We start from the raw sequence: 70,985 nt of genomic DNA, 5'->3' as shown, positions 1-70,985 counted from the left end.
ATACACACACCCACTGAGCATACAAAGGTCTAGCAGCATGTACTTGACTACTACAGATATTTGCCCTAATCAAAACCATACAGCAGGTGTAGATGCCCACTGTATACAAGAGGACAAGCAGTTAAAGACATTACAAGATGAAAAAGATCCTGCAGAGTTCAAAACCTTCAGGCCTTACTTTCCCCAAAGGACCTGGCTAGACTTCCAGTTCGTTCTCATAGAGGCAATGCTGGCTGTGGAAGACCTTCCTTCCAAAATGCTGCAATGGCAAAGAGTCAGAAAGCTATCACATGACACTGTCCAGAGATACATAACAAAGCAGTATATTATTGCACCAAAATGAAGTTGCAACAATGCTTAATGCTTATGGATTAACAAATTAACACAATTTTTAAGTGTTAATGTTTGCATCATCGCTTATTGCAGAGAATAGCTTTTGTGTACATTATTAGATGCTGCACAACTCCTATTACCTAATCCTACTGCAGCTTTATAATTCTAACTTTGTATACCTTTCTTTCCAAACTTTTATGGAACTTTTATTTATATTATTTATTTTCAACTTTTGAACTCTTAAACTCCCACAAACACACACAAGATTATTCTCTGTGTTTTAGAATCAAGATCAAAAACTATAAACTGTCACTAATCATACTCATACTCATACTACTAATATTTAGACCCCAGAGTCATATTATACATCAAAATGTTGAGCTCCTCTCAGTGAATTTCCACTCCAAGCAATGGTGTTAATATTTTTACGAGATAACTTTAGATGTTTCCTGCATACAAGCACATTGAAATCTTTAAATCAGTCTACAATTAAACAGCTGTTTAAAAATAACTCAACTCCTCCTTCATAGTTTATAGTGAGCCGAGAACAATCATACAATACAACTTTACTTACAACCTTACTATTCAAACTTATGTACAATGATTCAAAATATATACTTTTAAAATGATTACACTTTTAAACCAAGAATACCCAGGCAACCGCCTAGAACAACATAGAAACCACCTAGATAACCATAGTCACCAGCTAGAAGAATCTAGCAACCACCAAGATACTATACCACATAGAACAACATAGCAACCACCCAGAACACCCTAGTAGTCTCCTAGGACACCCTCGCAATCACCCAGAATAGCCTAGCAGCCACCTTGAACACCCTAGCAACCATCCAGTACACCCTAGCAACAGTGGCGGCGCTAGGGCGGTGCTTGCTGGTGGCTATAGCACCATCAGAAATTACAATAGCACCACCATAGCACCACCCACCATAAACTATCGTCTGCTTTCCCAGTACAGTTTTCAACAATCCTGTCCGCTCACAACCCCGTGCCAACCCCCCCCCCCCCCCCCCCCCCCCCCCCCACGTCAACAATCCTCAGCACCATCAATGAATAATTATGCCCCACCGTAGCACCAGCAAGAAAAAAACTCTGGCACCGCCACTGCCTAGCACTAGCAACCACCCAGAACACCCTCGCAGTCTCCTAGGACACCCTGGCAATCAGCCAGAATACCATAGCAACCATCCAGTACACCCTAGCAACCGCCCAGAACAACCTCGCAGTCTCCTAGGACACCCTGGCAATCAGCCAGAATACCATAGTAACCATCTAGAACACCCTAGCAACCATCCAGTCCACCCTAGCAACGACCTAAAGCACCACAGCAACCACGTAGAAAACCCTGTGTGTGTGTGTGTGCGTGTGTGCGTGTGTGCGTGTGAGGAAGTGTGTGATTAGGGTGAGTCAGATACAGGTGTTTTGCAATTGAAGGAAGGCCTCGTGAACGACTCGCTCCTCACGAGAGGTTTACAGTCGAGAGGGCGCCAAGCCTTCTCACACGCAAACCTCCCCCCCTCCCCCTCCTCCTCCTCCTCCTCGCCTCACCACCACCACCACCACCACCACCACCCTACCCCCCAAAGACAGGAGGAGTCGCCAGGGACTAACAGGTTGTCAGTCATCACGTGGGGGGAGGGGGACAGCTGGCTGGTCTGGAGCTGCAGAATTGTGTACAGTCTTTGTTAACTCTCCACCCCTGCACTAAAAACAATCAATTCAGAGCCAGAGAGACACTGTACGGTAGGTAGACACCGCAGACAGAAGGCCAGACAGACAGACGAGGACAGGACAGGGCAGGACAGGACAGGACCTGGACGGAACATGCAAAGCCAGCGACTAGACGCCGGTACCATAAGATACAAAATACAGCAGTTCATACTTCAACAACATGTTGTCCTTCTGTAAAGGCTGATTGTAGTCCTACTCATCCCACATTCCACTCCGAGGCGTGGGGGGAGTTAGATCAGAGGCAGCGGGGTCTTTGATTCTACCTGGATAAGCCAGCACTATCCTGCACTGCTGGAGTTTGTCACGATGAGGGCTATTTCCAACGAATGATAATGGTGATGAGTGCTATTGTCACCTGCCTGGAGGAGTCCTGCAATGTGGATTTTCCTGTAGGGTCACCAGAGTGACGCAAAACCCCTGTGTCTCAAGAGTGCAAACTGAGTCATCTGCGAGCTGCAACGCAATAGAACCGTGTGAAGCAGATGTTGACAAAAGAATCGTATTCTTCGTATGCATATATTCGGTATAAAATACATGTGCATATATAGAACATATAAACATCCTAACCAGAAACTTGCATATTGAATAACCTGGTCAAATTCTGCAGAAAAAGCGTGTTTAACATAATCCTGTCACACAGTACTCATGAACATTTGAAAAAATCTGTTTGTAGCATTTGTAGCATTGTAGCATTTTGTACATTACAAAATTGTACAAACTACCAGCCAACAATGTGTGATTTATAATTTTTTATAATTTTATTTTATTTTTTTTAAATTGTATTTATCCTTCTTATTCACAATACGTTTTGAATATTTGTTTTACTTTAGAGGACTGGGAATGATGAAAATGATTAGCTGCCTAACATTAAAGTCTGCTGGTGTTTGTTTTGCAGCAGCTAATAAGTAACAACCCAATATTGTATGATTACATTACACAACGATTTCTTCAAAAGAGTGCGGAGGATGGAGATATTGACATCGCTCTATGACTTTGTTGCCAAAACCAGGTGTGCAATTCCGTTTTGGGCTTGGAAGTGACATCATCATTCCGAGACCCTCAAAACAAACAAAAAAAAAATTCAAACTAATTCATGGCCACAAATTCATATTTCTTGGCCACGAAAAACCAATGTCATCCTCTATGTTACCCCCGGGCCTCCGTACAAACTCAAACTCAAAATAATTGAAATAGTGATATACCGTCAAGCAGTCATAATTAGAAGCTGCAACCGGCATAAGGCCTGACCTACATCCCAGGGCTCACCGGTGGCCACTGGAAACATGCAGGCTCCAGTAATAGAAGGATGGGCTTAATAATAGAGCTGCTCTCTCTTCTGCTGGCATAACACACAGAGTGGATTTTAAACGCTGGCAGGGCCACGATGGTTAGCCCATACGCTTTAAAGGGATACGCCCTGATATATGTAAATTGGGGTTTTACGGGGCTTTCCCAGAGTCAGACGAGTTGTTTGATTCTAAATTCTGACAGGTTACCCTCTGTGAACCTAAGAGGGTAGCCTAATAATCACAGTGCTGAATACAGTGCCACATTACCGTATCGATCTTGTTGGGTTGTTACTGGCACCCGTTTTGAATAAGCAACAATTCGGAACATGATGGATGTCATGGAAAATAACTTAAAGATCAAGGCTACCTAACCCTGGAAGACAATGGATGTGGCCAATGGAAAGCAAACGCTAACCCAGTGAATTCCCCTTCTTGACGCGCAATGAGTAATTTGGAATTAAAGAGCTCATCTAAATCTGGGGCAAACTCCAATTGAAAGACATCACGGCGTATCCCTTTAAGCTTACTAAATATTTACACTGCAGGCAATTGTTTAAAAACAAAACAAAATCACAGTCAACGATTGGAAATCATTTCAAATCTCAGTTCTCGCATGTTATTTTGCCTCATACCGGGGATCATCCTGAAGCTGAAATGACTGACTCACTAAATCATTCTTATTTTTGAGCCGGAACCTCAAACCTTTGCAGAAATTCATCCAAAAACGTCACTGAATCCCCCTACATAAATAAGCGTGTGGTGTTAAGACATGATAAGGGGAAATGACTGTTGACAGAGACAGGTTTCCTGAAATAACTGAAGTGTGTAGGAGGGAATGGGGGGGGGGGGGGGCGTTCCTAACCTGTGCTTAGAGAGGCAGACACCCCGGGGGTCAGACTTGTCTGAGGCAGCTGGCATGCTTCTAAAAACAGACCTCTCCACCGCCCCCCCCCACCACACAAACACACACACACACACACTCAGACACACACACACGCACACACACACACACGCACACACGCACACACACACACGCCCTACCCATTTCCCCTCCACCCCCTATTTCTCTTTTATTCTTCACAGCAGATGCTGCGTCCTGTCTGTCTTCAGGGGAAGGCAATTATTTGAGTCAGAGTGTGGTGGAAGACGCACCTTATTTGATAAGCCAACATCCACTCAGTCACTCATCCAGTAAGGCAGCAGCTCCACCGTGACTCACAGCCTCACAGGGGCCACAGACCCCGGGAGGAGGAGGAGGAGGAGGAGGAGGAGCAGAGGAGGTCGACTGATAAATGAAATAAGGGATAATTAAAGGGCAAAGTGACACACAAACAAATTCCGCAAAGATCTTCACTTTTATACAAAAATTTACGTTTTTTTTTTGTTCTCTACCTACCAATTTACACCTTTTTTATAGCTCTGAACGTCTTTCACTGACTCTTTATTACTCATTTCCTCCTGCCAGGCTGCCTCCCTCCTTATCTGGCCCGCTCTCTCTTCCTCCCCCCCCCTCTCTCTCTCTCTCTCTCTTTGTGTCTTTCTGCCTTCCTCAATTTCTCTTCCACTCTTGTTCACCATCTCTCCCCCCCCCACCTCCCTCTCCCCCTCACTCATACATCCCATGTTTGTTGCGGCGGGCGGCGGTCTCTCTTACATCAGCGTGACCTGGTAAAATTCCACTCCAGTGTTCTCTCTCCTGCTCCCCCTCTTCCAGCGCTCGTCTCACCCCGGTCGTTGCCGGTGGCGACAACAATCTCACATTGTTCCCTGTCCGCACGCCCACTGGGGGTAGGCTGTTTCCACAGCTGCACCAGCAGACAGACCACCTCAGTTCCTCCACCTCAGCTCCTGTACTCCTGCTCCTCCGCCTCACTTCCTCTACCTCAGTTGGTTCCTCCACTTCAGGTCTTACACCTCATCTCCTCTACTTTGTTGTGTACTACAGCCTTCTGTGTTGCTCTTATCTTTATATATGGTATCTACTTGTCTTTATCTGCACTGTTCTGCAACAACTAGGGATGAATGAATTGCTATCTATCTATCTATCTATCTGTGTGTTTGTGGCTGTAGGTGACCCTCCATCGTAAGCATAGGGGAGGAAGTGAAGAAGCTGCCACTGTTCCTCACCGTAGAGGGACTGGGCTCCCTGTTCATGTTCCTATCTGGGTTTTGTTTGTACTTTAATCTGAAACCCTGGAGGATAGGCTAAGCACTGACGCTATACAAAGCGTCTTGTGTGTATTGCGCCCAAATGGTGAATACAAAACGAACTCATTTGCCCATTTGGTGCATTAAAGACCCACTCAGAGGGGTTGAGATATGTATCTGCCCCACGGAGGACACGATATCATCTCAGGTAGAACCGATGCCAAAGAAACAGCCCAAACGTGTCATGTTGACTGTGTCTTCACTCTTCAGACAACTGAGTGACCTGGAACAATTTGTCCTTTATTTCCCCCATTACGGATGTGTAATATTTATTATAAAATGAAAATGTTGTGTTTTTCTTTTGTCTGGCCTTACTTAATGTCCTGGGGTTGACAGCTCTTTCCTGATTCTCTCTATATATGACATTTCCGCAACTGTGTAAATGATATGCCATCAACAATACCGTATTTACCTGCGCTCATTAAAAGTGATGTGAGTAAATAGAAAGTGTCACACACCACTGGTTACAACAGGTATTACTGACAGGATGATGGGATCACAGATAACACCTCTGATGAGTCACAAAGCATGGATGACAGATGAGTGTTATCAGGTAGTGCACACACACACACACACACACACACACACGCAACCGCATACCCACACATAACCTCACTCACATCCACACACCCACACACATCCCCACACACAACTGCACGCCCACACACACTAACAACACACACACACACACACACACACACACACACAGTCCAACATAATGATACACACACACGCAAACACCAAACTCTAAAACAATGACACACACCAACACGCCCCCATAATACAAACCCACACACATCTGCAACACACTCATACATACTCTGTCACACCCCCCATTTAAATACATCCCTGGCACACACACACACACAGTATAAAGCGTTGTTCCAGAATCTATAATCAATCTATTAAATAGTAAAGTTTCAGCCAATAGATTATCTGTGCAATTATTGATTGTGCAAAATTTGTATGATTGAAATGTTATCTTTTCTTTTGTTTTGTCTCTTTGTTTGAATTATTACCATGCCCTAAATTGTCCTTAGAAGGACAAATGTAGCATTTCAAATTGAATTGAAGCTCAGTTTGAAACGATAAAGATGAGAGAACATTTATGTAAAATGCATTTCACTGCCTCACAGCTGATCTAGTGCTCTCTCTGTTTATTTGATCTAGAATGCTTACATAGTTTTCAAAAGCATGGAAATCTCCCCAGAAGTGTTTTAAAGTGGTAAAAATATTTCCCTTCAACCTTCACAAACAACCACTGTTTTATAGCAATAACTAACAACTCTTTAACATTATGTAACCCCTCTAGCTTATTGGGTGCAAATAGCGTTCTACGCAATGGCCCTATTTTTGATAATTTCCCCCGATGGCATAGGGCCAACATTAACCATTTACCTTGTTTGTGTTTGCTGTGTAAGAGATTAGCGGAAGTTGTCAATGATTTGAACTAATAATGATTTTTTTTCCAGTAGCTTTATTTCCCCTGACCTGTAGGTTAGTGAATGTGCTGTGTGAACACTGTGCGCTCCGGTCCTTGCACAGAGTTCTAGGAATGAGACCTATAGCTTTTCCTTTTTTCTCTCATCCACTTTTAGTATTCCCATGCGTGAGGAAACATCACACGGCAGCACATTAAATAAAGGTAGTGTTCCAGGGTTGCGCTGTTAGAAGACCAAGGTCTAGATCAAAGTCAACATGATAAAGCTAATAAAAATACATAAACCCACTTGAGGTTGTGATTTTGAATGGACACAATGTATGAATGTGCATGTGATGAAATACAGATTGCACCACATATATAAACAAGAGGGACACAGAGTCTCTCACACACGCACACGCACACACACACACACACACACACACACACACAAGAAGAAGAACAAGTTTTACTACTGGAAGAGGTGGAGGGTGCATCCTTTATTTAACCCTTTAGAGGACTAGGTAAAAGCGCTTACACAACGTGTGAAACCAGGCTGAGCAGACACACTCACTCTGTGCAGTACAGTATAGTATATTGTCTGACGGTGGACTTCTGTGGCATGTAGAACAAGGACCACAGCTGGGTTTGCAACGCCGCTCCTCCTCTGCTCTGACCCAACAGGAACTTCATGCTCCCACTCGCCCTCTCCCTCTCAACACTGCCAAACCACCCAGATGGACTCGTGTTGGCAGCTCCGTTTAACCTTCTACCTCCCCTGCACCCTCACTGGCCGGCTGGCTGGCTGGTTTTTTTGGCTGGAGGGCTGACTAACTGGGCTGGCTAGCTGGCTGGTTGGCTATTTGGCTGACACTGACTGGCTGACTAGCTGGCTGGCTGGCTGGCTGGCTGTGTGACTGACGGACTAGCTGGCTGGCTGGCTGTGTGACTGAGGGACTAGCTGGCTGAATGACTGGTTGCCTGCCTGGCTGACTCCACAGTGCAGAGAGAACGCTGGCTAATAATTTGTCAGACCCTGTGGGGTATGAGGCCAACGTGTAAACAACGGCCCCAGTGTTCCCCCAGCCAACACTGACCCGGCCTCCGCTCTGGGGGGGGGGGGGGGGGGGACAGCGATGGATGATGTTCCCATGGCAGTGGGCGTGTTTTTTACTGCAGCCGCGGCGGCGGTGGCCGTGCAGTCGTTTACCAGCGTCATGAAAACATGTAAATAATTGCTCAGAAACAGGCTCTATGCATGCAACAGCAAACAAGATGTTTTGATATCTTGTGCCTCTCTGATGCAGAGTGATGCAGAGAGAGCCGTATCTTTCCTCCCAATCTGAATAGGATTTCGCAATAAGTTCTCCCTGCTCTGTGCCGCTTATCAAGGTAGCACAACTTGACGTGAACAAGTACGCCATTGTTTCGCGTGTTCAGCCATCATTTTCCTCCTTCAAAATTAGATTTAGAAGATCATAATCCATTGTATGAGAAAGGGATTTCTTGTAAATGATTTGCTCCAATTTGTTCTTAGTCTGTTTGCAGTTACTGAAATAGACCTGCAGCATGTTCCTGAATGCATAAAGTCATCCTATGCATCACGTCATAATCCTGCGGTCATAAGATTATAACACAGGACATTTGTAATTTTAACTCAATGCTACTTGATGAAATTATAATACACACACCTGCCATCTAGTGGCCACACCATGTAATAAAAGTCTGATTTATTCACAATGTGATTGATACACAGTATGTGTGTTCGATAAAATAATAGCTGTGACAATGTTTTATTAAATGTTTTGTTAAAGTTTTGAATAAAGATATTGTGTTCTAGTCCATGATCAATTCCTGGAATCATGCTTGACATGCACAACTACAATGTAATCTAGTTGTGCACACACACAAACACAAACATGCTGATGCCAAGATCCATGACAAGATAGGACAACACAGTGACGTAATTGATGCTTCTTGTATACGCTCCATGCAAACGTCACAGCACATAAAAAGACCTGTGAACATTTCAGCTGTAACAGAGAAGAGAATGTATCAAAATCACAAGGCAAGAAAAGAGTGTTGCAACACAACTCACGGTGTGTTATTGAATGCAAAACCCCTGTCGGGATGCAAATTGTATCCATATTGTAACCATGAAGAAATAAAGTCAGTATCAGTATAAAGTAACAATTGACTGAGTATGGAGCAAACACACAGAGAAACATTGCATCTAGCCTTTCACCACTGTATTATTGCTCTTTGCAATAGAATGCTGCATTAGAATAGAATGTGTGTTGTTCTACACTCTGTTATATCACATCACTTTTTCCACATGTGGTTTCTTCTAAATAGAGTGCCTATTAGAGCTAAATGGAGAGCCTCCTCTAACCATGTAATACAAGGTTTTCTGAGATGAATTGACCTTTGTCTGAGATGGACCAACACAACACAGGCAACACATACTACCAAAATAACCCTTTATCATCAGTTTGTGGAAGAATTTGGTCAATCAAAGCTTTATAAATGTTGTTTGATTTAGTCCAACTAAATATTTGTGCTTACCATAGATACAAGTTATTGAAAGAGCCGGCAAAATACATAAAGATGGATCCATGCAAAATGTGTGGGAGGAAGTATATACAATTTGCTTGAATGAGCAAAATGACATGCAAAGAGGCATGCAAAACATAGAGCAACGCTGAGTTGAATGCAATACACCCAAAAGAACTATTAGAAAAGCCCATTCTAACATTAATAAATTGCAGTTCTTCTATAATCAACTACAGTCAACTACCTGTCAAATAGGAATATTAACACGTCGAACAACAACAGTGCCACACTGCCACCCTCTGGCCATGTTATGTTATAGTATCTGAGATTATTTAATAAACAATACATAGTAGATTGTGACAATAAATTAAATTTACTTGAAGTCTTGTTAATGGTTAGGAGATGAAAAATGTACCTGTAAAACTTCCTTAACAAAATAACCAAATAATATGAACAATGAAATAGAACTTTTAAGGACTGTCGACAAAAAGATGGAGGAGATTAGTATCAAAGGTAAAGCATCAACGGATCAGTAGCAAAGGATAAGCAGCAGGCTCAACTTATGACCAACAGGTCCCCCCAGGTAATCTATAGACTAACCCACAAGCAAATGTCAGGAAAATACTCCGGAAAGAACAATACCACGAAATACACACACGCGAGACACACAATAAGCTGCACAACATAGACTCATATGAGCTCATTCATCTTATATCTTAGTAGAACGTGCAGGTCCCAGAATCCCATCCAAACCTCATGTCTCATCTTGGGAGTGACATTGGTACAAACAATGGTTGTAGTTGTGGCCTATTAAACGTGGTGAGATGTGTATGTGGTTGTTCAACACTTTCAAGCACTACCCCCCCGGAAGTTTTATGTTTTGTAACCCAAAATCAAATCAAATACAGAACTATTTTATTACTACTTTTATCTGGAATCAAGCACAGGGAAGCAACGGTAATACCTGGAGATTGGATTGGTGCCGTGGCGGGGTAAACACAGGTGTAGCTGATAACACAAATTACGGGTCCATTCCATTTAATAATGCCAGCGCACCAGGAGAGACGGAGCTGGTCTGATGCTGGCGTTCTGCTAGAAATAAATGAAATGGACCCAATATGAATGTCAGGAGCTACACCTGTATTTACACTGCTGACACACCCATGTGGACATGGTCAAAATCACTAATATTATTGATCATTATATTATTACTATCCTTCTTCTTATTATGATGTGTTTCACAACAAATATATACGCTATGCATGTCAATCTAAGATCAACTGTATTCACTAATGCATTTCCACTAATGTGCATCGGGTAAATTCTTAGGAATCCTTGTATGTAAATATGTCTAGCCTTTGGGTGACATCTACATAACCACACAGGACACCAATAATGAACCCACAGTCATGCAACGGCCTCCCTGTATCACACGATCACACGGATCACACTGAATGTGAGCACTATCCTTGTCCATCTCTAACCCTGCTGTCTTTCTCTCCCTCTCCAGAGGACCTAGAGAATGGCTGGGGCGTTCAACCTGCTTGCTCTTTGCTGGGTTTTTGGACTGGCTTCTGGTAGCAATTCAACCGAATGGTTCGGGAATGTCTCTACCAACCTTTTTTATTTACCAGGAGACATTGTGCTGGGTGGGCTCTTCCCCATCAACAGTATAACCAGCAACCTGAGTGACAGGTTGACGCCAAACGACATTTCATGTGAACGGTATAGTAAGCATTAATGTTCTGGTTTTTTAAAGACAAATCTTTTTAAAAATGTTGCCAATTTAATTTGAATATACACGGCTGAAATTAAGGTTTACTTTGTAAAAAATAAATCAATCTTGTTTTTAAGGAAATAATAACATTCATTCATGCGTCTGTGATCCACAGGTTAAGACCATCAGGCCTGGGTGCCTCTCTCGTCATGAAATACACTGTGGATGAGATCAACGCCAACCAGGCTCTGCTGCCGGGGATCAAGCTCGGTTATGAAATCTTCGACACGTGCTTTCAACCTGCCACCCTCGTCAAGTCTACCATGTATCTTCTCTCTGACAAAGACACCGGGGAGTTGGCGGTGGACTGCAACTACACCGACTACGAGCCCAGGGTGGCAGCCATTATCGGGCCGTACACCTCAGAGATGGTCACCGTCGTCGGAAACCTCCTGGGATTCTTTCTCATGCCACAGGTATGGAGATCTAGGACTGTACATGTGGTCCGTTCAACAAGATACCTTTCATGCCGACTAAAAGTATTATAATAGGTTATCGTTTTTCTAGATCTGGTATTTGTCGATTTTTATATACAATATATACATATATATCAGAACTTGTTTGTATGAATACAATTATTTAAAATGATATCTCAAAAGTTGTTTGCCCTTTGATAGCACTGTTTACAAAGATCCATTATCACCATGGTCGTCAGCTTAATATAGAATAGAAGGAAGAAAACACCATTTTTTTATTGCTTATATTATATATGTATATGTGACAGAATTAGCATTGCTATCCCCATAATTGAAATGCGATAAAGCCATATTACATTTTCTTATAATACAATTACTATGGCTAGATATGACTTTAGGAAGACAGACCCTCTCGTAAAGCCCCTTGTGAGTGGCGGCTGAAACAGGCCTTCAAAGAGCAGTCAAGGTGGCCTGGCCTAACCACTGCTGTCTCCAATGTAAATATTTTATCAAGGGTATTGGCGAATGCCCTATACCTGACTCTGTATGAATTCATCAGACTGGGAGAGGTTATGGCCGTGCTCTTCCTGTCCTGTTTAGTTTTTGTAACCTGATGTATTTATGTGTATGTTGTTTTATGCTGCTTTTTGGCCGGGTCTCTCTTGAAAGAGGTTTTAAATCCCAATGAGACTTCAACTGGTCAAACAAAGTTGAAATAAAAAAAAACATGTGTATTTTGTGCTGTTCAGATCAGCTATGGGGCCACCAGTACCATGTTCAACGACAATCTGCTGTACCCATCGTTCATGCGCACCGTGCCTGGTGACAGGCTACAGGCGATGGCCATTGTGAAGCTGCTTATAAAGTTCAAGTGGAACTGGTTGGTCATAGTGGGCAGCGACGACGAGTATGGGCGGCAGGGCCTGCAGGAGATCTCCACCATGTCAGAAAACACCACAATCTGCATCGCATACAAGGGCCGGATCCCTGTGTACACAGACCCGTACGCAGAGATCAATATCATCTTGGACAACATCGTCATCACCAAAGCGGGCGTGGTCGTGCTGTTTTCCCTCCCAAACTCGGCGGAAATCTTTTTTCAAGAGGTTAGTCGTGCCTGTGATGGAGCTAAGTTTAACAGTAAATCGTTTTCCTGTTGTGGCACTGTTTCTCGGTTCATCTCATCCTTTCCTTTTGATTTGTATGACTACTGATCAGGTGATGAAGAGAAACATGACTGCCGTGTGGATCGCCAGCACTGCTTGGGCACTTGACTCCACACTGACCAACATGGACAACATTCACACCATCGGCACGGTTATCGGGCTTGCAGATAACACCGGGGCCCTCCCCTTGTTTGCCAGCTATGCAGAAGAGCTGTTTACCAAAATAAGCCAAACCAAAGATGACCCTGAGGCGACGCAAGGACCCACGCATGCCAAAGATCCGTGCCCACAATGTGGAGACTTGTCCCCTGCAAATATGAGCCTGGCAACTAATAATTACATACAGCATTCCGGTTTTAGTGTGTATGCTGCCGTCTACACTGCGGCACATGCGTTGCATACACTGCTGAATTGTGGTGTTTCGAACTGTACTTGGACAGAGGACAGCAAAGTCTATCCTTGGAGGGTAAACATAATTTGATGCCTGAAATATACACTAAGAGAAGAAAATAAATGGAACAATCAAAACAGTTTCATCAAAACATATTTCCATCTTCTTTTGCAGCTAATGAAAGAACTGAGGAATACTTCCTTCGATTTAAATGGTATACAAATGTCTTTTGACAGCAGTGGCAACCCAGACCTAGGATACATTTTGCTGGAATGGTTTTGGGAAAATGGAAATTTTAAATCTAAAAAGGTTGGGAATTTTGACCAGAGTCTGTCCCTCAACGAATCCCTCCTGAAATGGCATACAGACGATAATAAGGTAATGTCATGTTTTAAAATGCCAATCCCCAATGTATTGCAGTCACTACAATGTATTAAACATGTATTTGCACAATTTTGTATATAGAATTTTGATGATGAACAAAATCTACACTACTTACTCACCACTGCAGGTCCCTGAGTCGACATGTTCGTCGACATGTGAGGCAGGCCAAGTACGCAGAGTCAAAGGCTTTCATTCTTGCTGCTACGACTGCATTGACTGCATGGCAGGCACATTTCAGGCAATAAATGGTAGGTTACAGGCTTATGGATATAAATTGTACAGCAGCAATCGGTTCTTGTTGTCGCTAGGTGTCCCATGAGGGCAGCAGCGCTAGCTTTTGGCTGCCAATGGGTGCTACTTTTGATTGTGCTCTTTCTATATACATAGATGACATCCAGTGCAAAAAGTGCCCCAAGGGCCAGTGGTCTCTTGTTCGCAGTACAAACTGCACCGATCCTACCTTTGAGTTCTTGACATGGAGCCAGCCCGAGTCCCTGGGGCTGACGCTGGCCGCCCTGCTGCTGATATTGTGCCATGGCTGCATCGGGGTGCTGTTCCTGAAACACAGAGGGAGCCCACTGATAAAGGCCTCTGGGGGGTTCCTGAGTGGTCTGGCTCTCCTCTGCCTGGGTGCCAGCTGCCTCAGTCTGTTGCTCTTCCTGGGTCAGCCAGGGAACATGGTGTGTCGTCTGCAGATGCCCCTCAACTCCATCCTCCCAACGGTGGCCCTAGCAACAATCACCATCATCTCCTTAAGGGTGAGCCGGTTACTGCTGGGTAGTCAATTAAATCAATCAATCGATCAATGGATCATTTCTTTTCTTTTTTTAAATGAACGAAAAACCATGCATGAATCCCTCTCCCCCTTTTCACACAGATGTTTTATATGACAGAGTTCCCTGAGAAGGCTGTCTCTCATCTGGATATAATAAAGCGTGCGGAAGGCTGGCTTGTGTTGGCCTTATGCTGCGTGGAGGCTGGGATCTGTGGCTGGTTTACCCTAACAGTGCCTCTTCTGTCTCAATATGTTGCCGATATGGACATTCACTTTGTCAGTGAATTCCTGGTGTGTCCCGTGGAGCTACTAGGTTTGGGCCTATTGCAAGGCTTTAACACAGGCATGGCCCTGCTATCGTTCATGTGCACCTTCATGGCGGTGAAGCCCATCCACCAGTATAACCTAGCCAGGGACATAACCTTTTCCACTCTGCTCTACTGCGTGATGTGGGTGGTCTTTATCCCGATCTATACCGGCTTGAACGATAAGTTCAAATCCATCATCTACATGACTTTCAGTCTGGGAAGCAACATAGGACTAGTAGCTGCTTACTACTTTCCAAAATGCTACATGTTGTTGAAGAAACCAGAACTCAACACTGATGAGTACTTCCGTAGCTTCCTGGAGGGCGCTCCACCAAGGCCTCTAGAGGAGCAGCCAAACCAAGCGCCACAAACCGACCAGGAACCTGAACCCAAGCCAGATGATCCCCACACAGGCTAGAAACATCGCCCATTTAGGCACTAGATTTGAGCGCTACATTATGATGAAATATAGGCCTACATTTATTTTTCCTAAACCACATTTAGCCTACTGTATTAGGAAATTACTGATTAAAACCGTTTGATAAAATGTATCTGTGTGATTTCTGTGTGAATGTTGTTCCTGAATGGCACCAATTATTGTTATTTAAAAACCTCTCTGCCACATGGCAACGGTTGCTAACAACGGACCAGCAGCGAGTCAACTGGAGAGGTAACGACAGAGTGAGCGACACACAACACTTCTGGAGGTACCTTTTAGGAACAAAACTCATTTTCCACATCAGACTGCATTCTTACGTGTATTCTTAAGTGTAGCATCGTTCGTTCATTAAATAATCCAGAAAGCAGTTGGATTGCTAGGCAAAAGTGTAAATGATCTCTGTTAGCATTGACGTTAGCAAACATAGCAATGTCATATAAAACAATATGCTGATTATTGCAGCTAAGTGTTTATGTAACTGGGAAGTGACTGCAAATAACTTTGAAGTTGGACGAACTTACTTTAAGACTAGGGCGCTGCTCCCAGGATGTGCTCCTATCAGGTGCTCTGTAGTGTGATGAAGAGTTAACGTTACTTAGCTGAACACTAATTAATTAAGTTCCAGCACGTCCGTCCTTGTGCAACTATGCGACGAGGACGATCAGCCAGGAGCACCCACTCAGATAACAGCGATATGGATATCGATGGCATCGGTAAGTGTCGTTATTATTTTTGCAAAAGCCTAACTACGATAGTCCCTTTTCTATTTATTATACCTGATGTTTTGGTATATGGTGTTCTTGCTATAGCGGAAACAGAGATGGGCAAACTCCAGAGACAGTTCAGGATCATGGATGGAGACCGGCAGGCCTACACGATTCAATCTCAGGAGCTCATACGCAAACAACGGTAAACAGGCCCCTATCATTTTGTCCGTGTGTGTGTGTGTGTGTGTGTGTGTGTGTGTGTGTGTGTGTGTGTGTGTGTGTGTGTGTGTGTGTGTGTGTGTGTGTGTGCATACTTAACCATCATCTAATTGTGTGTGTGTGTGTGTGTGTGTGTGTGTGTGTGTGTGTGTGTGTGTGTGTGTGTGTGTGTGTGTGTGTGTGTGTGTGTGTGTGTGTGTGTGTGTGCGTGTGTGTGTGCGTGCGTGTGCACAGGCAGGAGTTTGAAAAGCTGAAGAAGGAGCAGGAGGAGCTCCAGCGTAGCCTCGGGGTGTCTGAGAACGTGTCGCGCAGACAGCAAGACAGTGGGAAGCTCCGCTCCCTGCTGGAGCACAGGGACCTGCTGAAAGCAGAGCTGGAGCAAGAGAATGAGTGTCAGAGAAAGCTACAGAGAGAGGTACTGGGCCTGTTATATACCCATTTTAAAATATACAAATAACTCATTCATGAGATGGATAGAACAAGTACAGAATAACATGACAATATAAATAAAATTGAAAATAGTTATGCACAGTGGGAAACACAAACATAAACGCATATACACACACACATACAGTTATTAAATAAATTCAACAATCATAAAACACTATTCAGACACGAATCCCGATCAGGAACCGTTTCTCTTGGACATCCACAGATTTCCAGCTATGAGAAGAAGCTATCCAACGTTCAGAAGGGCGTGCACAGCGCTAGTGACGCACAAAGATCCCAGATGCGGCAGGCCCAGAAAGCCATACGCACTCTGGAAAACAAATTGGACAGAGTGAGTTAAAAGCATGGGGACCATATGGGCCACATGTGGTCATCTTTAATTTGCTGACTCAGATGGATAGATATTTAATTGAATGCCGGGATGCACAAGTACTTGTCATTGTTGTTGTGACTGCTGAACTTACCAGAGCAGCACAGTAACAGTTTCATGATGTTATCATGATGTTCCTAACCCAATTATTGATACAGAGTATCGATTAATAACTTTGATCAAATATCTGACTCTGGCATTAATCTGTTTATTGGTATGTCTGCTCATGGTTACAAGCAAAAGCATGTACTAAACCATACAGTGTGTCTATTGTTTAACTACTACACCACTAAAAATAAAAAATATTTGCCATCATGTTGCCTTCTATTCTAATGGTATTCATCCTATTCAGGCCCTAGTTCACTTTAATGAGCAGCTGACCAAAAACAGCCATCTGAGAGAGGACCTGGAGACTCTACGTGTGGAGCGTGCTCGCTTCCATCAAATACACCATAGGCTATCCCAGGTCAGCAGTCTAAATCTGAACCATCAGAAACCTGCTGTGAGGAACTAGATGGTCCTCCTTGACAATTGATGTTCATAAAACTAAAGTGTTTATGCTGTTGGCAAAACATTTAAAGCCTAGTTTTAAATGCCCCATATTCTGTTTGTCTTTCAAATGCAAACTAAAAATGATTAAACGATTAAGTCCAAGATTTGCTTTTCAATCTGCCATCACAGGAGCGGCAGGGTATTCGCAAGGAGATCGGGGAAATGATCCACCTGTCTACTAGTGCATACGACGTCAGGTATGATTACATGCTATTAAGATATCCTTCTGTTTTAGTTTTTCCTCCTTGACCTTTCATTACATAAGGGGGCTCCACTGTGGTCCCTGCATTTCCAGACTGGAGGCCCAGTCCAAGATGAGCATGATGAGAGAGAAGGCGGGGAAGGACCTGGCCCAGTACAACGCCGAGATGAAGGAAATGGAGAGAGTGATCGCCCACGAGCAGCGCCTCAAAGAGTTCATGACGGCCAAGTGCAGCAAGAGGAGTGCTCAGGACGAGGGCCAGGAGATGGGCCGCAGGCAATGTAGGACGTTGGGAATTATATTTGAGATCGTACAACCCATATGAAAATTCATGTAATAGTATAATAATAATTATAACTGCAATTCACTGCCAATTAAAATAGCAGTTAAAAATCTGTAGTGATTTTTATTAAGTTTAATTTGGATTTGGATGAATGGCGGCAACTTTTAAGATCTGAGGCAAAATGATGATGGTGCCAAATTATATTATTTAAATAAATTCATAGGGGGGTAAGTAAAACAATTATATGGATATTATATGGATATCATGACTTATTCCAAACAGAAGAAGATGCTGACTTGAACAAGCGGTTGTCGCATTAAGGACAACGACAGTGGTATTACCTTCAGTGATTGTGGTGGTGATGGTATCTGTATATATATATATATCTCTCTCTCTGCTCTCCCAGTTTCAGAGATGAGGGAGCAGCGGAGGACGGACTCGGGGGAGGAGTCGGTGGAAATGCTGCAGAGAGTGTTTGAGAGGATCCAGGCCATCACCGGGGAGGACAACCTGAACATGCTGGTGACCAGGTTTGTCCAGGGTGAGTCAGACTGGTACTAGCAAGCACACGCCAACCCCTTCACAATAACAATCATGTAGATGCCCAGGCTCGTGGTGAGACATCGTATGTGTTTTTTTCCCTGTATAGTTGAAGACCGCAACTTTGCTCTCTTTAATTTTGTGAATGAGCAAAACAATGAAACCAAGGCCCTCAGTGAGCAAATCCACCAGGTGAGTAGAGAGGAACCTGTTATTTATTTATACTTGAGAGAAGTGGGTTTTGTCTCTTTTTAAGTTAAAGGTAGTCACCATTGTTTCCCAAATGTATTATGTTAAAGTAAGACTTCAACTCTTACTCAAGGAAACACATTATGTGAAAATCTATCTAAAATTGCACGCAAACAATTTTACTATTACATTTTACAACACAGTTGAATAAATTGCACTATATTTAAATTCTCAATAAATATTAAACTGGATGTACAATTTTTGATTGAAATCAAAAGATTCATCAGCTCAACAGTTCCATAATCTCATCGTACCACATTGGAGGAAAGCTAGCAATGGCTGCTTTGTCTCTTGTCCCATGTGCATGAGCAGATCCGGGGTGAAATGGAGCAGTTTCAAGTGGAGGCTGTACAAAAGGAGCAGGAACACTACGCTCTGCTGAAAGAAGGTGATCAACAGCAGAGAAAATCAGAGGGCAAGGCTAGAGAGTATGAACAACAAGCTAACGCTGTTAGCAAAATCCTGGACCAGATAAAAACAGGTAACCCCCTTCTTCAAGTATCCAATGAACCAATACCATCCTCAATTTGCCATCTGTCTTTCCCATCAATGCAGTACTGTCTTATCCTATCTTATCTGATGACCTATTGTACACATGAGCATTTGTATTTGCAACCTTCTGTCCCATACATATTTCGGAAGGTAATGTATTACAGGGATTCCAAACTGGGGGTACCCTAAGTGAGCAGGTTTGAGGGGTTACTTGGTAATACTTGGTAATTCTAGAAATTAAGACGATAAAATGAAGTGCATCCCATTTCTTCCATTTTAAACGCCTATGCCACTAAAATATGAACACTAATGATACACTAATGAACTAATGAACACTCACCCACAAAATGATATTAGCACATTATAAGGAGGAAAACATTTGTGGTGTTTATATGAAGGGGCACCTATGCTTTTGAGGCTGTGGGGAGGGGTGGGGGAACACAACAAAATACAAAAAACATATGGGCAACCATGCTCAAAAGGTGACCTTCCTTCCAGAACCATCTTTGAAAACACCTATATTTTTATAGGAGTGAACCGCATCTTCTCTAAAATGGACGGTGACCGTTCAGCCATAGACGACCTGCTGGACCCCACAGCGGGCATTAATGAAAACAACATCATGACCTACCTGGGTCTGGTCGAGCAGAAGACCAATGAGCTGGTGGCCATGCAGGCCTTCCTCCGCTCCAAGGTTAGACTCAACTCCTAAGCAGGGAAGGAGGGATCCCTCTTTCTGCGTTCCTTTTCCAGGTTTCCCCCCTCGATAATGAAGGGAGGTTTCCCCTTGCCTTTTATAGGGCTTAGGGTAAGGTGTTGTTGTGGCCTGTGAAGCCCTTTGAGACTGTAACTGATTAAGGGTTGTACAGATACAATTAAATTGACTTGACTCAACCCGGTTCCTACTCCAGGAACTTGGTCTAACCATAACCCAGTGTCTCTGTGTCGTGCATCGTATAGGATACAGATAAGGACTACAACCCAAAAGACCTGGCCACCTTCCTATTGGGTCAGAATCCAGACATGCTCAGGCAGAGTAACGCCATCCAAACGACAATTACTGGGTGGGTTGCTCTGTATAATCCATATAATCTACTGATGCCTTATGGCTGCACTCTTTCACTCAGCACCTTGAGATCCTATAACTATAACCAACGTAGTTCCATATCCCTTTTGTCTCCCCGCATTTCATTTCTTTGTGTGTGTGTGTGTGTGTGTGTTTGACGCTTGGATGTTTCTGATTATTGCACCAAAGAGATGACCACGAGGCGGAGGAGTCCCACCTCACGGATGAGGAAGAAAGGCCTCTTTCTCAGGGAGAGCTTCGCCAGAGAATAATGAAAGGGGTAAACGGAGCAAACAAAGCAGTCTATTCACCACGCCGGGCAACAATGTTCAGCCTTTGTGCTGCGCCAGAGCTAAGTGTGCTGTGTGATGATTTGTAGGTGATGAGGAAGGAAGGCTCGCTGCAGCAGGGAGCACAGAGAGGCCATAGGAGCGGACCCAAACCCGATAGTGAACCACTCTCCCTGGAGGCCCTCACCTTGTAAACCCTGGAACCCGGGAGTCTTCCTCAGGCAGCAGCCAGGTCGGCTGGTGAATGAGGAATAGTGGTGGTTCTGCAATCTTCCATCCATCAGGTTGACAAAGAATCCTCAATTAAAACAATTTAATTCATTTGGAACCTAAATAACGAGGTCATGATATTTGTGAAAGCCGTGTTTGTTAAAGCTCTATTCTTGTTGAACCCTTACCCTCAGCTTCACCGTCATTACTTTTGGTTAGATTTGTCATCAAATGTAGGACGGTTCGAAGCTAATTGTGTTAGCAGCTACAACGGATGCTTTGCAAAGGAGTCCTACAGCAACCCCTTTTTTTTCATGTGTGATTTGCCATCTGGCTTCAACTTACCAATTTGTGGAGCCTGTGACTCGTTTTCATGTTTCGTAACATGATACTTGCTGCGATGCTCAAGAGGAAAGAATGGGGGCAGCAGATCCTGTTGTAATACTAATCAGCATGCCTTGACCGTGGCTGTCGCTACACAAAATGAAGGTTACGGGCTGTAATCTCTTTACAGCGCCCAATTATTTATAGGAGCATAGCTGGTTGCATATTAACTTGATTCTTGTATCCAGTTCTTTAGATATGGTTTTTGATTTACCGCACTTGGCCTATTATTCCTAATTCTTATGATGAATGAGTAATCATGAAATGTAATATATGTTATTTAATGTGAACATGATTTCTCAATGTGAATCATTCATATTTTGTTGATACATTGGAAATCGAAAAATATATCTTGATGGAAAGTCCCATTCAATGTTTCTTTTTGGTAAATGAATGACTAAGTAACGGCTTATGGAGCGTGAAGGAGTGGTTAACCGTATAGTACAGCTCTGTAAGGATGATTTCCATAGCTAAAAAACAAGTGTGAACTTAAACAACCTTTGATCATTTGATTCAAATGTCTCTCTTATCATTTAATCTTAACATTTCAGCTGCTAGTCTAACTGTTTTGCATGTATGGCGTTCCCCAACGCCAGTACCACTTCCTCTTTACTAGAGAAAACAATGAAGATGGCAAATCTGTTATTTTAGAACCAGCATGCACCCAACCCATTCAGCCTCCTAAAACAATAAACAAAGAGTATGTGGTTTGATAGGAAAGGTCATTCCCTTAAATATTGCTTATGCATGAGAATAGAATCACCAAACAATCAAAATGGGTCTGTTCAAACCAGGAAAATATACATCAGGTAATTCAGCATTCAATAAAGCACATGTGCATTTGTGCAGGCCGCCTTAACAATGCATTATATTGGCAGAATTCAATTCTTACTGATCCTCTGGTTTGCATTTGTAAGTATAGTAAGTATATATTGGTACAGATCAATTAAAACAGATGATCAAAGATAAAAGGCCTCTATGAAAAGTGGGTGGGGGGTAGGATATGGATGAGGCTGTCGTCTTTGAAATTCTACTCTCACTAAGCTCCCCTCCACTCCCCACACATTCTCTGTGCACACGACCCTCTGCATTGCCATAGAAACATTCCCTTTAATCACAACAGAACCTCATTTCCTGCTACTGACAAAGGCTCCTCATTGCCAGCAGAGACCGTCTGCATCAAGCCAGTCTCCTAAGGCCCACCTCCTTACCCGAGCCTACCTATCAGTGGCAGGCTCTCCCGCCTGCTCTCCACCACTCCTCTCCATATAAGAGCATTTTCCAACGCTAACCATTTCTCTCTTTGTTTTGTGCTGCTGCACATTTGGTTCCAATGTTACTGGGGAGGATGTTTATATTCACACAAGAGGTATTAAAGCACATTCGCAGTGAGATGAAAAAAAAAACACGGGCATCTTTTAACTTCAAACAAAAGGCACAAAGTGAAGCACGTATGAGTCGCCGGTGTGTATACATACATCCTCCTCTGCCCTAGACTACCGTGGCTCCATCCTGCTCTCTCTCCTCTTTGAGAGGGTGCACACCCTCCATTAGCTGTTCCATAAATGCATTCGCTGCTACCCTGATTACCTACGTGTGTGTCCAAGGCCTATGTTCTCCCAGACGGCTCTTAGCTCTAGCATGCACTTCGACAAATCTCAGGCTAGATTGTTATCTTTACTTTGTAGCAAGTCCCTATCTCTTTCACACACTTACTCCTTCTTTCTCCCTCCCTATTTGTCACCCCCTCTCTCTCTCTCTCTCTCTCTCTCTCTCTCTCTCTCTCTCTCTCTCTCTCTCTCTCTCTCTCTCTCTCTCTCTCTCTCTCTCTCTCTCTTGTTTATTTGGGAGTCTTGCCAGGTAATTCCCTAGTCTGCCTGCACCCAGTATCCAGAATGCTACCTCCCTCTGCATACCCCTCCCACACCTACCAATGCAAGTTGCTAGGCAACCACCCGTCTGTGAGGTCTGGAACATTTTTTCAACCAATCAGGCTGTAGTATTTATTTTCAAACCTTGAGAGAGAAGGCAACATCTCCTTTTCCCCATGACAAATCTACCTTTGTTTTTTTTAGTCTAGCTTTATATGACAGCTTTAGTTATATTTAAAGCTTTAGCTTTTTATTTAAATCTATATGTTTATTTCTGAAAGCTAAACCAGCCGGTACTATAAGTCCACCACTGGGTGGCAACATGAGTGGTTTCTCTGTTGCCACACAGACTACATTTTTTTCCTGCTGTTGCTAAGCAATGCCATTTCATAGCTCTTGTACCTGTGGATCATTTCAGATTTTTACAGATGTTGCTGACACCATTTTGTCCTCATTCGCACCATTTTGAAACAGATGCTTTCAGAGCTCTTACGAGAATTTAGGACCCCCAGGTCATATCCTCAGTATTGCACCTCATGTCCCTTTCTTAAAAAGGATCCTCACACAAATCAGAAATGGACCCCCATCCTACCTCCCCAAAGTCAGTTTTAATATTGATAGTATTTAAAACTAAACCATAGTGTAGAAAACCGATAAGGCATTTTTTATATCCTTTTATATCCTCTGACCTTCAAAATGTGTATGTTGTTTCCAAAACCTCTGTGATACCTGATAGGGTTTAAGGGTGTAAGAGAGAAAGGGTTATATGGATATCACTTAATTCAAAGATGGAAACACAGCATTCTCCGTTCTGAATCCCTCCAAAATGAGGCTGGTTTGAGGTGCGAGTCAGGGTTAAACATTAGCCTTGTAACGGCCAACCCTCTGTAAACTTCACCTCGCCTCGTAGCAGACAGGAAATGTGCTTTCAAACGATTAGGGGAGCCACTATTAACCACTAGCAGTGAGATCCTGTCCGTGTTTCACTCACTTCCTTTCTGAACAGCTTAAAATGAAATAAGCACTTCTGTAAAACCCTTTACTGTTAAAAGGGACAACAGTCAAAAATACATGTTGTAATTCCATAATTGATACATTTGAGGATTTTACTGGGTTTTCTCTCAACTCCCTCTGCCCCCCTCCCTTAATTTGTTGTTTATCTTTTCTTACACTCTCCAGGTCCCCCCGTTTCTTTCCCTCCCCCACCCTATTCCCTTGTGGGCTGTGTCTGTGTCTGTGTGTGTGTGTGTGTGTGTGTGTGTGTGTGTGTGTGTGTGTGTGTGTGTGTGTGTGTGTGTGAGTCCCTCATCTCAGCTGTGGTTGCTGTGCAGATGGCGCTTTGTTGGTGCTTTACAATGGCACTAAGGTCAGTGTGCCTCCAACCATCAGCACACTGCAGGTTCTCCACTCCAGCTGTCCTGCTGCTTGACGTGGACCCCCATCTACAACATCTCCCTGCTCCGCACCGGGCCCGACACCACCACTCCATCTTTGTGTGTAGCAGATGAGGAGAGAGTCTTTAAAACACAGAATAGGCCACGCACTTACATGGAGACGACACGATCGGTCAGACCGTTTTGCATCTCTCGTAGGACAAGGACGTCTTCGTCTTCTTCTTCAAAGCTTGGGGTGCATTTGTATATATTAATTTGACGTATGTCATTGTTCAACACATTTTGGGTATCTCTAATCCAAAGCACAAGCCAGAACCTCAGACCAGCTGGGGAAATGCAAATCTACCATCTGCTGTGTGATCTCATATCAACCCTTGTCCATAATTAGTCATAAGAGCCAATGTCATGTTTGCTCTGCACTCATCGGATTATCTGGATACTCTGTAACCAGGAGAGTACACAAATGGTTTATTTTACCTAATTCAGAAGGATCCAAACCACAGCTTAAATGACAACTAGGAGCAGCCACAATGATATGTACGCTATAATAAAGAGTTTCTCAATCCGACTATAACCTTTAGCAGAAAGTCATCAACTGCTCTCAACCTAATCAAACGTCTTCAAATCAAAGTTCATTGCTGTCATGTCTTGTAAACAAAATGTGGTTTCTAAGGGACAAATAAAAGTAATGTGAGAATCAAAACCTTGTAAGAACCTTTTTCACAAAGGTAAATTGAATGGTTCAGGAAGAAGCCACTGGACTATGCTTCTTTGTCTTGGGGGAACTTTCAATATAGACAGGTAGAGTAAAAGGCGGGAAACATAAGAGGGGGTGGAGTCCCAAAGAAGCCCCACGTATTACTGGAAATTTCCACTTTCTTCTGGCAAGACTTTGGTGGAGGAGGAGTTTAGAGGTGAAATAAATAACATGCGAAGCAAGTTATATTCAAGTTGCATTCCACTGCAACCCTCTTAATTACATCTACATAGTCAATTAAGTGCAGTAAATAACAAGATTATGTATATTTCATTATTTTATTATTTTTTTAATAACTCAAGCTTTAATTACTGTTTTTCAATAACAAGTTAACTGACAATGATCAGTTGGACGTAATTGACAACATGTTATGCTGACATTACAAATTTCAGATGGATGGAAGTCGAAGCAGAGATGAACAAAAAGATTATTCTCAGTGCTTTTGTGCGGTAAGCACTATAATGGTGACAGTCAAAGTATAAATAAGTTGTGCAAAGAGTAATGGCTTGAAATACACTAACTTCAAAGTAATGGAGCTGAGACAGACGAGAAAATAATAAAAATAATAAACTTTTATATGTAAAAAGCTTTAAGGCTTTTATTACTTATCATATAATAATACAAAAAATATATTTTAATTACATTTGACAATAAAAGCAGTGGCTACACCTGATGCTAGCCAAGGTAGCATTAAAAAGATGATTATTCCAAGGCTCAAGTAGATAATTCCTTTTATCATAAATTGTGGTTACATTAAAGCATTCCGAATCACACAGAAGATCTTCTGTGTGTGCAGTATGAATATTTTGCTGGTTAATAGTATAATTTCAGACCATTTTTTACCAATTGGTTAAATTAGTGTACTAAGACATAGTTGAATGTTCTATTATAACCACTATGATATTAACACAAATTGGGGAAATTAAGAAACACAGGGGGCGGTGCTATAATTATATTGGCTAGTTATTTCAGGAATAGCTATCATATCCCAATGCATCGGTCCATTTCACAAAATGCTATTGCATTATTAATGTAAACATGTAAGCATGCGTGCACTTCAATGCTTGTGTCAAGTCGCTGAGAGAAGTCAACTTATGTTGGCCCTATGTTCTTGAACCGCGAGAAAGGCAGACAGAGCATGCAGAACACCGCTGTTCAAAACAAAGGAACTTAGTTGGCCCCCACTGATTTCTCCAATTATGGGGTCCCTTCCCCCGGCCTAATCTCAACCTCTGCTCTTTGATGGTCTTCTCTGCTCAACTCCCCCGACACATTCCACAAGTAAGGACCAGTTCTTTGTCCTGTTAGAATTAACCTGCTCTATTTACTGCCTTTTAGCATTAGAGTGGTTAGCGCAGAGAACTAAACCGTGCCTTCAGCTCCGTCTTAAAGTTTGCTTAAGACTATGGAAATTTATGGCGAAATGCTGCCAGTTATTGAACTTTTTTTTTACTTTCAAGCACAAAGAGTTTATGTTCTCTGCCATGTTGGTCTCTGCAGAACCATAACAAAGCTAAAAATAGCTCCACAACTCCCAGAGAGGGTACATTTGATGATAAAAATCATAGCGAATGAGCAATGAGAGACATTTTAGCATGAAACTGTATTTAGTGGATTCTGTTTTATTATGTGTTCGATCATTTATTTCCCATGCACTTCACAAAACGATTTTCTTCTTCTAAAATAGTTTTGAGGCAAATGGAAACATGGTCAGTTTGTAGTCAAACAAAGAGGGGAGGGGACAGGAAATGATCTCACGAACACTCCCCCTCTCTGATTGCTCCCATTTTCCAGTTACAGAAAGGCAATGAGTAATGTTGTCTGCTGTTTTTTAGGCTCTTGACTTTTCCTCCCATGGATTTTGGTTGTGTGCACACTGTGGCCATTACAGTGCAGACGTCTGCCTCTCAGCTTTGCGGTGCCCACATGGTCTTCATTTCCCAAATAAAAGGCTGTTGTGACTCTGAGCAATGCTCAAACAAGACCCAGCAACGAAACTCTTGCCTTTCATTGGCTTCGTCATGTATATCATCACAATGTACATTGATTAACATCGATTGAAAAGGTTTATCATCCGTTTTGATCTTTCATCATCAGGGCAAGGATCCAAAAATACATTTTAAGAAGATGTGGTGCTAATTACCACGTCACACACTCACATGTTTAAAATAGAAACATGTATTATGGTGAAGAATTTGTTGTTTTCCTCTCCACTAAGGAAACTGAAGAAACAACCATTCAAAACCCACACTGGCACACACTCTTTTCTTTTAAATCTCGGCATGCATTTACACTCAGCAATTATAATTGAGTTGAACATGGATGAACAGGTTTGAGGTTTGAGTGCCTTCAACATCCATTGGTATTCTTGGGTGCCATGGAGAAGATCATGATCCAAGCGGTTGGGCTTGAGTCCTTTTTTGTTAGTGTGGATTGAGCAGATATATGCTTGGTTTAACTATATGGAATTATATATATTTTTTTACTTCAATGTGCTGCATGCAGTGATGAATTGGCTGTAGATAAAACGGTGTCCTGGAGGCGAAAACCCTTAAGACTTGTGAATGTGTTCTCACATTGAGAACAATCATTTGTCAAATCTTACCCTGAATGTAACATGATTCCCTTCAGGTGAGTGTAGAAAACAGAACCTGAACAATTCTCACAGTTATGTGTAGCCACTCCCTTTACACTTTGATGAGTAAGTAGGTTGTGCAACCTTACTTTACCTCCCCTATTGTGTAAACCTAACAGACTTTGGTTATGACTTTAAAGATAACTGTACAGATTCAACTGTATGTCTAAATTACCATGGGCAGATGTTTTTGTGGATAATCATGGAACACGTTATCATTTACCATTATTGTACAGGATTGATTTACTATAAAATCCACAGATACAACATTGCAACATTGAGTTTTAATAGTTTGAATGGTTTAATGCAGGAAAGTGGACCATACATGATAAATGATACATGTCATGGGTGGGAAGAGGTGCCTTGCAAAGTAACTGTGGATGTCTGACTGAGTACATGAATGCTATCCCAAGCAGATCCATGGCACCACTGGGCCTTTGCTCTGGCCTCCCTGGAGATGGGTAGGCAAGAGGGATTTCCCCCTATTAGAAAGAATAAGATATAGTGTTGCATAGTTCCTAGCACAAGTATGTAATTCACTGATTGCATGTTTAAGGCCAAAGTGCATGGGCAAGCTATTAGTTGTAGTCTTTTGTTTGTAGACTATCATTAGTTTAACCATTTCTGCAAAACATCTTTAAACAAACAAAAACAGCAGTCTATTGTTTCATAATCATCCAAATTACTGATACCTAACATATTCTCAAAATACTAACTTTAATGTTCAAAACTACATAGTGCTGACACAGTGCCACAGTGCATATATCCACATGCATACACTTTTAGTGGAAATTATTTCAATACTCTTGTAAAGCAATATGTTAGAACAATAAATTATCTTACAAATAAATAAAAGGTTATTATTTAGGCTCCGTAAACTACATCTTAATCAGCTCGATATTGGAGGTGCTTGTGAGTCTCACAGTTCAGTTTGTAGGCCTAGATGTTGCATACACATTGCATTGGTAAATTAACTTTCGCTTTTTGAAAGTGAAAGCTTATTCTTTAATCGATATTTCCGTTTTAATAGCATTTGTATTTCCCTCCTTTGAAATAGCAATACTTTATGAACGTGTATGGATGTATGAACGTGGTTTCCTATAATATATACATCATTCAGTTTTACCTCCAATTTTCTGCATCTCCTCAGAAAAAGGCAGGAGGCAAGTCAAGACAAAGGATGCCGTCGTGTGCTCTAACTAGTTGCAGAGACGTATCGAATGCACATTTACTAATTTGGTTGTTGGTATATTTTAAAATATCGATAGAAAAAAATCAAGAATCGTAAATGTGTATTACAAATCAAGAACTAACTGTTCGGTCGCAATAAATATATAAATAAACGTTATGAATAGTGGTGAAGCGCGAGGACCAATCAAAAAAAAAGAGAGCTGGGCGGCGCTTACGGGGCGGGATGTTTTAAACGGATTGACAATGAATCTGTCCAATGGAGAGAGCGTATTCTAGGCAACGTCCAATCGTACTCAACAAGGACCTGCGGTATCCTCCAAGTCGATTTGCAGAGAATTCAACAGAAAAGAAGAGGTTGGTCATCACCATTTCTCTCTCTGCCTCGTAAGAGAAACTCATACGGGGTCAAAACGCCAAATTAATCCGACCGAAGAAATAACGTATTCAACGTTAATTTAATTCCTAAATCAACAATGGCTGATACAGCAGTAGAGAAGAAGGCACCAACCACAGAGGTTACTGCAAAGGTAGGGTGAATATTCTACATTAACTAGTCGAACTAACTAGGGTTAGCTTTTGAAAAGTACTTTTTTTTTACATTGATAGCTTAATTGATAACGGTAGCCCTTAAACGAGGTTGGCAGTCGGCGTTTGCATGCAGCCTGAATCAGGAACTCGTCACTTAACGTTAATTTAAGTACCCATTTTAACGTCAATTTTTAATCGTCGTAATCAGCCTTGTTAATAAATCAACATGGTACATTTGGGAGTTGATGAAATGGATATCTGAGCAGCGTTCGATCCAAACGTTGGTTGATGGGCACACAAAGCGACGACACAGCTGGTGGAGCGGTGCCACTGTGGGCGGGAAGCCGCTTTACCACCAGCAGCCACCGCACGAGCTCCACACGGCCCAAAAATGATGGGGTTTTAATATTTTAAAGTCCCAACAATTTGAAAAGACTTTCTTTTTTTTGGTGGGGCGATTGGTAGTCGGCAAAAATCGCAGTTGGCGGTGACAAATGTACAAAGTGATAACGGTGGCATTGTTTCCAGGAGCTGAAAGAGAAGAAAGAAGTCGAGGTGGAAGTGCAAGAAGATAAGAAAGAAAAGAAAGAGAACGGCAGTGGGGACGCACCTGCCAATGGCACAGTGAGTGGAGGCACAGGCTCCTTAACAAGCCTCATGGCCTTTTGTCTTAGCACCACCATCGTGCAGGTGTCGCTAGTCCCGCCTCCATTCAGCTGCTCATCAGCCTTTGCTATCCCACGGCGCTTTGTTTGGGTTGTGAAGCGGCACAGCTGCTCGTTACTAAGCTTTGGACGTCGACTTTTCTAGGACTTTTACCCTGTCAAAGATCCATAAAGCATTTCCATGGCCGTAAGACCTAAACAAAGGACTTGCATTTTTGCATGATACGTTTTTTGACAAAGCGACCACAAAGGCATACACCAATCAGGATGGTGCCTTTTCGCTTAATTGAATACAAGTAAGGGAATGTTTAGCAGTGAAATCGGTTGTACAAAAGCCAATCAAATCCTTGGTTCAGAAGCAACTGCTGTGCTTGGCACATTCACAACCTAGACCTGCTGATCTTCCCTTAAGTAATACTTTTATTCTAAAAAGATTTTAAGTTCATTGTGGATACAATTGTTGGAAGATATGTTTTTTGTTATCCATTATGCTGATGATAAATATTCCTCCTTTCGTTCAGAATGGTGCTGATCACAGTGAAGAAGCTGCCAAGGAGGTAGCTGAGGAAAAGCATGAAAATGGCAACGGTATGTTGTAAAAAAACAAAAACAGAAATTGACTCTGGATCCTACACTTTTTTTGTGTTTGTTCGTCCCATTTGCAATTATTTCCAATTCTGTTGGCAAGGGTGGCCTCAATGTTACCTTCAATAGGCTGGTAGGGTGACCTCTCTGTGTGTAGTGCTGTAATTCACAAAGCGATGGGTCTGTTTGAACAGGGAAGGCAGAGGAGGCTCCCCCTGCTGAGAAGGCTGAGGCACAGCCTGTGAAGCGTGCCGCTGAAGAGGAGGAGGAGAAGGAGGAGGAGGTTCGTTCAGACATGCTTGTACAAGCTTTTAAATTCCACAGTATCTTAGGAAAACAATGCAGTCTTTCAACTCGATCTTGTGGCTAAGATGGGACTTTTGTTTGAATAATTATCATCTTTATTTTAGGAAAAGGTGGAGACCAAAAAGCAGAAGACTGAGGAAAATGGAGATTCAAAAGCAGAAGCAAAAGTAGAGGCCTAAACCTCTGCCATGTTTGTTTACAGCGCTGCCTAAAGGGCCCTGGTCGGCATCATTTTGTAGAGTATGTGCTTTCTGTTTCTGCGAGATGTATTGTTTGTTCCCACGGTATCCATGTTTGCACTGGAGTTTTTCAGCTTGGTGGCCCCTACTCCTTTTTTTTTTTATGAGATGTTATTTATTGGTCTAAAAAAATTGAATGTTTTCTTTTTTTTAACTTGTAAAAATTGGGCCATGCCGTATGATAAGTTTAGTTTTATAAATCAGTATGTTTTGAAGCACATTCTCTACTCTTAGTGCAGACCAGCTAATTCATTAATGGGCAGTTGCTTTCTTCGTCATGGCTCATGTTGACTCAGATTCACTATAAGACCAAAGATAAGTTTTAAGCAGGGGCTAATAGACAGTTGGCGTTAAGGCTTCTTTTTGTGTTGAGCTGCTAGTAGTTAATCCTTTACCTGGCTGCCCTGTTAACATAACAGATGGCACAAATACATTAAGGGATCTTTCTGTTATGCCTCATAAGATTACTTGACCCTATTTTGTAGAGGCAGGCTTTTGCAATGTTAATTAACCCCTCTTAAATCTTAACACTTTGGTCGTTTGTTCTGTATGCATTCCACGCCAAGTTTATACCATATCATCTACAATTACTGTTTCTGGTTTTCTATTGGTTTATGTTTAGCTGAGTAACTGTTGTCAAATACTGCCTTTATCAGAATGACATTTGGTTACTTCAGCCACTGCTTTGTATATTCTGATTACAAAAAAAATAAATTGTCTTTTTACTTATGTGCTGGATCATTTCGTTTTTTGGATCACAATCTTATGTGACATTTGTTTATTAAATATAAAAAATCTAATGTTTTTGTTCTTAAATGGCCGACGGAAAAGGTGGAGACTGTCGGTCTTCTAGCTCCCCCTTCTGGATGGATTTGGGTAAGACGGGGTTTATCATTGACTTTCAAATAAAACGTGAAGGGTGAAATGTGGAATAACAGACAGGCTCTCGATAGCAAAATTAATTTTCTTTAGTTTGATCTCACCCCTGAAAGCCATTTCAATAATTGACTAGTAAGCAGTAATTGGCATCAAAATACACAATGTAAAATACTTCATATGCTTAAATAAGCAAGCAAAAACACTTTATTTGTTTCCATAGAAACGTGGTATGTGGGCCATGTGCCCAAACGGTTCTGCAGGTCATGGTCTGCAGAGGCTTCCTCAGTCTGGGATGACTGGCATGGGGAAGGTAGGTGCTCAACGTAAAAGACTAAGGTGAAAACAAGAAACTGATGTTTCAGTTACACACTTGAATTAAGCCACTGTGCAAATATGTAATTACAGTGTTGAAGCAATGAGGTGCAAGCTTATTTCATTTGATGAGCTATTTCCCGCCGATGTCATCGGCACCCAGAGAAAGATGGGACTATCAGGTATTAATGTCTGATGCTTCTTGTGAAGAAGCTTCATTTGGTGTAGTGTAGTGACAAGCCTATAACCTACAGCATGCACTTATGGTCAGGTTAAGCACTTGCTGCTGACAACGTGACCCCCCCCCCCCCGCCCGAAAGTCCCATTTCTTCGTGTTGTCCAACGTCCAGGTTAACGATAGTTCACGTGAATCTTCTGTGAACTTCAGTGCCCGTCAACATATCAGTTTTGTGGTTCCTCTGTTTGGTTTCCAACTGAATGCTGATTCACACCCCAGTTTCAACTTCACTTCCTGATAATGACAAGAATCACTGTCATTACAACGCCACGGCCAGCCGCAGAGGGGCAGCTCACAGTGCTGCTCATGGCTATTGTGAGGGCCCCAGAGACTAGGCACCAGCACTGCACAAGTCTGAGTGTTTGGGTGTTTTTCAATGTTCACTGTATTTTAATCCTCATGGCTTGAGTCCGTTAATTATATAAATGACATCAGAGCCCTGCTGAGGACTCGAATAAGAGTACACCAGCAAAAATGTGTATACATAAGAATGTAAAAAAAAAAAAACTAAGAGTTCTATGAGCCTGTGTCAAAATATTACATGTGTTTGCACCATAATGCAAGTTCTGAATTTGGTAGCACATTCTGTCACTAAATTATGTGAATGCTATATGCTAATATATGCTCAGAGAAACAGGCAGTTAGACATTCTCTTGGCCATGTAACCAATTATATTGGCCTAGAGAAAGCATAATTTAGCTCATGCAGACATTTGGCAAATAATAATAGAAGGAAAGAGAGAAAGGCTTTTGTTAAATGTGGTAGTCATTTCTATCCTAAACAGAAACAAGTAAGGGGAGATGAAAGGTTTAGCAGTTAGAAATCAGACAACAATCACACACGAATTATATAGTCAGAACACACAAACGCGGACACATAAATTCACACATGCACGCACGGACACACATACACACACAAAACACTATCCTATTCACACATTCTGCATTCAGTGAAACGTTAAGGAGAAAGAAATGCAAGGGCACACACACTGTATGAAGGACACCGGTCATGTATAGAAATACAGAATAGGCCAATGTATGTCTGTCTGTCTGTCTAGCTCTGAGTTAAGTGAGTCAATATGAAGTAATCGTGCTGTACAGTGTGTGGCAGCGTGTGAAGACTATAAGTGCTGTGCAAAAGATACATTAAGCATCAAAAGTGTGAAAAATAATTTGTGTAGCGTACACCGATTTCTAAATGTGCACCAATAGAGGCTGGGTCTCGCTTTCGGCAGGCTCACCCTCAGGTGGGGGTAGATGATACACCACGAAGAGTGAGGAATAGAGACACCCCACGAATGACATCAGGCTTGAAAAGTACATCACCCCCTGGGCCCCGCCCACCAGCGTGGTCAGGGGTCCCATCGCCACCGAGACCAGGATTTGAGCCAGGAAATACTGGCAGCTGAGCAGAGAAATGTCCACCCCCTTCCCTCGTCTGGTCCCATCCTCAGACGAGCCACAAAACTATGGACATAACAACATAGTTGTGTAGAAGTTAGACAACGGAGGTAGACACTGCACCAGTTGAGAAGGCATACTGAGATATGCTAACAAACAAAATATGTAGTGCAGTGACGAGGTTTAATAATAGTTATACATCCCACCATGTTACCTTGACAAACTAAGAAGCAGGTAGGCGTATATTAGGGGTCTCTCCTTTATAGGACGATCCAATACTTATCTAGATACATGCGCTACGATACGATTCAGGGACGATACATTTTAATATGGAACTATCTGATCAGTCAAAATTCTTTTATTATTTTGAGCAATCTGATTGGTCGAAAAAAGTGATTTGTTTTGAGCGATCTGATTGGTCGAAAAAATCAATTTATTTCAAGCGATCTGATTAGGCGAAAAAAAAATATATTTTGAGCGATCTCATTGGTCTAGATAAAATAATTTTTTCAACCAATGAGATAGCTTGAAATAAACACACGCCAAGTGCATATACAATACAAAGTTCAATATCATTGACAGAAATGTACAGGTGAAGTAAATGGTGTGTCTGTTAACCCACCTGGGGACTCTGGTAGTATTCACACAGCAGAGAGTAAGGCAGCGTGCATAGAGAGGAGAACAGCACCCCGTATGTGACACACAAAGAGAGGATCACATAGATGTTGGTGGACAGAGTGGCCAGGCCCGTGCCCAGACCAAATGCCAAGTAGGCAAAGAAATACAGAGATCGGAGGGAAAAGCGCTCCTCCAGCTTCTCCAGTATGGCTGGAAAACAAGTCAAGAGAAAAAGCTGGTTAACAGCTTTAACGACAGGAAGGACTAAAAAGCCAATATAAACAAAGTGGTATGATAAATCTCTGTTAATAAACGTATTGTCTTTATCCAGTACTCATGCTTTAGTATATATCAACCACCCCTCCCATAATTACTCTGATCTAGTTAGTGTATTGTGCAAAAGGCTTACCTGAGTAGAAGGCCGCGCTAAAAGCATAGATGCACATTCCCCAGCAGCCCATGCTGACGCCAGCGTTGTAACGCTGGTAGGCCTCAGAGTCATGGGGGGCTTTGGGGTCCCCCTCAAACACCACCTCCCCCATGAAGTCAGTGTAGAACAGCAGCATGCCCTCGAAGGACAGCCAGCCTAAAACAGACACAGGTACCATCCATGTACAAACAACACAGGAAGCTTTGAAGGTCATTCAAAAGGAGGATTTAAATAAGGAGGAACCATTTAAAATGTGAACTGAAAGGGTCCTTCTTACCCAGAAAGTGATTGGTGCATAAGCTCCGCAGAGAGGGGGGCATCCTGTAGATGGCCACACACAACAGCTTAATTGACATCTGGGATTGGGCTTGCGCATTCTCACCCAGGTCGCTTTCATAGCGCACCCCATTTAGCAATATGTTTGCTACCTTCATTTGCCAGAAAAAGAACAAAAGTCAATGCTGTGCACCCATAAAAAACAAGTAGTGAATCAAGTATGAATCTATGACGATGTATCAACGACTGCAGCTGTTTCTATGTGAAAGTAAATAGGCCATCTCAACAAAAGAAAGAAAACAAAAACAAGCAAACCTGCTGGCTGAATGTCACCGTCCTCCTGCGACCGTTCTCCACACCGACAACTTCCGTTTCCATGAGATCACTCATGAGTGCAAGGCTCTGGGGACGTTTCAGGATGCCAGCACTTGAGCCTCGATGCGATCCAGCCGCACCTTGAGGTGCCCCTGCAGCGTCTTCTCCTGTCTGAGGTCCCACTGCGTGCTGGGTCAGCGGGGCGGCTGGGTTGGCCTCTACGGGGAGTTTAGACCCCCCTCCGGCATTCGACTCGAGCTGGCCCGCGGCCACCTGAGGATGGGGTGAGTCCCCTGGTGCCAAAGGCCGGGCTGTTGCGTCACTGTCCACGGGTTGTGGGCTCTGCTGGCCTACGTAACAGTCTATGAGCACACTGTCGATATAGGAGGTTCCCAGGGAGGAGGCAAACTCGTTGATGCCTGTGAGGGAGCCGTCCCTGCTTATGAAGCTGCCGTATTTGGGCGTGAGGGGGCTCATGGGGGAAATGGGGCTGGCGAGGCCCTCGCAGAGGCGCGCGCTGGCACTGCAAGACTGACCCAAGGGTTCGCGGTGGCGGGTAAAGTGCTCTGTGTACTGGTACCCGTAAAGCCCCCCCTCATCTTCCTCCTCCTCCAGCCCAGGCATTGCCCCAGGGGCGACAGGAGGAGAGGGGGGAAGAGGGAGGCTGGGGCTCTTCAGGTGGCTTTTACCAGAGGAGGCCTGGTTCTTTGGCAGCGGCCGTTCTGGAATACTGTTCAGGGTCATCACCGTGGCGACGACCAGGGTAACACTGGTGAAAAGGTACACCACCCGAAGCTGCCCTCCCATTGATCTTCCGAACTCTGTGTTGTCCCAGTTGATGCCCCCCACGATGTATCCGAACCCGCCTCCCAGTCCTGCATGGCAGCATTAAGGACAGCATTAAAATGCAATTAGAACAAATCTCGAATCATGACATATTTACAAATGAAGGCTATCTGTCTGTAAGCCTGTTGCTTGTTGCAGGCTTTGTAAGAGCTCAAGGGATCCATGTTATGGTTCATTGTTCATGTTCAGGCCGTCAGCAGGTTATGTTCACATAAGTATCTATACAAAAGGTTAGGTTAGTTGCAATGATTTGATTTGGATGGAACTGATATGCCAAAACATAAACAACTAAAGAATTGAACTACAAGGTTTAAAGTATGCCTGGGCGATATGGCTGAAAGACATGTCACGATATAACTTGGATCATACTGTTGATAATTGTAGTGACCTAAAAAGACTAGGAATTACCATGCTGGATTTAAACACTAAATACTCCAATGTCGATACCACAATGAAAAACACTAAAATATTGTAAATAAGTATGGTACCGAAATCTAGCTGATAGATTTGGTGGTTCAGTCGCTTATCGATATATATTGAACATGTTTTATATTGATATTGATCAAAAGTCTATCACAATACGATAATGTATTGTTTTATTGCCCAGGCCTAGTTTAAAGTGTTATCAATATGAATATAACTTGCCAAACAAGGTTACAAAAGAGGGGAGGATGAACAAATTGTATAATCTCTGTATTCTGGTCTAATATCCATATCTAAATACATTTTGAGAACCTTTGTCCTAAACCTTACGGAAGCATGCTATAGGGTTTTCTAACCTGCCAGCAATGCATGGATGTTCAGACCCCGATCCTGGTCTTCTGGGCTGCACACGTCCATCATGTAGGCGTGACTGGGGTTGTCTGCGGAGTCTGCACTGAAGTCCATCAGCACAACACCGCAGATTGTCAGGATGATACCCCACTTGTGATTGGTTGCTGTGTCGGCCAATGCACTGCCAATGTCCCGCCCATTGAGTACCAGAGTTAGACCCAGCAGAGCACCTAAGTGGAGAAAGGAAGTAGAGTTAAAGAGGTAAAGTGTAGTATAGTTGAGTGGTGATGAGTGACAGTGGAGCAGATAACTCATTCCCAGGACAGTGTACCTATTGCCAATGCAAAGATGAATGGCCTCCTCCGACCAAACCGGGATGTACAGCGATCACTCCAAGCTCCTAAGAAAGGCTGAACCAGGAAGCCTTCAAGCGAGAGAGAGAGAGAGAGAGAGAACGAGAGAAAAAGAGAAAGAGAGAGAGAGAGAGAGAGAGAACGAGAGAAAAAGAGAGAGAGAGAGAGAGAGAAAGATGGAATGAGAGAAAAAGAGAAAGAGAGAGAGAGAGAAAGATAGAACGAGAGAAAAAAAGAAAGAGAGAGAAAGAGAAAGATGGAACGAGAGAAAAAGAGAAAGAGAGAGAGAGAGAGAGAGAGAAAGATAGAACGAGAGAAAAAGAGAAAGAGAGAGAGAGAGCAAGAGAGAGAGATGGGATAGAGTTAAAATTGCCACTGAAATAAGCAGCTACAGAACACGGCTCATTTAAAATGATAAAGACAAAGGTGGATCATTGACCCTGGCCTGTGTTCACTCACCCAGTATGGGGCTGATGAACCACACCAGGCTGTAGAACTGGTCGGGGAGCCCCATCTGAAGGAGCACCGGCGTGACGTACGCCGTCTCCATGGCGTAGCTGAACTCGATGCCAAACAGCACGCAGCCGTTGAAGAGCAGCTCCGGGAAGGTGCGTCTGGGCGGGATCTCGCTGAGGTCCAGCTGGCCCAGGGGACAGGGCGTGTTGGGCGGCGGCGGCGGCGACGGCCGGATCAGTTTGCGGTGCTTCGGGTGTCTTTGGAAGTTGTTGGCGCGGTGGCTGAGGTGGCGCGTGGTGGACGTGGGGAAGCTGGCCGTTTTGGGGAGCGTGCTCTTCCATATGCTGCACTCGTGAGCCGCACTCGACCGCCCCAGGGGGCTGGACAAGAGGGGGTCACTGGGGGTGCCCATGCCCGGTGATGACATCATTCTCAACCCAGCTGTCGGCAGCGCTCAAAACGTTGACTGTTGGAGATGTTTTGATGACAACAATGAAACAAAAACAAATGCATCGTGACTCAAGGGCATCTCTTGAGGATGTGTTGTGTGTCAGACGGCGTCCACTCTCATCCCACGGTGTTCTTATAATCTGGGTTCCGTGGATGTATGTAAACATTGTTTTATGTATACTAATCACGTGACCCATGAACACCGGTTTTTTAGGACACTGCAGTACGCAGCAGACCGACAGCGGCGACGACGCTCCTCGTGGGCAGGTTGCACTGTGACCACTGCGCATGTTTGATGTGCGCAAAAGCCCACGTGCTTTTGCATGGCTGAATACGGAATATGCGGCATGGTTCTCATGGTCCGTTTCCATTAAAGAAAATGATGGATAACGATCATATAGCACACAAAGGAGAGCTACCGAAATGTCAGTTAGCCCCGTCCACCCAATGAACCAAATGTTGGCCTATTTATCTCACAGATGGTTTTCCGCTCACATTTTATGTGATGAAGGTATACTAGCTAAATTGGTGTTCGGTGGTAGGGTTTGTCTATTCCACTCCTTGTCTATAATAGTGTACTCAATTTGACAATTATTTTTTCAATGTGGGGGAATACACAACCAAATGGTGTTAGAAGGAGGCAGGCGTGCAGAATGAAACGGGAAAATAATTACCTTATCGATTGGCTCGTCATTTAGGGTCGCATTACAGTGTACAGACAAACCATAGCATTAGTAATGATTTATAATCATGTACGGTGAAGTGCGGGATTCATGTTATTTTCCTTATGACCCCCCGCTATATCCTTCGTCCCTTCTTCTCCCCCCTCTTCTTTACTCCCCGGTTGCTTCTTCCTCCCGGTCTTTCCCGTGACGTCATGCCCCTCCCAAGCAGGGGAGACTTGCAGCATCAGCACCACGCGGACGACCTGTCTGCTGACCATGTCAATGTCTCGAGACTACAACGATGGAGAATGCTCTGTCCATCATTATCGGGCTAATATCAACACTTGGCGTAAATGACAATGGAAGGTGAGGCGTGTTCCCATCTTGATCTTATATCCCGACTGTATGACAAGGTGTTTATCCCTTACTTACTTGTACCTCATTCCCAGGCAAGCCCATCGCGCAACGGAACGCCTGGAACAGGATGCTCCAAATGACCGTTCTGGCGAGAGAGAGGGAGGGCGGGACTTTCAGTTACATCGGCGGAGGGACGTCCGAATGTGGATTGTCCGTTTCCGTTACATGTTTTCGTTATTGCTTCGTCCGATATTTCGTCAAAGCTCCATATTTAGTCTCCATGTTGTTGTTGACGACACTCTTTGTGTCATGTTCTTATTCTTCTCGCCCCGGGCACTGTTATCTGGCTTGCACAGCTCACCGGAAGTATAGGACCGGAAACTGCATTGCGTTAGACCAGCATAACGCTACACTTAAGGATCCTCTCTCTGCCCAATCTTTCATCAAGCACACGCCTACTGAAAGTAAACCTGGTGCCGTGACCCTTCCACCATAGATATTTATATAATTAATAAGTTGGCCTATATAAGTAAAAAAATATGAATATGATTGATACTAGTAAGGTGGTAGGCAATCATACACGTTTCAGGAAAGCTGAAGTCAGTAGTCTATGTAGTTTCTACTAGGCTCTATTATTTTGGCCACCATCCCGTATGGTATTTACATTGACCTTTACATTAAGGGACTTTGGCTGAATCTAAAAGCTAAGCATTTATATCGTTAATTATTTATTTATGCTTATTATACTTATCTGTCAACAATCATTCTATAAATATAATATTTGAGCACGTAGACTTACTGTATATAATAGTGTTTAAAAAAAATTATGTAGGCCCTATGGATCATATCTAGCTATATTTTAGGCTTATGCCTAAACATGTTTTACAATTCTCGTGGGGAACAAACATGAACATGAACTTTAATGTGGGCGTAACAAGGGGAGGAGGCTTCCTATGCATATAAACTTGCATATGCATAGGCCTACTATTGAGTTGTGCAAGCCAAGCAACGGCTCTTTAGTCTTCTTTGCCGCGATGGGCGGACTATAGAAATATGGTTGGCCCATAAGTCTCTACTGGGCGTATCAGGATATAGTAAAAAAAAATGTTTTGTAACAGTTGCGTTTACAGAAAAAAATAGCTTACTCGGGTGGCTGTTTAAATCGCCTTTCGTAACCAAGTGCCAAATAAACAATGGCAAAGATTGATCTAACTGAAGTTGGAAAGAACCTGTTGAAAAAGACAGACTCTGGCGAGGTACGTTGTGTGATTGTCTCATTAGCTATATCATGGTAACTATCCCTATACGCCTAATTGTAAAGACTACATAACTAGTTTGCTCAAGCTGTTGGCTGTCCTAATGTGGGGCACCCATAATGACGTAACTACGTAATAAAGGCATTACTGTAAGCTTAATTGGTCGTGAATGGGCCCCCCATGGTGCCAATGACTTATGAATGCATATGGCAGATGCATATAGTGACACTAATGTGACCCTGTCACAGAACATGTGTTGATATATGACTTCACATAAGATCTGTTTAACAAGGTATATACTGACAATTATATGTTGTTATAATTGATGTATTCAATGTAGCGTATACTGGGCACTTAAAACACGTATGTGCGTATGTACACCGGTCAATAACGTCCACTTCCAACTGTTGACATACTTTTTATATTTACATTGCTAATTCTCTCATTGTGTGTGTATATATGAATATCTTCTGTATTTATATTGTGCAGCCATATTTTATAATAAACATGTTTTATAAATTGTGTATATCTACTTCTTTCCTGTACTTGCCGCTGTGAAACCTATCTTTCCTATCTGGGATTAATAAAGTACCAATTTATCTTAATTTGTGTTGAACTTACAAGGTTTAAATCTGTTTTAAGGATATAGAGGTCCAGTCTCTATGGAAGGAACAGACGGTGGTCTTGTTCTTCCTACGCCGGTTTGGATGCCAGGTGTGTCGGTGGACTGCGGCTGAAATAAGCAAGCTGGAGCCCGACCTGAGGGCTCACAACATAGCCCTGGTGGGCATCGGTCCAGAGGAGAATGGCCTGCAGGACTTCAGGGAACAAGGTTTTTTTAAAGGAGGTGTGATATTTTCATTCAGCATATTATGTATATATATATATATGTGTGTATATATATATATATGTGTGTATATATATATATATATATATATATATATATTAATAGGGCCTACATCTCAGGTGACGACTAGCAGATGTATCCCAACACTGTCGCCCCCTTGTGGTCTCTATGAAAAATCCCTATTGTCATTCTTGCACAATTCCTACTTTACATAACTTGCTTATGTTTATCAATCATTTCTTCTGAAGCTCTTTATATTGATGAAAAGAAGAAGACTTACAAGGATTTAGGCTTCAAAAGGTGAGCATAGCAAACCTTTTTTTTTTTAATGTATTTTCAAGACTCATTCTGCAAACTGTTTCGAAATGACAAGGATTCATTGACTGTTTTGCGACGCAGGTACACAGCCTTGAGTGTGGTTCCTGCCGGCTTAGGGAAAAAAGTGAGAGCTGTGGCTGCAAAGGTAAGATGTAGCCGCAAGCTACTAAGAGGATGTTCACATTACTGCAGCCTCTTGCAATTCACTCCATGGAGAGCCCTATAAATGAAAACATAAGTCCTATCTGTTTGTATTTAATAGTGGTAAAGTCACCAATATTGGACCTTTACGGACAGCTTAGGTCATCCTCTTTGTTTTGTAATGCCTTTGTTTTCACAAAAATCAATGTTCGTCACGTATGAGCAACTTTCTGTCAAGAAGTCGATGAAGCGTTCAGCCTCTCAGTGTTCTCAAGTGATTTGAACTTTTTTTGTGATTTGTGATTTCTAGACAGAAAGGTGCTTATACCTGACGAACATGGATTTTTGTGAGGCTAAGATGTATTGCCTTTGATGACATCGCTCTGTAGTGTATTTAAGTATTAGATAGAAAAAAGTTAATTGTAACTAATGACACCACAGGCTCGTAGAAACTGCTGGTGCACCGTGTTTCTTGAGTTCTTCAGGCAGTGACTCACTGCAGTCCAGCACTAAGTCTCACTGTAAGAGAGAACACACACAATATCAAAGAGTCCCTGTATCGCCTCTGCTCCTCCAACCAGCCATACGTTGCTCTCCACCTACCACCCATGTCTTGGCCACGCCCCCTCAATATAATATGGTTCTTTGAACTTTGTCCTTTGTTGTTGCACAGTTTTTGTTGGGCAGTATTGTTTCTAAGCCTTTAACACAATTGTTTGACTTGAAATATTAAACGGGTCAAACCAGAACCAATTGTGGTTTGGTTTGATGCAGTAATTATTTAAGTAGAATAAGCAAGAGCACAATAAGGAATTTATATTCTAACATCTGTGCATCAGCCAATATGCACAGATGAAGGGGTTTTCTTTTTTTACATTTAAAAAAGTTTAGTTAAAAAAGAACATATACTGAGTCAAGCCCAAAGTAAACCCAAGTGAATGAAGAACAACATAAAAAAAAAAAAATCCCACATTGACCACAAAATAAGTCCATGTTGAAAGTGGGAACTAGCTGTGTAGACACCTTTTCTTCAAAACGTCTACTTGTAATCTTCTACTATCAGAGCAGTGCCCTGTTTTGTCTAAAACCTCAACAGGTAGCAGAATGTACGGCCTTCTGACCAGCTGCCATGTCTGTTGTTTTCCAGGCCAGTGCTCAAGGCATCCAGGGGAACTTCTCAGGGGATTTATTACAGAGTGGAGGAATGCTGATTGTTGCAAAAGGTAGGCTCTGACATTGTGCAGATAACAAAGCTCAACTTACATACTGAGATAAGGACCAGGGGGTAACAAGAGATGTCGTTAGCCTCCCTTTTCTTCAGGCTTATTATTAGAAGAAAATTGCTCAAATTAATACTTTATAATAATAATAATTGGATTCTGCAAGTGTGAATTTAGGTTGTTCATTTTATATTTTGAGCGGGCCAAAAGACGGCACTGGAAGGGGCAAAGGGGATCTGGTATTCCTTACCAGATCCCAAGAACAATAAAATGGAGCCAAGACACAGTGAATAGCTTGCATGGCGTTCAAAGCCTTGCATACTTGTGTCAAAAGCCCCTTCTCTTGTCCCCCAAACTATAAAATACTAATAATCGTAAAGTTTTCGTTCATAATCAAGTGTGTAAGAGCATTTAAAATCAACTTTAAAATGACCAACGTGGTACAAATACAAAGAAAATAAATATCTTTATAGGCACAGCCATTTTTTTTGTCGAGTCGCCTCACTGAAGTCGTTATACTCTCAGAATTCCGAGGGGGACTGGCCAAAAGGGGGCGTGCCTCTGTGAAATGCAGCAAGTAAGCTGGGAGATTTACCCACTTGCAACTCGGTAGGCTGGTGTCCGAGGCATCTGGAACACACCATCTGTCTCTGTCTCTGTCTCTGTCTAAGTCTCTGTCTCTGGCTCTGTCTCTCTCTTTCTGTCTCGCTCTCTCTCTCTGGCTCTCTCTGTTGTCCCCTATGATTATGTACGCTTTCCTTATCAAAGTACCTAGTAACAATCCCCAATAAGCAGGCAACAGAAGAGCCACTGCCAGCCCCTGCCCCTCACTCGCTGATTTAGTGACTGCCCTGCAGCCTAGTGGCGCATCCACGAGCACCGTCCATTCGGCGCAATAAAAGACAGAGACCACGTTTTTACAAGGACACATTATTCTAATTGGAAATCCGAATCTGAGAAAAAAAGGCGATTCAACAAACATGCATCGAGAGAGGGTGGTGATAAAGGAAAACAAATAATCTTCTTTAACATACATAATTCAATAAAGGCAGCAATTAGAAAAATGATTTGGTATTATCGGAGTTGGGTTTGAAATATAATGAAATGATAGGCTTATGTATAAGTTAATACATAATAAGATCCAACATCTTGCCAATAGGGCTTTGGATTTTATTTTTCAAAAAATTCAATTACGACAATTCCCTCTGTGAGGTTTTGAATATGGGCAGGAAATGTGTTTTAGAAAGGCTAACATTTTGCAGGGGGAGCATCCCCAGACTAGTGCTTCCCTCCATGTGCCCATCTAGGCCTCTCAAGTCCACCTGAATTCTGCAGCCCAGTTTGGGGATTTTGAGAGTTATTCATTAGCACTTGTCTTGGGAGGAACTCCTCTCCCACTAGAGGGCAATGTAGTATAACAAAATGTGAGTGGTGGATAGAAAAATAACCGTTGACTATCAAACTGTGTATTGTACTCATACATTTGCATCTGTTGACATTTGCATTATTTTCCTTCACATTTCTGTGTATTGTAAAGGTGGAGAGAAGGTGCTGCTCCACTTTGTCCAGGACAGCCCAGGAGATTTTGTGCCTTTAGAAGACATCTCCAAGGCACTGGGTGTGTCAACCAACGCACAGGAGGGACAGATGCCATCGGTGAGACCCAAGAACAATAAGATATATAAACCATAGCTTGGCTGGGGTTGAACCCTGAATTTGGCAATCCTCACTTGAAGTTCTGATCAGTGGGCATACCCAGTGATCACGGGGTAATTCTCCTGGTTCAACAGTTGAGGATATATCTGCTGTCATGCATGACCCTGGGTATGACCACAGAAGATGCCACTTATACCTAATTTGACGGGCTATACCATCTCAGCTATACCGTTTCGGCTTTACCATGTGACAACAATTTCTAATGTGACAAAAAGGTCAAAAGTAGCCTAAAAAGAAATAAAGTTTCTTTACTTGTATCCCTTCTCCCACCATTTAAACTTGTGTGGCTAATTTCTAACTTTTGGATACATGGTTCTCAGCCCCAGAAAGCTCTGCCTATGGGGAAAAGGATCGAGCCAGCCAGGAGTCGAACCTGGAATCTTCTGATCCGTAGTCAGACGCGTTATCCATTGCGCCACTGGCCCGCTGTAAAACTTCTAAAACCGAAAAAAAGATTTGTCACTGTTTAATACATGGTAATTCCGACCATTTGAATTGGGGCTTAAGGAAAATAATAAAACAAAAAAGTTAAGAGACAAAACAGTTAATTCTCAGTGTTGAGAGGAATAGCATCCTAGGGCCTGTGTCCCAATGCACATCGCCTGTGGATACTGGGGAGACCTTGTGACCCGTCAGGGTCTTTTAAAAAGGCCTGCGTACGTGAGTAGGCTTGCGGCCTTGGCACGAGGATGCGTCCCTTTCAAAAATCACCGTGACACGTCTGATGACAGATGGTTGTCATTCAAGTATTCGGCAAACAAGAACAACATTGTCTTAACCGAAGCCTCGGCGGCAAGCGTGAAGAGATGCGTTACCACCCTGAAACTTTCCCCAACGCCAAGGCCTTCTGCATAAAGAATCAAACGTGGCTTAGACATGTGATTCAAACATAGGAACGCATGAAGTAGTGACCATTGTCCTTTAATCATCGCAGGACAGAGATGTTGTGATTTCTCTGGAAGAAAGCAGTGTCACACTGGAGTGGAGGCTTCTCTAGTGAGGAGGGGGAGGAAGATCCTCCTTAACATTGTTGAGAATAAAAAGTGTAGATTGCCCAGACTACTGTAATGAATTAATGCCCTTAAATATGACTACTTTAATGCCTTTTTATATGTAATGTTCGTTTCCCTGGGTAAAGGGATATTAGCACCCCCTATCGCCTATTGAATATTACTTCGGGGAGGACGGTCCTCCCTCAGCCTCCATTGACTCCCATTCATTTCTCGGGCACTACTGGCGGCCGGTGGATAACATGGGGATCAATGGGAGAGAGGAGGAAAGTCCTCCTCTGAGTGGGTGGGACTAGCTAATGCCGCTTTTCCACCGCCAGTACCTACTCGACTCGACTCGACTCGACTCGACTCGACTCGCCACGCCTTATTTGCGTTTCCATTGGCAAAAAAAGTACCTGGTACCTAGTACCGGGTACTTTTTTTTAGTACTACCTCCGTCGAGGTTCCATGCCAGCGGAGTAGGTACTTTTGTGTGACGTAAACAGGCTGCTGGTAACTGATTGGCCAGCGGCTGTAAATGGGAATATTCACTCAAGTTAAGTTGTGTCCGGCGTGGTTGGAGTCCACGAACCCGCTCCCGAGGGGGACACTGATCAGCGTTTCGCCGTGTGTGTCGCTCCTTTCCCGGGGCTAGTTAGGCTGCGCGTCGTTATGTGTGTCGGGCGTGGTTGTGTGTGTCCGGCGTGGCTGGAGTCCACGGACCGGCGTTTCGCTGTTTCGTTTCAGTGTCGTTCCTTTCCTATAGGGCTCGAGTTTCGCCTCTATCAACGTTACCGTATGACAACAATAGACGCGCAGTCATTGCGCTTTTTATTTTATTTTATTTTATTTCCCATCATAACCTTTCCCGGGAATCAGGAAATAGTCTTGATCAGATTCAGATTTCCCGGGAATCGCGTCTCCCGTGATTAAAACCTAATGACGACCCGCCCATGGTGGAGAGGTTCTTTTCTACGACCCGCCCACATTGAAGAGGTACTTTTTTAGATGGAAACGCAACCAAACCGAGTTGAGTCGAGGCGAGTCGAGTCGAGTCGAGTTGGTACTGGCGGTGGAAAAGCGGCATAAGGGATCTGAATCGCGTCAACGTCTATTCACGAATAGGCTGGAGCCCTGGCTGCGCTATGAACCAATAAGCAGGAGCCCTGGCTGTGGAGCAGCCCGGAGGGAGGGTTTATCCCCTCAAGTCTCTAGACTACGAGAACCAACGAACCCGCTCGTATGTATCGTTTCCACTGAGCGGTGCGCTACTGTTCGTTGCGGTACAGTGCGGCACTGTTCGCTGGCGTTTCCACCGAGCGGTGCGGATCGGTGCGGTTCGGTTCGCTTATATTGGCGTTTCCACCGCCAAAAGTCAGCCGAAATAAACTCGCTGAAACCTTATTTTTTGGTACTCCACTGTTGGGTTACCAAGCCGTCTGAAAGGGTGGCGAAAACGTGGCGTTACACTCGCCGTTATTCTGAAATCACTTAAAAAATATCCTGTTTGGTATGAACAGGTCACTGATATCTTTGCAACACAAACAGCGAGGAGGATTGACTTGATTTATAAATGAAGTCCCTCAATCTTATTTGGCTTAACACCATGACCAACATTCTGAAACATCCATTAACATGGATTTGCCTCAAACAATGTTAGGCTTACAGCCCATGTCAATAGTTGTGAAATTATGTTCTTGTTTTATTTTTTTTATGTTCTTTTTATTGTTTGTTACTCTGACCATTCTGTTTAATATTTTGGAAAGAATGTTAGTGAATGATTCAGAGCATGAGGCATTTTAAATGGCATCACTTGTGTCTTAATTTTTCTGAAAACAATTGTAGCTGAAAATAAACATAGCCAAATTACAACCAATAGCTTTAGTCATTGAGGGCAAAAATAGGCCCAATGATCGATTTTTTCATTCGGTTTTACAAATCAAGAGGCTTTGCATCCTTTCCTTCTGCCCTTGTAGTCCAAGACATGCTGCCCACCAGCTTTCAAAGTACAATGCTGCCACTGGTGGATTTGTATCAATTTTATTCACATAATTATCCCTCCCTGCTATTTTGTAGTTCACCAAAACACCCTGAAACAACTTGATTCTCACATACTTATGCCACCATACACCACTAATAGTGCAAGCAGGCCAATGGCAACCAAGCGTGCAGTCCTTCCTCCCTCACTTTAAAAACCACCAGCCGCCACTGATCAGCACCCACACACACACACACACACAGGCAGACCCATGGTCAGTTCCTTGAATTTAGCCGAGACCAAGTTGATTTCCTTGAACTAAACCCCTGAGACATTTGCCTAAAGACGTGTGTGTTGTGGCTGACAACACAGGATCACGCCTTTTAAGAGATCATCAAGGGAAGGCGGTTTTCCATAGACTAATGTATGTTTGCCCGGGTCTTTCCCCAATGTGTTTTATCACTGCAATGTGTATGTCACCGGAGTTCATGGACGGGACTTTCACCATTCACCCGTAAAGGACTTTACTGGAACTGCTAACTGCTAATTTGTCAAACTGCCTACTGAGAGATGTTCCCCGCTTATCTTTTTTTTGTGCTTATAGCAAGATAGCAAAGGTTGAAAGCAAGGCAACATGGGCATTTATCCTTTTATTTATACAATATTTAATATTGGCTTTTTGAATTACAGGTTTGGCTTAAAATCACAGAGTTGTTTTGTTAAGTGCTATATGACCAGTTTTGGGGTGGACTGGGGACTCAGCAGTCTGTGCTTCATGCCAAAAAAACATAGTCTGGTTCCCATCAGCATAATCAGAATCTCCTATCTCCTATTCTCCTCCTATTTCTATGGGTATGGCTTTATGGGCCTTTCATAAAATATTTTGAGCTGACATAATTTATATAAAAATATAATGTGTGTGTGTGTGCGTGCATGTTTTCCCTGCTATATTTTAGAAAGAAAAAGTAGGGAGGGTGTATACATCTGTTCCAGACAGACAGTTAAACATGTGTTGTTTTTTAAACAAAACATTAAGGAGGTACAACCTTACAGCTTAATGTGGCTCTTTTAAACCGTACATATATAGCAGTAAATGTGCCTTGTTCCTATTTCCCCAAACTCAACTCACTGAGTTCTGCCCCAGGGGAATCAGAAAGTGCGATTACTTACAGTGTGTCTGCACAGCGTCTCAAATTAACTTGCTATTCACCACCCTAGGAGAGAGATGGTTATCATGTGGCTCATAAACCTTGTATGGAAACGTCTGTGTAGTCTACTTGATTTATCGCTCCTATTTGTTTTTGTTTCCAGTCTGAACCATTAGGCCTGGACAATATGTACCATTCAGGTTATTGGCATTCCAGTCCAGTTATTGATACTTAGGGTTAGCTAACTCTATCAAGGGGTTAGCTAACTCTATCAATCTATACTTATGTATACAGTATACTGTAACCTGTATATTTAATAGATTCTTTCGACTGGTTTGATCTGAATTTGATCTCTTCTTTATTTATTTTTAACTCCCTGCAGTGCAATGACGAAGTTTGTACGCGATGATGGCCTCGCGGACTGTGATCCCACCAAGAGGAACATTTTGTCCCTTTACTGAGAAGAAACTGATATTTGTAAAATCTTGCGTGAATCATTATATCACCACCATTTATTTTCAGTCACACTCTCTTTGGTGAAATTGTGAGATTGAAATAGTTATACTTATTTAATAATATAAAAAAGAAGGATATTGTGTGTTACATAGTATATGTCACTATTCTATGAAGAGTCTTACATATCTAAATATATTTTAATTCCCTGTACAATCTTGTATGTACGGAATAAACGTCTATAGAACTGAATTTAAAACTGCTTTTGTATACTTGAATACCAAGACATTATTACTTTATACCTAGGAATTCTAGCCATTAACTACATATCTGTATCCTGCTCAGAACCTTTCCCCCATTCTTCATGAAATATGAATTGGAAAATCTATTTTCTATCATTTCAACCATGACTTAATTTATTATTATTATTCATTTAAGATTATTGTAAATGTTTTTGCATTGTCTGTGAATACAATGATACATTCAAGGTACACATTGAGACCATACAAGTAAAGATACTTTAATGGAATTAATGACATATTTGAGTCACAAAAATAGCAGTCTCAATAATTACATAGCAGCAGAAACATTCATATAACATCCTTTAATACTTATGCAGAGCAACAAGGGTATATTATAAATACTCATGTAGATAAATAAACTTTCTCTGGTTTGGTTGGTTTATGGCTGCTATAACAGACATATAAAGCAACATATATGTACCATTAGGATTAGCACTTGATGATTACTCTTAAAATGATTTTACAACAAGAATATAAAGCTAAAAGAACAGTTAAGAATTGCAAGCCATATATTTCCCCACCTCTGAATTCTGTTGATTTGTTATCACGACTGTAGAGAACATACAGAACATTTTGTCTATAACATCACACTGTATATAACCTAGCTATTGTACTCGATACAATAAGGATTCAACTGTTTCCTTACATTTAAGGAGAACGTGAGAAAAATCTACAAAAGGCCAAGCAGTTGCTTCTAAAATATCAAAGCCAAACTATATTGTTGGTTAGCTTATGTTTTTGTGAAAAGTGGTAATAGCTGCTTTAGACGGCAACACACTATCCAAGTATATCAGTATTAGTACTCTCAGTTGAACAGTCCCTAGTCACAGAGGTTTTCAATTTCCCCCAGTCGAAAACAGTGTTAGCCAATATGTAGAGTAAACAGGCTGAGCGTATAAAGCTTCCATTGGCACATTCATTGTAGCAGTCTATATGGTCACAAACTAACAGTCATGTTGAACTTAGGAAGGCATCCCCAATGGGACTTTCGACGGGTAGCGACGTTACAGCACGGAAATAACACGATGACCTTCACTGTATTCACCTCCACATTATGAACATCACATTGTAATTAGGCCTCCATATTATTTCATGTAGTTACAGCAAAATATATACCATATTACTGAATAATATAATAGACAACTAATATATCTTTCAGTTATATATTCAGTTACATAATATATAACAATTTAAAAGTACTATATATAAGTAGTGTCGTTGATTATATTCAATCTTTTCTCAATGTGTAAGAAACAGAATAAGAGCTGGAAATGCTACATTAATTTGGTCCGTGCTCAGTGACACATGTCCACCGGCCCACCAGCAATGCTTAATCTCCACATGAAAGCTATGTACTGTATATGTCGGGCTACCTGGAGTAATGCTACGTTTCCTGGTTGTCCCACGGCTGCAGACCTCATCTCTCACTGATTACTACCTGATCAACTTTCCAGTGAACTTGATTCAGCAGGGAGTTTGCTTACTTTATTTTGTTGCACTTTAACAGCTCACTAAAGGAAATAGGTTCAATACAGTTGCCAAATCTGAACCCTTGTTGGGTCTGAATAGTGATAGTGTCAGTCACCCTTCCCAGCTGCATTCTGCCTGCGCTGTCCGAAAGTTCAGTTTCAGGGAACTTTGTGGAAATTAAAGTCATTTTGGACCCACCATTATCCAAAGCCTCTTACATTAGCATGAGAGGATACATTGTGAGCATGGGGATGGTCCTCCTCAAATAAACTGAAAATTTTACAGTTGAAAATTTTAAATTTTACATATCGGCACTATTATGAGTGATATAGACTCTAGTCTGTATGGTAGGGAATGGGTTGCCACAAGACATAACATACAAGTTCAATTTTTACATAGAAGATAGATATGCGTAGTAGATATTGAGATAAGGGTGAATGTATTTGAACTGGTATTTGAATAATTGTTCAGAAGAAGAAGTAACTAACTACGACCTTAATACGATATTCTTCCCTATAGGCTACATCAACATGGCTACGCTTGAATATGATATTGATATTGCATACGTTAAAACAGGTTTTTAGGTACATAAAAACAGGTTTTGATCAGCAAATCTGCGTTCACACTGTTATTCCCGTGCTGTAATGTAGAGTAGTCCCACTGCCTACTACACTAGGATGAAGAACAATTGGTGCCAGATGTTCCTCCATGGCTGCTGCCACAACAACAACAACAACGACAACAACAACAACAGCAACAACACCACAACCTGATTGGTCATATAGGTGAACCCTCTCTCTGTCATCCCTATGTTCTGCTCCCGTGTTCCGCTGTCATTACCCGTTAATCAAGGTAGAAAATAACAGTCCAGACCCCCCACCCACCCCGCGCGACTCCGTAATGGCCACGCTAATGCCTAGGACCCAGAGTGGCCAGCTTCATACAGCTCCATGGACAAAACCTCTCTCCCACTCTCGCTCTCTGTCTCTCTCCCTCGCTCACTCTCTCGCTCTGTCTGTCTGTCTCCCCCACTCGCTCTGTCTCTCTATCTCTCTGCCTCGCTTTCTTTCATGTGCACGCCACTGATCAATATGAGATCACAGGGTAGACCACTTCATATGATGCTTGTCCAGCTATGTCCCTCTCTGGCACTCTGCTCGCTAACTAATTTGGCTGTGGCCGCTAAGGGCCACTAACGTCTCGGATAAAAGGTTTCCAAGAGAGTTCAACTGTACGTGACCGCCACCGCACCCGTCGCCTCAGGGTGGGGATCACAAAGCTTCGAGTATAACAGATGTTTTTTCCCCTCCTTGAATTTCTTGACCAAAGAGTATTTTGTGTCACTTTGTTTATCAAAAAGTAAACTCACAGATATTTCTCAAAAAGATATCTATTGTTGTCCAGAAATGTGTATCTATCACTTGAACCACAAACACACTTGGTTATTAGGGACTTGAAGAACATGTACGTAACATAAACGGCACATAGGTCAAAGGTCATGTCCTATTTGACAACACAAGGTAGAATGGGCAGAGGGAGTCCAGGAGACGTCTGGGTTATGGGGTGGAGTATCAGTTTGACCGGATTCAGTCCCCAATGTCAAGACTTTCCTTAACTAGCAGATAGGATACAAGATTTTATTATTATAGTAAAATAAGCCATACATTTCTGTCCAATCTGCACTTGGGTGAACTGTTTCTCTCCAAGGTATTGCCGACCCTTGTATAAACTTTTAGGAATACGTTCTCAGGCATACAGAAACCACACTTGTACCTCAACCTCCCATGAATCTAACACCATGCTCGATGGCATAAAGTTTGCAATTCGGCTGTGAGAGAATGGAGTTGGATGATATGCGGTATGAATACAAATTCTTAATAGCTTTTACATTTTAAATGTGTATTCACGCTGTACAAGTTCACTGTAAAAAGATATGTTAATCTGTCAGTATTTAATAAATGTTTTTTTTTTGTTAAAGCTGGAAAGATTTAACAGTCTTAAAGTCTTCATGTAATTTCTTTCATTTTACAGTGAATGACCAAAGCCTCATAGTGTGACTAATTATATTTAGCTCTGCTTCAGCAAAACTCCCATCATACATTTCTCTAATTTTCAAGCTTTCGGCAGAACGACACTGTTGCTTGTTCTTCTTTTTCAATGTTTTGATTCGAAGAGAATAAAAGCAAACACAACAAGGCAACTATGTGCCCACAGATTGGGAAAAATCACGAAGATCCTTCCCATATTTCCAAAGGATTAATTCAAGAAGTGTTGGTAAAGCCCGTTAAGCCCAGCTGTCGGCCTCAGCGTTCACCACACTCTTCGTTTGTTTGTTTTACATAGCTGTTTTCACTTACGCCCCCAGAAGGACACAGTGTGACCGTTTGTAAGCAGAGACTAGTGACCACAGGCAGGACTTCAAATATGAGAAGCATTAATCTATTCCTTTCTTGTGTTTACTGACATACGTATATACACGTCCAGTCTCGAAAACAACAGCTCGAGTTTCCTCAAGAGAATGTTAATATGTAAATGTGTGTGATCTTTCGCCATTGTAAATACATATATATATAGAGAGGGAGATATTGCAGATGGAGTTCACGCAGGATATCTCTGTTGGTTTCAAGATGTTCACCGGATTTTCATGAGTTATCCATAGCAATAAATAGCAAAAGTACCAGAAAGGTCTACCAGACCCGACATTTCATCTCAGGATTCATAAGGCTGCCTTTTTCACACTGGAACGCTTCGGAGAAGGCTTCAAAGTTCTGGAGGGATCCAAGAACTCTGAGCAAAGGAGACATATCAGGTGTAATGAATGCTGAATCAATCTTGAATCTAAATGATGATCTGTAATGGTAACAATGTGTGGACTGACCTGTATTCTAGGGGACTGTGGGAGTCGGTTTTGATGGACTGGCTTGCATACTCAGGACGATAGGCACCACACCAAACCTGGGAAAACAACTGTGTTAGTTTGGACTGAAAGATCTTCTCATGACCATGAATGGTCTTGAAAATCAGCGGTCACAATAGACCCTAAGAAACATATTTGGCTTTAAAACCAATACAAATGTGACCCTTCTTTGTGTTTTATAATTGATGCAAATACAGTGGGATCTTTGAAAAACGATACACCGCTGCATGTTATGGGAATGAACAGGAATAGGACATTTGTTTTCTTTCATTGAGCTAGCTTTCATGATTTATTCATTGACCCTCCCACCGACTTAACTCTCAGTGGAGTGTGTGACGTTTAAAAAGTATGTCGATAAAGCCTGTTTATTTAGGGCCTGATTTCTGACTAACTGACTAGAGGCCTGTTATGGTTTATTTTCTCTGGCCCAACAGAAGTCTTTTCTTTGGCAAATCCTATCGCGTTGAATTGAGATATCTTTGTAGCACTCTGTCCGTCAACGGCGACCCCCACATTCCTTATTGTTTATTTGTGAAGAATAGACAGTATATCAGGAAATGGATAGTATATTAGGAAAAAAACATTCTTAAGGGAGTTTTTTGTTCTCCGGAAGGTAGAAAGAACAAAGTAAATGCACAAGGTCATACGGAAATCATATTTGACACCTGGAATGTGCTTTAGAGTGTGTTTTGGAGTTACCTGGGCAAAGTTAAGAAAGAAAAGCTGCTTATGATCCAGGTCTAGTCCAGGTAAATGAGGCTCTTCACCTTCTCTAGCCACCCACTTCAGATACGCCTAGACACACACACACACACACACACACACACACACACACACACACACACACACACACACACACACACACACACACACACACACACACAGGAAACAATTGTAATTTTAAATGTATGTAAGGCTTATGGCCTTTTTTCCGGTCGAATGGTGGCTGATGGCAAACATCCTACCTTAAAAGCTTGCCTCACTCCTCCATTGTCTGCAATGTTTTCCCCCAGTGTGCTGATACCGCTGACCTGATGTCACACACATAAAAACACGTGTCAGTCACTGTGTCCTGACATCCATGCTATTTATCTCTAGTCCAGAGACATCCTAACGCAAAATAATAACATTAATACTCGACTTACATTCTGTCCACCTGCAAGCTTCCAGTTGAAGTTCCCGTACTGTTGCACCATGCACTGGGACTGCTCTTTAAAGTGCTCAGCAGAGTAATTACTCCACCAGTTGAGCATGTTACCATCCTTGTCGAAATTGCGCCCTGCAACCAAAAATAAGATCCAAGTTAAACACAGTTTACCCAAACACAGTGACATAGTCGAGAAACAATCTCACGAGATTCCCCCCGGAGACAGAATCCCAATGCGATGATGTGATGGTGTTAGTCACCGTCAAAACCACTAAAGAATGGTGCAATTTCAAGTTGAAAAGAATGATCATTATTAAGAGGAAAACGTGACGGTATCAATCCTGCCCACCGTTGTCATCAAACCCATGTGTGATCTCGTGTCCAATCACCATGCCGATCCCACCAAAGTTAAGGGCCTGCGGCTGATGCTTACTGAAAAAAGGTGGCTGCAGAATGCCTGCAGGAAATACTGAAACAAGAAAATAAAATAGAGCAGACTCAACAGGAGCCAGAGTAGAAGGATATGAAGGAGTCTAAAGATATATGATTATTTAATAGTATTATTCAGTTAGTGCTTTAGCATTGGCTGTGTAAGCATCCATTCACATATGTCATGCTTATTCTGTGTTAGGCAAAACCCTCCTTTCTGTTCTCCATCATCGGATTCTCAGCAGCATTGCATTTGGCATAGGACCATTACAAATGTTTCCCCATATGAGGGGGTCATGATTCAGTCTTCAGTTTCAAACTACAGTTATCTCTTTTATTTATTATCTTATCTTTCAGCAGAATGGGATTGAGGCTTTGTGACAAGGAGGAAAGTGGGGATGTCTTACCGATCTGGTTTCTGTTTGGTGAGTAAAACGCATTCACTACAGCAGCACCAATGATCCATCTAAGTAAACACAGAGGGGGTGACTAAGCTGGCTGAACATACGCTTTCTGTTATGGTGCTGATGGTTGGGCCATCTGAGTCATTGTTGATGGATATTATCATGATATCATTACACTACTATATTAAAGAAGCAGTGGTAGTAGTAGTAGTAGTGGTAGTGATAGTAAGGGTTGTTGTGTGTGATATAACTCACAGGTCGGAGTCAACTGGTTCTCTGAGTTTCTTCAGGCTTTTGTGTGCCTCACACTGGAGGTTTTCAAGGATGTTCTCAAAGTAGTTATCTTCGCTAAAATTAAGCTACAGAGGAGAAATCATGTGGAAGGTAATTGCAACATACCGTACGTTCAGAAGTATATTCTAGTGGTCGATCGCAGACAGACAGACAGACAGATCAGATGCACCATTCCTACTTACATGGGCGTACTCCTCATCCAGCTTCTGATTGTTCTTCTCCAGAATGTGGTCTGGATACCCAATGTGCTCCTTTATGGCCATGGCCTGCGATAGACGAACAACTGGAGTCAACCAACAGCACCTCCTCTCTGACAAGCAGGGTGTGTGTGTGTGTGTGTGTGTGTGTGTGTGTGTGTGTGTGTGTGTGAGGGCGTGGTCACCTTCTCTCTGGCCTTCTCCTTAGACGGCGCGTCCAACCAGCTCAGCTCCTCCAGGGTTTCCACGTACGCTTCCTGGATCTTACCGATGAGGTCGCTGACCTGGATATAGATACGGCAAACTTTATACAGAACGTGGACTTGAAAGAAACAAGACGGGGTTTGTATAGTTCCCAGAGGGTACGTTCCACTTTTAGCCAGCGCAACTAACAGTGGTAGATAGTGACGGTTCACAAATGTCCAAACGCCTTCTAAATTCTACCGCCACAACGACACACGGTTGAGTGATGGAGCCTCCAACCGGACGGCTGAACCCACCATGCGTTTGCTTTCTCCAGCGAAGGTCTCCCGCACGTACAGCGCGCCCACCGCGTTCTCCATGCTGCTCTGGACGTAGCGCACACAGTCGCGCCATCGCACCTCCTCCACCGTGGTGCCGAACAGCGCCTGGCCCCGACACAGGCACACACACACACACGCACACACACACACACACACACACACACAGGCACGCAGGCAGGCACGCAGGCAGGCACGTACACGCGCACACACGTACACACGCACACACACACACACAGGCACGCAGGCAGGCACGCAGGCAGGCACGTACACGCACACACACGTACACACGCACACACGTACACGCACGCAAGCACGCAGGCACGCATGCACGCACGCACGCAGGCACGCAGGCACGCAGGCATGCACGCACACGCACACGCACACATACACACACACACACTGAAATGCCTCTCCTAAGGTGGTGATGTAATAATAGTATCACAGCGGGCAGCTGTAACATGTCTGTCTGCAGTGCCGTCAGCCTCACCTTTCTGTAGTGTGCTCTGGCTTCCTTAAAGCGGCGACTCAGGCTGTTGACTCGATCAAGGATGAGCTGCCAGGTGAGGTAGTTCTGCATAGTTCTGGAGGAAACAACGCGAGGCAATCTCAGCGGCTCATAGTCATAGCGCAACGCTGTGATGACAGATGGATGGATGGGTTGGCAGGAAGATAGGAGGATGGGTGGATGGTAGGGAGGGTGGGGGGTGGGGGGGGGTGGACTGACCTGACACTGTGTTTGGCTAAAACTTCATTCATTTTCTCCAGGTATGGAGAGCTGTAGACCACCACGTCCTCCTCAGGCTGTATTTTGATGGACACACTGGATAGTACACCTTGAATGAATCTAGTCCAGTTGAAACCCTGGGACAAAGGAACAGACCATTTAAAACACATGGTTCCATGCTAGTGAAATTGCTAGTGAAATTCCCAACGCTAGTGAAATTGCTTTCACCTCCCCCTTCATAAAATAAGTATATAAATATATATCTATATATATATATAGATATATATTCCTTGCAAGTCCTTATTTTTACTAAATATTATCAGCACATCCTCAAGCTGAGGGGGGCATTCCGACTTGTCTTCCTCTTCCTGCCCGGTGTTTGGGAGTGCAGGCTGTAATCATGCTGTAACTGTGCTAACCCAGAATGGCTTTGTGACTGATGACGACTCACGTTGAACTTGAAGGAGTCCTGGAGCTCCGCCAGTGTCATCCGGTTGTAAAGAACCGTGACATCTTGCCGTTCCTCCACCGGGGATGTGGCCTGCTCAGCGACGACAACAACAACAACCATAACAATGACAAACCGTCCGTGATATTATCAGTTGACCGCACATTTCCTACATCCACTAAAGCCTGTCCCATTATACTCATTGCGGCCGGTGCAAAAATAGCCATGCTCATCTCGTCTAGCCATGAGCCTCTGGCACTGACCCTGGACAAGTTTGATGTGTTTTATTGGATTCAATCAGAGCGGAGGCTTATCGGTTATTGTAATTTCATTTCCGATGCTATCCACTCACGTTGGCAATATCTGTCTCCAGGTCCAGCACCTGCCCCATCTCTTCCCACACGCGGTCGTCGTCTTGGGTCAGGTTCCGGTCCTCTCGGGCGATTTTGGCGATGGAAACCATGAAATGCAGATAGGCTTCTCGTACCTGCGGTGCGGAGATGAAACGTTGATGTCGCTCGATAAGCGGTGCAAATGCTTTCAGCTGCTTCTGAATCAATCAATTTTTTGACGAAGAGTCAACCTTTTGGTAATTTCCATCGTTGAAGTAATAGTCTCTGGATGGCATTCCAAGACCAGGCTGGTCAATCTGTCAATAATGAAGCAGATGAAATGTGTGATGTGTGTGGAACTAGTTACATTTCAGCAGACACTTGGACCCAGAGAGACTCACAGTGGATTCAGATACAGGTTATTCATGAGAAGGTGAGGGTGAGGGTTTGGCGTCTTGCTCAAGGACGCCAAATGCTAGGTTGCAGACATTGGGGAACCGAAACCGTGAAGACTTTCGGCCACGACCACACTATGCTGCCCTACGATCCAAAGACGTAAGCGCTGTACATCTGTGCATTCTCAGTTCACAATCGCAATAAGAATGTGTGTATTTCATAATGAATACAGCCTGGTTGGTTATTGGTTATGGGCTTCAGTGCTTTATTATAGCCGCTCGTACTTACGTAAATGATATGGCGACAGGAGTCTCGGTCGTCCGTCCAGACGTACATGTCCAGCAGCACCTTCTTATGAAAGGAAGATGTGAGTGTTGCCAGTTCGTCCTCCAGACTCCACGCTTCCTCTGTAATGAGAAGAAACTCATGGAAACCATTCCATAATTCACAGAGAGAGAAAGAGAGAGCGAGACCAGGAGACAGAGACAGAGAGACCAAGCGAGACAAAGAGTGACAGTTACGTAGAGAGAGCTATGCCTGCCCAAGATTAGGCCTGACAGGTTTTGATGAAAGCAGACTGCCTCTTCTCACAAGAAATAAAACACAGTCCTGCCAGCAGAATTACCCGGCCACTCATAAATGTGCCTGCAGATACGCATGGCTAATACTGTGTGAGCCACAGTGCTTGATTACATTTAATTACAGGACAGACCAAGCTCAAAGAGGCTCTATTTAAAGCCAGGGTGGCAGTCCTGATAGAGGAGCCACCACCAACACTAACACTGCCTTCCCCATCTCTGTGACTTGCTTAACCCAGAACCCAGCTCAGCCAAATGTTACTGAACGCACATAGAGAAACTTCTATAGTTTGGGATTTTGAACCAAAGAGGATAGATTGTGTAGTTGTGTAAATCTGCCCAATGAGCAGCAGTTCACACAAGCACACGTCTGTGTCGCTCGATGAGTTTAGAAGTGTATTGATTATCTATGACATGTTTGCACATACTTTGACTAATCTCTGGATAGTTACTCAACAGCAAATCAAACTGCAAATCAAATCACAGCGACGGCACCATCTGTGGTGAAACGCAGCCAATTGCAATGATTTGCGATGACACGCGATGCTTAAAGATGTTCCGTAGTATTTTGTTACTCTCTATAGTCAACTTTATATTACCTGTGGTCGCGTTCCAATCATCAGAGGCGATTGGCCAATCTCCGATACTTTCAATGAGCCTCAACAGAGGCTGAGAGTCTCGCTGTTCGATCAGACCTGCCAACAGAAAGCCCATCACAAGCCATCAGAGGGGAAAAGGTTTTAGTGCTAGAGCATCTCTTCCACTGGAGCTGCAGAGCAACACTCGGTTGGTCCAGATAATTGTAACAAGACAGATGGCTCCAGTGTCCTCCAGTGACTTCTACTGGCAGTCCGAAAGAGAAGAAGCACAAGGGATACATGTTTTATGTTTTACATTACTTTTTTCCGTGCATCTATTTTAGATGAGTAGATTAGTTTAACTTGTTTTTATGTCTTATATTTGAGACTTATGTCAAGCGTAAGGGCGAGAGAGGGCTGGAGACAATAGCGGTCCTTACTCTCGTTCATGCAGGAGCTGTAAAGTGTCTTGGCCTTGCGTATAGCAACCCGGTCCTCCCCGTTCTCAGTCTCCAGAACACCTGAAAACACCAGACGATAAACAAACTTCAAAGTCTTTGCTGTAATGGATACTCTGTAATGACACCACAAGCAGTCCCAACCACAGCGGTGATGACGCCAAGCTGTTTCTGTATACACTCTCCAGGTGTGTGTGTGTGTGTGTGTGTGTGTGTGTGTGTGTGTGTGTGTGTGTGTGTGTGTGTGTGGGTGTGCGCGTGCGTGGGTGTGTGTGTGTGTGTGAATAAATATATATTTATATATATATAGATTTAGATACTGTATGTGTGTGTGTGTGTGTGTGTGTGTGTGTGTGTGTGTTTGTGTGCACATGTGTCTGTTTGAGCTGACCTTTGAGGACAATCTCCAGCTTGTCCCCCAGAATGTCAAACACACTGTGACGAGAGCTGGTCTCCGGGATGACATGGCGCTCCAGCCAACCCCCGCAGGCGTACTGGTAGAAGTTCTCACACGGCTTCACCGAGGCATCCATGTTCTGCAGGAGTCTCGCCGCTTCAGGGAGACATCACAAGAACGAATCAAGAAAGAATCGATTCAAAAATAAAAATAGACGTTGATGATGATGTTTCAGTTCAGGGGGGTTTTCTTGAAGGGGAAAGGCATGGAGTCCTTTTTTTTATGAAATCAAACAGTGAGTTCATTATTCATTTGTACTGTGATGTTCAGATGTTGTACTGGATTTGGAAATCATATGGAAAATCCAATATTCCATATATCCATATTTCAAAAGAGAAACGGAGTGTGACAAGCTTTCACCTGCAACAACACACTCTGCGGTCGTGCACACATTGTTGATGTTGGAGCCGTGCTGCTGCCCTGCAAATATAATACGGGCTGAGAGTTAGAGTAAGGACAGGACAGGAAATTAGCCTGATTAGCATCCCAACCCCCAACCACCCTAACCACGAGACGTAGGATAGCGGTCGTATTGAGGGGTGTCATATGTACTTTGAGGACGTGGCGGCGGGCAGAATGGGATTCGACCAGATGGACATTGCTGTGTCTGGTCTGAGGCGGCTATGTGAGAACTGAGTGCTGTTATTTGTTACTCTTGTCCGACACTGCTGATCAGGCAGCGAGGGGAATTAAGAGGGAGGTCTGGATTAGATGGCAGAGGAAATTAATTTATGATGGGGGCTATTGTACAGCTATTATCTTCAGAGTTGCGGCTTTCCAATGTTCCTGGACCAGCACTTACCCTTGTCCGTGGAGCTAGTCCAGAGACCAGTCCTGTTGGATTGTTCTGTGGATGGAAACAACAGTTAAAGATCGTCCGCAGTGAGCGATGAACACAATGGCACTGAAAACAATGAAGCTTTATTAAAGCGGTTGCAACACTTTCCACTCACCAACGACAATAGGAGAACGAAACAATATGTCCCACATGTAAAAAAAAATTGGCATTGCTTCTTATTACACACTCATTAAACAGTATCTTCCACTGACCCTGGGCGGGTCGTTACCCCAGGTGTTTGGGTATGTTTGTTAATGCGTTCTGGTAGCCTACCCTTCACAGCCGACGTGTAGAGCACTATCAGCCCTGCCAAGGCACAGCTGAGCAGCAGCAACAGAACAGACAGGCTGATCTCTGCAATGGTCCAACGGCGCTTCCCTGGTTTGCTTGATTTCTCCATGATGTCCATTTGACTTTCTGATTTGCCCATTCTCCCCTCCACCGGCGTTCTGGAATGGCATGGAAGGCATGGAGTGAGAAGGGATGCTAGGAATCCATGTGTGTGGGCTGCACGCTGTGATGCGAAATGCTGCACACCTACAAATGCACGACACTGATGAATCAAATGTTTTGTATTGTCGTCCTATACGACAGCACCAGAGCCTATGAACATGGTTGGTCAGATCCATAGAAACACTACGAGGTTGTGTTTAGGAGCTGGGTGTCGTCAGGCATGGGGAACGGACGGCATCTGTCATTTAGGAGATTGGGTCCGGCTGGATCAGCAGACTGCATCTGTTGATCATGACGCGTGTGACAGATTCATATAAAGTATTGCATTGTTTTTGGGAATGAATGATCACATGCAAACAGACCAGTGCGCTGTCCTCCAAAAACCAAAATCAGTTTGAAATATTATGCGTGGTGATTGGATTATTTTCATTCTTTCTTTCTGTGTGTGTGTGTGTGTGTTTTTCTTCCCTGTCTCCAGAACCAATAAATCTCCAGCATGAAAGAAAGAGAGAGAGAGAGAGAGAGAGAAAGAGAGAGAGAGCGAGAGAGACAAAAAGAGAGAGACAAAAAGAGAGAGAGAGTGCGAGAGATTTTTTCCCCTTTAATCATTACTTACATGTGAAACACAATATTGCTGATGAGTGTTTGTTGAGCTAACAAAACCACAATCACCTGCGGCATCTCGGGTGGCCTGGCATGGCATCTCGTCACTCCTGAACACCTGTTCCCTCCGTAAGCAGCCTATCGCTCTGTCATTACGGGGCCCTGCCGACCGGCGCGGCGGTAAATCGACGCTTTCGTGCTGCTTTGCCCCCCCCCGCCAACCCCACCCCCGCCACTATCCACCACCACCACTACCACCGACGCCCCGGCCATCAGCTGCTACCAATGAATACACATGGGCACATGTGTGTCGCCAACCCATCATGATGGATGTGCGCTCGGGCAATGGGGGGGGTGGGGGGGGGGGGGGGGGGGTAGGGGGTTAAACACCCGGTGACACCGGTCGGGAGAAGGAGGAGTCGCTTACAGGCATTCAGGGATGGATATGAGATGCAACAACAGCCAAAGAAGAATAGAAGAAGAAGAGGAAGGAGGCGAGGAAGCAGAGGAAGGAAAAGTGAACTATGCCAGATTGGCTCTTGTGGCGTCTCGGTTATGTACGGTTGAAAACACTGCGTAGTTCATTTACTGTTCATGACACATGAATAATATAGCACAAGTGAATTATATATGAAGGATTGATTAGTTATTTTTTTATTTACAAAAAGAGAGAAATACAGACGTGCCAAGACGTGTGGAAATCGTGTGGTGGTTTGAAAGTTCTGTGGGTCAACGTTTATGCTGTACATAATAACGGACATTTGTACTGACGGAAATACTTTAAGCTGCTTTAACTGTATTTTCCGGGTAGGATTACAAGTCATTGTTTTTGGTCAGTTCCACGTCACTACTCTTGATTCAGTAACTCGTACACAAAGACAAGGCTTATTGCACTGGCTGTGACAGGTCAGCAATGTGACCTGCTCTGTTCCGTCCATATTCTCATAATTTACATTTATGTACAGCCAATAATCAAAGACACCAGGAACAAGCCATTGCAAAACACAGCTCATCTCATCCAGTGATTCACTACATAAAGTTTTGTCTTTCCACTATGTGTCAACTTTACAAATGCACATTCAGACTACAATTTATTTTAAATTATTCTTAATCGGTACCTTTAATCCAATCCACCACTTAATTTGTGTGTGTATCATTTTGTGTGAGAGTGTGTGTGTGTGTGTGTGTGTTTGAAATGGTATACAATCATATTGTAGTTGGCTGATCATTCAACATTGTTTGTTTCCTATAGATGTACATACACGCACACTGTCAAAGAGCCTGAGAATCAGCGCTTACCTTTATCTTTGGATTGTAGAGAGTCGTCGCCAGAGCCTCCGTGCGGTTATCCCAGACACCCCTGCTGAGCTTCCACTCAGAGCTGGTGTGTGGAGAAATGAGACTGTGCTGCTGGATGGAAGGGAGATGCAATACACAGTGTGTGTGTGTCTACTGGGCTGCTCATGGAGCGAGGGAGGCAACCTCGGAGAGGGAGGGAGGGCGAGAGTGGAGGGAGGAAGGGAGGGAGGTAGAGTGGAGGAGAGTGGAGGGCAGAAGGGGAAAAAGAGAGTAGAAAGGGAGGGAAGGAGAGAGAAAGAGAGAGAGGGGGGAGAGTAAGAGAGAGAGAGTGAGAGAGAGAGAGAGAGAGAGAGAGAGAGAGAGAGAAAGCGAGAAAAAGCGAGAGAGATAGAGAGCGAATGAGTTGCAAGATGCTTATTGGGTGATTGATTGCAAGAGTGATTAGGATAATATCCCAGGGTTTTGGCATTGTGGGCATAGAGTAGTGCTGTACAAGCAGGGTGGGGGTGGGGGTGGGGTGGTGGTGTTGGCAGGGTGTAGGAGTGGCATGTTGCTGTAACCATCTGGTCCTCTGTAGCACTGGTAGTGGAGGCCTCCAGCTGCTTTGGAAAGTTATGCTACACACAAGCTGGCATGAATGAGGAAGTCTGGAGAAACAAGAGCATAAATCATGCACTTAAAGGATTACCACAAAAGGGGATCAACAGTATAGTGTATTAAGCACTCTCGTAGGAAATGTTCGAAGGGCATTTTTTCTCTCTATCTTTAAGGTATCTTATTGATGTGATGTCATTATAGCAGGCAACATTTGACAAATGTCAACCTTAACTTTAAAAGTATGAGTGGAAATGTTCATTTTAGACTACATGTTCTGTGTTGGTGCCAGCTGAGTGATGGTTATCTTGTTTGTGTTGTTCACAGTTTGGCCACCAGGTGCAGCTTCAGGCCTCTTAGCAGCTCTCTGCTGTAATTAAGTCTTGATGCACAACAGGTGTGGGCCGTGATGGCACACAGTATTTGACAGTGATGGATGTGTTTTGTGACCGACGTGATTTATGTGTTTGATCATGCGTTTGGGACATTACACATTAAATGTGAATTAGCTTTTGGGGGTTTTATTACTTGATTGATCTCCCTGGGTTGTATTTTTATGTCCTTCATTAAACAGATTATATTATTCAAAGGAAGTTACAAGCCGAGGCGTTCACTTAATTAACTTGTCAAAACGCTCACAGTATCCCAATCAGCAAAGTGTCTTTACTGGAACAGGTTCACAGTGTGTCACTCAATTCATTTTTAAATACGTACTTCAGGAAACACTACGATCAATAGCCTTCATAGGCCCATCAGGGTTTTGGTTTTCATACTAGCATCAGACAGACATCATACAGCCTTGTTTCTTGTTTGCATGCCTCTCTCCTCCTCTTCATCATCTTTGAGGTCTTCGTAGGAAGACAGTGAGGAAGCAGCAGGTGGATAAGACGAACCCGGGCCTGTGTCATCTACAAATGGCACACGGCCCAGAGTAATTATCAGCCTGATTGGGCAGACTAATGAACTGCTATTAGAGGGAGAGTGCCAGTAACTTTGGCCCGCTACCACGGTGTGCTAAGCAACAATGACTGTGGCGTCGACGGAGGTTTGGCATCAGAGTTTCAAAACCTCTAGAGACACCGTATTTAAATGGTTGTGTTCAACAGCAGAGAACAATGTAGGTAATCATGATGTTCCTTGTTAAATGTAGTCGTGTCCCTTCACCAATGGAGTCTAAAATGAAGGTTCAATGCCTCTTTTATCAAAGTTTAACAAAGATTATTTTATTACTTTTAATAGCTGTGATGGAAAATGGAAACTGATTTTAATTTGATGTTTCGCCAAGCCATTCGCTCATGCCATTATATTAACTTTTTTCTCAAAATTGTCCTCAAGATTCAATATTGGGAGACTATTCTAATATATTGCAATATATATGAGCTCTTAATCTATAGAGCCAAGAGCAAATGCAGTAAACCATGAAATAATTAAGTCTTTTATCAGGCATGGGCAACTTGTAAATGTGGTGCTAATGCTTCAGTGGCTATTCAAACTTTTTGGACATTATTAAAGTTATTTTTTTGGGTCTTTTTTATTCATCATGTTAATCGTAAGAAGAAGATGTGGACATTTATATTATATAAAAATAAGTTAATAGTAATAGTAACATTTGTTGCAAATGCATGCTAGGCGATCATGTTTCATTCTCTTTACTAACATGCTTTGTTGTGTCATCCTCATAAACAGATCGAGAGAACATTTATTAAAGATAAAAAGATAATTTACCAGAACACTTTGTCAACTCTGATTGTGTGCACTGTCAATTGTGTTTGTGTTCTGAGTAGGGCTTGTACTCCAGGCACTGCAAAAGCCAAAGCCTTGTTGCTCTGATATGAAATATTAAAGTCAATCACTGGATTATTGCGAGGTACACATAACCCAGTGTATAGGCCTACTTGTGCTTGCACAGACCATTAATAAATACTTCAAAGTCTCTGATTATGTGGCCCTGGACAGCAGCCTTGAAAGCTTTAGGCTGGTGAATACTGTTTGTTGCACAAGGTGGCCCGAGCTTGCTAAAAGCCTTGATCCAGAAAATCTGACACGATCTAAGACACAGGTGATCCTTGGTTTGCTATATGATTTATTAGTTAAATAATGATGAAAATAATCACAAACATATGATATGGAAGTAAAAATAAATGTCAGAAGGCCTACTGTGCTAATCTTTAACAACATTGTAGACCTTGATTTATGTATTGCAATGTATGACACAGAGTGCTTTCATATTTTATATCAAAATGGTCAAATAAAATTAATCAATCAATCAAAATTGCAGAACTTCGCCACCATCTGACCATTGTCATATCCCATAGCGTATTGTATGGCACTTTCATATCTCCCATGGAAAGGTTCATGGAGATGCCTGCAATAACCTCCACGAACCAAGAAAAAACACATAAAAACGAAATATATTAAGTCTTTTGGTTATGCAACCATGCATCTTGCTTAGCATTAAAGAGCCGGTGAAAGAGAGAGGCATTGATTTATCTTTGCCAGAGAGAGCTGAGAACGATGCGTTGTTGCCTGTTAAGCTTCACCACATTACTCGTCCCCACGGACTGGCTGTCAGGTCTGTGGCACACGACACATTTATACACCGTCCGCCATTAACACCGTGGTTAACTGGCGTGTTCCCGCCTCGCCTGATTCACCGCATGTGTTTAAAAAGCCCCACAGAGGCGCATGGGCCATTAGGCACAGCGTCAAAACAAACGGCCCCCTTTTGGGGCTTTAAAGAGCGTTTCAGGCTCCCCAAGGTTGCAAATGTATCCTAAAAGTAACATTGAACTGCTGCGTCATTGTTTCCTTTGTTACACCATAGGATTTGAGTGAAAAAAAGTGACGAGTGCAAACACTTTTGAGGACATGTGGTAACTGCCATCTTCAATTACTGTTCTCACTAAAAACTTAAACTTGCCCATAAGTACCTGATTTTCTGGGAAACAATAATAAGCAAATTTGGCTATAATCAATCACAATCAATCCAATCACTCTTTAGATTGCTAGACAGTATATGTGGCCTGCTTTTCCAGGAAACCACATTTGACAGTGATTTTATCTTTAAAATAATGTAATCTAATGCAAAGGTTGACCTTGGTCTCTAGAAATAAATGTGGCAATCGATTTAATGAGCATGGAGTTTAATGGCACTAATGAGAAAAATGTTTTTTTTTTTCACTTTCTGAAACTATGTTGTCTAAAATCAATGTTGTATGTATTGTTTTCATCTTTCCTCAGAGATCTGCATAAATCAACATCAAGTTATTCAGCTGTATGTCTAGAAGTGAACTTCAGGTACTCCATGTGAATAGTGAAACCACAATCGAGTTTGTTGTTGTTTGTTGAGCCACTTGCATGGACCAACATTGAGTGATCAAACATCACTAAAGTCTCCCAGGTGTTGCGATATTCTCTAGCCGTTGACCTGTGAACTTGAGGACATGAGGCAAATCCTTGCTGAAGCTGTTCTCCACAGCAACAGTGTCATAGTGGGTTTGCGACGGCTAGGACATCCCTTTGCCCCCCCCCCCCCCTTATCTTAATGGCATCCACTGCTATCTCAGGAGCAGCAGGGGACAATCGACCTCTTCCATTGCTTTATCAGCAGCGCCCTCCTCAGAACCCCCCCCCCCCCCCTCCCCCCACACGATTGATCTATCGCCCTCTGCTATCGCTCATCTTGTTCCACTGCTGCTATGCTTTTGCCGCAATGTTATCCGATCTGCAGGATTTTATTTTTGTGTTATTTTAAATCAAAGTACAACCTTTTAATCCTGGTCGCAAAGACTTAAATACGAACAGACCTGTTTTGACGCGTGTAGGCCTACGTGATGCACGCTTGAGGGCCTGCAAAACGCGTACCGCGAGTGACGCATTGCTTTGCTACGGGTTCTTTTCCTTCGCCGATGTCAGCAAGGTGGTGGTATGATCTCATACCCCGCTGTAACAACAGTTTATTTGCGAGGAGATGCCACAGAGCACCGGGCCTGAGGTCAGATAAAGAGGCTATGGTTTCGCCTCCTCACATACACCCAGCATGGTTTTGCTTTATGGAGATTCCTTCGTTCATCCCCTTGGACCATGGGCACGTATTTGTATAGGATTGTATATGGGTGTTTTGGGACTTTTTTGTTGAATGTTAATATCAAGTGACACTTTATCGCAAGTGTGATTCCTTCGCAGGAAATAAAATATAGTCTTTAATGATTGAATCACACTTTGATAATATCTCACCCAAGTAGTTTGTATAGATAAATGCTGCCCTCTACAGGTAAGGTCAAGCATAGAGATAGGCATCTAATTGTACTGGTAGGCTACTGGTACTGGTGCTGCATCTAGTTCTTCCCGTCGTACCCTAGCTCTTCCCATTAATACTGCTATCAAAGTTGTAGCTCTCAGGCTCCACTGAGAGATTATCACCCTGCACCATGCGCATATTCCCATAACTATGGTGACATGGGAAGAATAATCATTGACTGAAAAAAAAAAAAACGAAACAACGTTGTGTTTTGAGCGGACCCATAATGACACGTTTGTATATCGTAAAAGCAATGCACTTTCTTATGTTTTTGTTATTGTGCTCCTGGTTATCACTGCCTTAATAAACAATGAGGCATTCCGGCAGCATGCTGTAATTGCCTGGAGCCCCAACAGTGGCTGAGTAATTACACAGACAGAGAGGAGTATATGGCTTCATGACTGTCACCATTTAATGATAATGGGGCACAACTGCGGTCAGCTAATCACAGCGAACTGGCTCGTACAGCTCGCCATGCAAATGTGACGTGACTGGAATACAGAGCAGCCGCTCGCCCCCGCGGCTACACAACGCCGCTCGGTCGACAGGAGTCCATGCATATCATTATATAGCGTGACCCACCGCCACCTGCAGGGCTATGATTAGTGGCGCCACGGACGGACAGGTTTAATTTTAGATAAACTATAAGGCTTATCTGCCGGCACAGCAGAGCATGCAGCACAGGCCTACTTATGTGTGCATTGTCTCAAAGTCGCATCGGATCTTAGAATCCTGTGGAGAATGACACAACGGCAACCGACTAATCATAGCAACAAAAGTTGTGCACTTAACATAACTGTTTGGTTGCTACTGTAGGCTGTACTGCATTTGTTGAGATACACATTTCTTGACCTGCAATTCTGCCTTGGATTTTTATAAGATGATTGTATTCTTAGGCTACTTACTTGTTACTCAAGTGTCAACTGCACTGTAAAAGTAAAATACATCCTAAAGGATTTGCACAGATTTGAATATGCCTTTTGATCTGTGTATTATGTGATACCAGTTGGCTAGCATAGCCTAAAATAATAATAGTTTTACCATCATACCATGAACACCTGATTAATATAATTTATATCATCCGAGTTTGTTTTAATGTCAACAGAAGTTACTGCACAATATCACAATATTAATGATAGGACCTATAGGCCTGAGCGATATGGCTGAAAGACATATCACGATATAACTTGATCATATTGATCGATATCGATAACTATTGATCAGACTAGGAATTACCATGCTGGATTTAAACACTTCTGTTTAACACTTAATACGACCTTCCACTGTTCTTCATTGATGAATACTCAAATGTCGATACAACAATGAAAAACACTCAAATATTGTAAAGAAGTATGGAACCGTGTTTGTGTAACAAACCCAGCTGCTAGATTCGGTGGTCCAGTCTCTTATCG

General features: G+C 43.0%; 6 protein-coding genes and 1 non-coding gene across 7 annotated transcripts; 4 read left to right on the top strand and 3 right to left on the bottom strand.

The window, feature by feature from the left end:
- Positions 1 to 11,074: 11,074 nt before the first annotated feature.
- Positions 11,075 to 15,187, top strand: tas1r3 (taste receptor, type 1, member 3; the record flags this gene model as incomplete). The annotated part of the gene is made up of 8 exons (XM_084464049.1): positions 11,075 to 11,277; positions 11,445 to 11,745; positions 12,495 to 12,851; positions 12,964 to 13,377; positions 13,477 to 13,680; positions 13,814 to 13,934; positions 14,074 to 14,444; positions 14,564 to 15,187. 8 exons carry the CDS (start codon positions 11,075 to 11,077, stop codon positions 15,185 to 15,187), a joined length of 2,595 nt encoding a protein of 864 aa, XP_084320175.1.
- Positions 15,188 to 15,854: 667 nt separating this feature from the next.
- odad1 (outer dynein arm docking complex subunit 1) lies at positions 15,855 to 20,822 on the top strand (the record flags this gene model as incomplete). The annotated part of the gene is made up of 14 exons (XM_084464104.1): positions 15,855 to 15,921; positions 16,018 to 16,117; positions 16,369 to 16,549; positions 16,790 to 16,915; positions 17,307 to 17,420; positions 17,636 to 17,703; positions 17,802 to 17,989; positions 18,398 to 18,532; positions 18,641 to 18,723; positions 19,093 to 19,261; positions 19,803 to 19,966; positions 20,233 to 20,336; positions 20,528 to 20,618; positions 20,718 to 20,822. The coding sequence occupies 14 exons, from the start codon at positions 15,855 to 15,857 to the stop codon at positions 20,820 to 20,822; spliced, it is 1,695 nt and encodes a 564-aa protein (XP_084320230.1).
- An 8,584-nt stretch (positions 20,823 to 29,406) lies between these two features.
- On the top strand, positions 29,407 to 32,122 carry LOC311339434 (uncharacterized protein). Its single transcript, XM_084464825.1, has 5 exons — positions 29,407 to 29,597; positions 30,127 to 30,222; positions 30,785 to 30,851; positions 31,043 to 31,131; positions 31,259 to 32,122. Exons 1-5 carry the CDS (start codon positions 29,544 to 29,546, stop codon positions 31,331 to 31,333), a joined length of 381 nt encoding a protein of 126 aa, XP_084320951.1. The 5' UTR covers positions 29,407 to 29,543; the 3' UTR covers positions 31,334 to 32,122.
- A 1,893-nt stretch (positions 32,123 to 34,015) lies between these two features.
- On the bottom strand, positions 34,016 to 38,720 carry slc45a1 (solute carrier family 45 member 1; the record flags this gene model as incomplete). The annotated part of the gene is made up of 8 exons (XM_084463936.1): positions 34,016 to 34,288; positions 34,845 to 35,050; positions 35,250 to 35,426; positions 35,548 to 35,698; positions 35,862 to 36,736; positions 37,487 to 37,711; positions 37,813 to 37,905; positions 38,294 to 38,720. 8 exons carry the CDS (start codon positions 38,718 to 38,720, stop codon positions 34,016 to 34,018), a joined length of 2,427 nt encoding a protein of 808 aa, XP_084320062.1.
- A 2,162-nt stretch (positions 38,721 to 40,882) lies between these two features.
- prxl2b (peroxiredoxin like 2B) lies at positions 40,883 to 50,019 on the top strand. Its single transcript, XM_084463935.1, has 7 exons — positions 40,883 to 41,018; positions 41,661 to 41,865; positions 42,114 to 42,165; positions 42,265 to 42,328; positions 43,472 to 43,547; positions 45,082 to 45,200; positions 49,761 to 50,019. Exons 1-7 carry the CDS (start codon positions 40,956 to 40,958, stop codon positions 49,785 to 49,787), a joined length of 606 nt encoding a protein of 201 aa, XP_084320061.1. The 5' UTR covers positions 40,883 to 40,955; the 3' UTR covers positions 49,788 to 50,019.
- On the bottom strand, positions 45,613 to 45,685 carry AC3HAE_009494 (transfer RNA arginine (anticodon ACG)). Its single transcript has one exon. It is a non-coding gene; the product is annotated as a tRNA-Arg (tRNA).
- A 4,271-nt stretch (positions 50,020 to 54,290) lies between the features above and the next one.
- Positions 54,291 to 62,754, bottom strand: mmel1 (membrane metallo-endopeptidase-like 1; the record flags this gene model as incomplete). Its single annotated transcript, XM_084464691.1, has 23 exons — positions 54,291 to 54,390; positions 54,482 to 54,558; positions 55,220 to 55,315; positions 55,486 to 55,551; positions 55,666 to 55,799; positions 56,017 to 56,136; positions 56,504 to 56,562; positions 56,756 to 56,859; positions 56,977 to 57,060; positions 57,177 to 57,275; positions 57,492 to 57,620; positions 58,003 to 58,096; positions 58,240 to 58,376; positions 58,691 to 58,780; positions 59,040 to 59,174; positions 59,271 to 59,336; positions 59,704 to 59,822; positions 60,593 to 60,688; positions 61,012 to 61,092; positions 61,421 to 61,582; positions 61,847 to 61,906; positions 62,289 to 62,333; positions 62,598 to 62,754. 23 exons carry the CDS (start codon positions 62,752 to 62,754, stop codon positions 54,291 to 54,293), a joined length of 2,310 nt encoding a protein of 769 aa, XP_084320817.1.
- Positions 62,755 to 70,985: the final 8,231 nt, after the last annotated feature.

This window comes from Micromesistius poutassou, assembly GCF_964030765.1.
Source record: "Micromesistius poutassou genome assembly, chromosome: 2".
NCBI lineage: Eukaryota > Metazoa > Chordata > Actinopteri > Gadiformes > Gadidae > Micromesistius > Micromesistius poutassou.
This window is presented reverse-complemented; position numbering and strand designations above follow the sequence as displayed.

What these genes read in the sequence shown, in the direction of transcription:
- prxl2b (XM_084463935.1), top strand. Translation starts at nt 40,956, where the DNA reads ATGGCAAAGATTGATCTAACTGAAGTTGGAAAGAACCTGTTGAAAAAG. An exon ending in AAAAGACAGACTCTGGCGAG is followed by an intron (nt 41,019 to 41,660) that starts GTACGTTGTGTG and finishes ATCTGTTTTAAG; the next exon opens with GATATAGAGGTCCAGTCTCT. An exon ending in ACAAGGTTTTTTTAAAGGAG is followed by an intron (nt 41,866 to 42,113) that starts GTGTGATATTTT and finishes TTTCTTCTGAAG; the next exon opens with CTCTTTATATTGATGAAAAG.
- LOC311339434 (XM_084464825.1), top strand. Translation starts at nt 29,544, where the DNA reads ATGGCTGATACAGCAGTAGAGAAGAAGGCACCAACCACAGAGGTTACT. An exon ending in AAAGCATGAAAATGGCAACG is followed by an intron (nt 30,852 to 31,042) that starts GTATGTTGTAAA and finishes CTGTTTGAACAG; the next exon opens with GGAAGGCAGAGGAGGCTCCC. An exon ending in AGGAGGAGAAGGAGGAGGAG is followed by an intron (nt 31,132 to 31,258) that starts GTTCGTTCAGAC and finishes TCTTTATTTTAG; the next exon opens with GAAAAGGTGGAGACCAAAAA.